Raw genomic sequence first — 72,089 nt, 5'->3', positions numbered from 1 at the left:
TCGCCATTCGAGCAGTAGCAGGATCAACCTACTTAAGAATGACCGCAAATATTACTGTAAGTACGAGATAACACACTTGAACATTACAGTATGTGTACAAATTAATAACGTCATGGTGTATTCTGGAAAATTAAGATTAATATTACCACAGTTTATGACGTAAGGTACTTTAACACTGCAGTGTTTGGATGAATTACTATAATTTTAACAAATCTCAGTCACCCCGACATTATTACTGTATGTCTGACTTCGAAGTGTGTGTGTTAGAAGAATGCTTTGTCCTATTGACAGAAATAGTGCAATTTACCGACGTTACGGCATATTCTGCAAAATCTTCGTAAATATTAATAAAACTTATGGCGCAGCATACACTCCCGGAAATTGAAATAAGAACACCGTGAATTCATTGTCCCGGGAAGGGGAAACTTTATTGACACATTCCTGGGGTCAGATACATCACATGATCACACTGACAGAACCACAGGCACATAGACACAGGCAACAGAGCATGCACAATGTCGGCACTAGTACAGTGTATATCCACCTTTCGCAGCAATGCAGGCTGCTATTCTCCCATGGAGACGATCGTAGAGATGCTGGATGTAGTCCTGTGGAACGGCTTGCCATGCCATTTCCACCTGGCGCCTCAGTTGGACCAGCGTTCGTGCTGCACGTGCAGACCGCGTGAGACGACGCTTCATCCAGTCCCAAACATGCTCAATGGGGGACAGATCCGGAGATCTTGCTGGCCAGGGTAGTTGACTTACACCTTCTAGAGCACGTTGGGCGCCACGGGATACATGCGGATGTGCAATGTCCTGTTGGAACAGCAAGTTCCCTTGCCGGTCTAGGAATGGTAGAACGATGGGTTCGATGACGGTTTGGATGTACCGTGCACTATTCAGTGTCCCCTCGACGATCACCAGAGGTGTACGGCCAGTGTAGGAGATCGCTCCCCACACCATGATGCCGGGTGTTGGCCCTGTGTGCCTCGGTCATATGCAGTCCTGATTGTGGCGCTCACCTGCACGGCGCCAAACACGCATACGACCATCATTGGCACCAAGGCAGAAGCGACTCTCATCGCTGAAGACGACACGTCTCCATTCGTCCCTCCATTCACGCCTGTCGCGACACCACTGGAGGCGGGCTGCACGATGTTGGGGCGTGAGCGGAAGACGGCCTAACGGTGTGCGGGACCGTAGCCCAGCTTCATGGAGACGGTTGCGAATGGTCCTCGCCGATACCCCAGGAGCAACAGTGTCCCTAATTTGCTGGGAAGTGGCGGTGCGGTCCCCTACGGCACTGCGTAGGATCCTAGGGTCTTGGCGTGGATCCGTGCGTCGCTGCGGTGCGGTCCCAGGTCAACGGGCACGTGCACCTTCCGCCGACCACTGACGACAACATCGATGTACTGTGGAGACCTCACGCCCCACGTGTTGAGCAATTCGGCGGTACGTCCACCCGGCCTCCCGCATGCCCACTATACGCCCTCGCTCAAAGTCCGTCAACTGCACATACGGTTCACGTCCACGCTGTCGCGGCATGCTACCAGTGTTAAAGACTGCGATGGAGCTCCGTATGCCACGGCAAACTGGCTGACACTGATGGCGGCGGTGCACAAATGCTGCGCAGCTAGCGCCATTCGACGGCCAACACCGCGGTTCCTGGTGTGTCCGCTGTGCCGTGCGTGTGATCATTGCTTGTACAGCCCTCTCGCAGTGTCCGGAGCAAGTATGGTGGGTCTGACACACCGGTGTCAATGTGTTCTTTTTTCCATTTCCAGGAGTGTAGTTTGACAATGCAGTAAGTGACGGGCGCTGCTGAGATACCATAATGTAATGACATTCTGCAAAAAGGGGGGAATATTATGAAAAATTTGTCCAGTAATGTGGAAAAGTACAACATTCGTTAAATGCGTGACGTTGTTTCTAAATTTGGTCCTTGCGAGGTATTACATGGTTTGCATTTCCAATTCTGCAAAATGGCAGAAAATAAGTTCTTATTCCATCCACCCTTCAAGGCATAGTATGTCCTATAGCTTGGTAAGATTAGCGTGGAGGAAACTTTCAAGCATTTTCCTTCAAACGTGGGTAGGGGTGGTGCAACGCACTTGACACGAATATTTTTTGTTCCACAAACTGATCGCTCACCATATGTAGTTCGCAGTGTGTATTCAACTCAGGCAAAGAATATCTGTCTACTGCCACTAAAAGCGAGCACAATCCTTGTACACAAACAGCACCTTCGGCTTGGTGCCTGCAGTGACGATCTGACCACCACCATAGTGTGTTAAAAACGAAGGTATAAGTACTCCACGTCCTATCGCTGTTTACATTTTTAGACCGATTTTCAAACAAATATCCGCATTTCTATTCTAAGATAAAATATATAAGTAAATAAGATATGGTACATTCTGCAAAACAGAGGAAAATGTTGGTCGCCTAGGTGCATTGTGTGTGACAGCGTAATATATAAAATGTAAAACGATATTTGTCAGTAGTTCCACTGAGTACCCGAATTTTAACACTAAGAAATGGAAGTGACGTTGTGATAACTTGATTAGCTTACGAGAGCGTGCTCAAAAGTAATGCCTTTGAATTTTTTTGAGAAATCTCTGTAAGCTTTTCAAGTAAAATAAACTCTATTAACATTCTACATCTTTATTCCTCATGCCTATGCAGCTCTTTCTCAACATACTCACCCTGGCGACCAACAAGTTTCTCCCAATGTGAGACAAGTTTGTTCACACCGTCACTGTAAAATGATTGACTTTGCTGATGGGCTCACAACCTCACCTCTGCGTGTACCATTTCATCACTATCAAAGTGGAATTCTCTTTTTTTTCCTTTATTGTGATATCATTCCCCTGCCACATATGGGCACTACGACTAAAACAAGAATCAAATGATACATACATAAGGTGATAAAAAAGGGGATAAAATGGAGGTAAAATATACACTGACATGGAGACGTTCATGGGGGACAGTTAAAAAAGTCACCAGAAAGTTAAAAAACACAGTTGGCGATTCTTAAAACAGAGAGAAGGCACTGGATGCACATGCACAGGTTAAAAGTCGACAACAGTATTAAAAACACTCCAGAACAACACACTTAAAACCCACTTGCAGTACATACGACGAAGAATAAAACTGCCAGGTGGGACCTGCGGAGGGAGAGGATGGTAAAGGAGGGGAAGCAAGGGGCAACAGGGGAAGCGGCGGGATGAAGAGAGTAGAGGCATCAGCAGGTACGCTAAGAGGCAGGAGACATGTGGGGCAGGAGATGAAGAGGGAAGACAAGGTAGGAGGGAGTTCTGAGACACTGAAAGGGGGCACAAGAGAGGAAGGGGGAGTAGGAGGGGGAAGCCGTTCAGAAGGAGGAATGGGGAGGAGAGGGAGCCCTTAAGAGGGGGCAGGAGAATGGGGTTACAGTTGGTAGGAAGGGTAGATGTCAGGACGAAGCTCATCATCCGGGAGGAATAGATGGTGGAAGTTGCGTTGGGAAAGGAGGTGGAGGAGGTGTAGATGGAGAGAGGGTGGGACACAACGGTAAAGGCGCGGCAACTGGTGGGGGTGAGGGGGGAGAGGAAGGGAGACACCAGGGGGTGAGGGGGATCAAGGCGGCGGACAATATATAGTGTGCAGACGTGTTCAAGGAAAAGGAGAAGGTGGGGGAAGGGGATGGGGTCGTAGAGAATATGCTTGAGGGACGGAAGGCTGATGTGGAAGGCGAGGCTGAGCGCATGGCGTTCGAGGATATGGAGGGCTTTATAGAACCGGGGAGGGGCGGAAATCCAAGCTACGCTGGCATAACAGAGGATGAGGCGGATCAAGGATTTGTAGGTCTGAAGGATGGTGGAAGGATGCAGACCCCACGGCCAGACAGACAGGAGTTTCAGGAGGCAGAGGCGGTTGTGAGCTTTGTTTTGGATGGTATGGAGATGGGGAGACCAGGTGAGGTGGCGGTCGAGTGTGAGGCCAAGGTATTTGAGGGTAGGAGTGAGGTGGATAGGACGGCCATAAATGGTGAGGTGGAAATCATGGAGGTGGAAGGAGCGAGTGGTGTGGCCTACGGTGATCGACTGGGTCTTGGAGGGACTGAGTGGAATTCTCGGAAGTGTTCCTTTAAGTTCTGGGAATAGATGAAAATGGAATGGGGTAAAGCCGGGACTAACTGTATGGAGAATCATCGACGACATTGAAGCCAAGGTGTCGGATTGTAGCAGATGTCGCAACTCTCGTTTGTGGCCTGGCTTTGTCAGTCTGAAGGAGAGGCTGCTCTGTGTGTGGGCGGTTAGAAACTCGACTGCAGCACTGTTTTCCTCATGCATCTATTTAGTTACGTTACACGGCTTCATGTTACACGCCACGCTTTGGAGCCCTCTAGCGGCACAGGGTTGCAACTTGGGTCAACCAGCACTTACTATGCAGCGGAACTTCGGGTAGAACAGGATACTTATGTTTAACATTTTTTTTAAATAAAGGAATACAAGTAAGCACTTCTTAAAGATACACATGAAGTACAACCAACTTACCTTACTCGAAAATCACCTAAAACTTTGTTTTGCATCTTTTACATTTTTTCAAAAAAACTGCTTGCTTATTTCCCATTCTGCCCCACCCACGGGGCAAATTGGTATAATTTTTTTATGAATTATAGCATAAACATTGAAAGTGTTACGAATATTATCTTAAAATTAAGATGTAAAATTGCTTAATTTTTTAATCACTATTAAGCATAAGCAACTATTTTACTGTCATTTTGAAAGAGGTACAATTACATTTAATGCTTAGTAACCGTCATCTAACAACTACTAGTCTTTGTGACGACATTCACACATTAGAATTTCTTCTTCACCTCACTGTCTTTGCCAGCATCTGAACTGGGTGCCCATTGGAAATTCTTCTGGCATGCGACCCATCTCTTATTAGAACTGCAGTAAGAGTCTCACCCTGATTCACTCATCTCTGTCTCTGTCATGACTTGATTTGCCTGTGGCAATGTTAATGAGCTTTAAAAAAGTTTCTAATTTCCTACCCCTTAGTATTCTGTGTTATAATAGCGCAAAGAATCAGAACACGCCGCTGCAGTCGTGGACTGTGCGCCTAGTCCCGGCCGAGGTTCGAGTCCTCCCTCGGGCATGGGTGTGTGTGTTTGTCCTTAGGATAATTTAGGATAAGTAGCGTGTAAGCTTGGGGACTGAGGACCTTAGCAGTCCCTTTCCTCCCCTCTGCTCCGTGAAATTTGACCAATTCTCTGTTCTTCTGAAAAATCACCAAAACGTTTCTTCCCGTTATGGATGTGTTTTGATGTCAGCTTTGGTTCAGCACTCCTGAATTTCGCTGGTAATTTCGCTTCTTCTACTACAAGTTCAAAATTGTTTCTGATGCTGACTAGATTGTCTCTTGCGGTTTGAAGAAGCTGCGAAGGGATCTCTCTATCAGCATGGGGGACTGCAATAGTTTGGAAACTAGGACAATATTTTCAAAAATCTTACTTTGAAATGCGAGAGGCAGGACACAATCAAAAGTTCCTACATTTTTCTATCAAATTAGAATCTTATTCTCTCTCTGCCTTCTTCTTACTCTTTAAAACGATACTGGATAGGCACTGCAAAACTTGTATGTAATGCTGCCTGACTGACAACATTGAATTAAATATGGAAGACATAGCAACTTCACTTGAGCTTGTACACAACCTCATGACTCGTGTGCGAAAGGGGTTCGGTTGTGCACAGTTGCATTCGCGCCCTATATTGAGTAAATAGCCAGACTAAGTACAGCAGTGATGAATTCAAGTATTTGTCTAAATCACTATCGTTAACAAATGATTTACAGCGACAACAGTTTAGAATGAAAACGTTTTTATTTTACTAAATCACATTCACAAAACAAATTGATGGCCACGTGATACTACGTCGGCGGCTCGTAGGCGCAGCAGCCTTGCCGCGCCGACGGACCACGATCAAAAAACCAAGACCTTTGTCCCCTATCCTCTGCCCTGTGTCCGGTCACGTGACGCTACATTAGTCAAATATATTATTTCTAAACATGGCAGGGACCGATGACCGTAGCAGTCTGGTCCCTTTAATCCCACAAACCAACCAACCATCTATACATGGCCATCATGCATTTACAATGTTACAATATTAAAATACGTAAAAATAAATACCTTATATTATTCTGTAGACAATCATCAGATTATTTACATATTTAAGGGCACTCCACTTTTTGGCAGTTTCACCCCTCTTCTTTTGTTTAATCACGTCTTTGCCTAAAAGGTATGGCATGCGAAATACTCATTTTGCTCTATATAGAGCGACAACTGAACAGTACCTTCACAATAAAAGACAATAACTTATTATGCAGAGGTTCTCAAACATCCTTACAACTTAATTTTTATATAAAACATGTTCTTTAATGTCCAAAATATTATCCCTACTACTATGCTTTAAATTTGAGTTTTGAACTATTTTGAATAGATGTTTATGGAGTACTCCTATATCAGTGATCAGATACCCAGCAAATCCAATGATTAGCAAGACAAGAACACCTTACATTATTAACATATGTACCAAGTTACGCAATGAGACATAGGCAATTATGTAACTAAGTAATTCAATATGAAATTGTAATATGCTGCCTCCTCTCTTTATGAAGAAGGTGACTCCATAAATATATTGACTTGTGCTTGCTACACCCCAACTGTTCTTCCACAATAAACGTTACCACATCCAGCAAATTAGTTATACTATTACCGTATCCGTTGTAAACTCACAACATCTAGTTGGACAGTTTCTTCAGAGTCGTAACACGTCTGACAGTTGCAAAAAATTCATTTATTTCTTGCCATCGTATCACAGAATCACCAGAGAAAACAAACATGCTCTGTTTCTTCTCATAAAACTGTTGCAGTTCCACTACATTCATGACGCAAACATTCAGTACCAAAGTTACTTTACGTTTGAAAGAGTGTACGAAGGCGTGCTGATAAGTAGTGCTCCCGAAATTTTTATTCTGTTCTCAATATCGGTTAGAGTATTACATGTCATGCATATAACTCGATCAAGTTTTCCGCTACGCTGACGCAAGATGCTGCCTGCCGCCACCAGAGGGTTCCGTAACTACGTCATTCCGTGAGAAACAGACCCTCAGAAAACTGACAGCACGAACTGAAAGATTTCGTCCGCGCATACACCACTCTCTTCTTCAGCCTGACAATGCCAGTCCACAAACGAACATATCGACATTTGCAACAAACCGACGCCTCGGGTTCACCGACATCGATCATCCTCTACACATTCCCGACTTGGTCCTACCTTATTTTCAGCTGTTCCCAAAAATCAGAGAACACCTTCGAGGACTACACTTTGATAACGATGAGGCGATACAAGCAGAGTCGAGGTTGTGTCTCCGTGAACGAATTCAAACATCCCGCAGGGGCGGTATGAACAACATGGTCTTTCGTTGGGAAAAATGTGTTCTTTGCCAAGGTGACTGTTAAATAAATACGAAGTCACGAAGAATAAGGATGTAGAATGTTAGTAAAATTTGTTTCCTTTAAAAAGCTTTAAGAGTTTCCACATACTTTTTAGCACGCTCTCGTATAGATCCTGTCTTTGGGGCCTGTGCTTTATTCCTTGATTGCAAATCTGAGTATCTGCCTCTCACGGGTGCAACACCTTCATATACTTGCCTTCTGCACCTATCCAGCTGTATTTTCATCTTCTCTGAATCAGTTAGTATTTCTTTTTCAATAGTCTCGGCATCATGGAAGGTTATTTGCTTAAATTTAAGTGCACATATTTTAGAACTACATTATCTTCGTTCTTTCTTGATAGATGGGGGGCTGTGTCTACAATAAGCGAAGTGAATGGCTGCTGTTTCATTTAACCTATGATCCACTCTAAAACACGATCATTTAACAGACGTGTAGCCTCATTTTGGATTAGTGGACTCAAATTGAGAAATGTACCCTCAATTACATTTGAGGGATGTACCCTCCATAGAGGACATAGAGCATCAAGTCTGGGGGGACAGGAGCTGATTACGCTTAAGAAATTGCCACTCTGTTACCCTATTTCAGATTCACGACGTCTGCGGAATGCATTTTGAAACAGAGCTAAAGTCCAAGTTACATCCAGTATTCTAGAAACTATGGCTTTCTTTTCGTCATGTCGTTCATCGAAATGTCTGTTATTAGTTTTTCCTTGTTTCCATACGCTGAAGTAACACACGCATTTAAATGTGTAGCACATGTTTCAAGATGGTTCAAATGGCTCTGAGCTCTATGGGACTTAACTTCTGAGGTCATCAGTCCCCTAGAACTTAGAACTACTTAAACCTAACTAACCTAAGGACATCACAAACATCCATGTCCGAGGCAGGATTCGAACCTGCGACAGTAGTGGTTGCGCGGTTCCAGACTGTAGCGCCTAGAACCGCTCAACCACCCTGGCCGGCGCACATGTTTCACATACTCTTATTTTCTTGCTTAGACCTTGCTAATCATTAACTTTTCCATCACGCCATGAATTTTCTCCATCTGCAAATATCCATCGAGGTACCCGATATACTGCATTTAAAGTGAGTAAATAGCATAGCCAAAATCGCTCAATTTTCTGAACGTTTTGAGAATCTATTATCGTTTAGAACAGTGTATTGGCTAGATCGCAAGTTTTGTACCATAGATAACTAGTTTCAGCCAATTCAATGCCCATATTCAGCTCTCAGCTCTGTAAGGCTCACAACAAATACAGCTCACTACATCTTATACAAACAAAACATCTTTTAATGCAATTAATTAGAGCCTATGGCCTACACGGCAATATCAATACTGTTAAATAACTAATCGTATGTTTGTGTACAACGAGTAAAAAATATAATAATTTACTGAATAAATCCAAAGTCATCATTAATATTACACCATTGCTCTATATCTGCATTACCTACACACAATCGCAGAATTTGCAACATATTAGGCATTTCATAGAGCAGTGATTCCCAGCCTTTCTTGCCCCATCACCCCTGAGTGCAATTAGACATCAGCTAGTACCCCCGCCCTCCCCTTCCTCCTTCCACCTAGATTAGATTAGATTAGGTTAGTTTTTCGTTCCATAGATCCGTGCTGAGGAGATCCTCGTGGTTGTGGAACATGTCATTTTTTTAAAAACTGAAATAACAGTACTAATAGTATTAAGATATACATAATTTGTTTCTATTAAAAAAATCGGCACTGGAGTAGAAGGAGTTGGCCACTAGTAAGTCTTTCATTCTCCTTTTAACCTGATCTTTATTTGTAACTAAATTTTTATGTTTACTGGCAAATTATTGAGGATGAGTGTTCCTGAGTAGTGGACCCCTTTTTGAACTAAAGTTAGTGCTTTTAAGTCCTTGTGCAGGTCATTTTTTTCCTGGTATTGTCTGTATGAACTGAGCTGTTTGTTGGAAAAAGAGATATATTATTTAGGACACATTTCATTAAGGAGTAAATATACTGAGAGGCAATAGTTAGTATACCCAGTTCTTTGAAGGGGTTTCTACAGGACGTCCGTGAATTTACTCCACAAATAATACTTATTATATGCTTTTGGACTCTGAAAACTTTTGTTTGACTTGAAGAGTTGCCCCAAAATATTATACCACAAGACATTATGGAATGAAAGTAAGCAAAGTATGCAAGCTTTTTCATTTTTATGTCGCCTATGTCTGCTAACACTTGAATTGCAAATGCAGATTTGTTAAAGCGTTTCTGCAGTTGTGTGATATGCTCCTCCCAACTGAATTTATTATCAAGTTGCAATCCCAGGAATGTAAGACTGTCAACCTCTTCTATCTGCTCTTCTTCGTACTTTATGCATATGCTGCGTGGAAACCTCTTACAGGTTCCCTCACATTATTACCAACTTAAAACATAAGCACCTAACTAAATTGTAGAATTAAATAATTTTCCTGGTACACTTTTATTTTTAAAATGATGAAATATGAATTATATTTAGTTTGTGTGTGTGTGTGTGTGTGGTGTGTGTGTGTGTGTGCGTGCGTGCGTGCGTGTGTGTTTGTGTGAGTGCGTTTGTGTGTGTGTGTGTGTGTGTGTGTGTGTGTGCGTGTGTGTTAGAATGGAAGAAGAAGGGATTATTGGTGCATCGCAAGTTCTCCCCACAGCTCCTTCTCAGATAAGAAAGCTAACTATCCACAGTGAGCGTGGATACTTGTTATAAAACATACTTCCCCTGCATTACTCCCCTCCACTGCGGTACTTGCATGACGTGCACACTGTAGCCCAGTTTAAAATCAAACAAGTTCAGATGGGTGCACTATACTTACTGTTTGTAAATCACTTCATTGCTACACACCTTTCTTCTGAACTAGCAGAAACTGGAAGAATTCAGACTGTTAGTGCTTTGTGTCTGAACACAGCCACTAATAGTAATAGTAATAATAATAAACTAATATCATTTTTGAAAAAATTATCAGGACATTGGAAAAAGAAGTCAAAGGAATCCGAATTGGCATTAGAAAAGATAATAGATTCAATGTGAAGTGTTAAGCTTGTGCAGATGACCTTGGAATCCTCACAAATAAGGGAAAAGAAGCCATTAACGCCATAGAGAAGTTACACGAAATTGCACAAAGAACTGGCCTGCAAATTTCATATGAGAAAACCCAGTACATAGAAAGAGTGCCACAAGACAAATTTCCTATTGTGACAACACATGAGAAAATCGTACAAGTACCACATTTTAAGTACCTGGGAGAAATCATCCAGCCATCAGGGATCAACATAAAGGCCAATGAGGAAAGAATAAAAAAACTACAGAAAGCATATAAACTCACGTGGAACTATTATAACAAAAAGTCCATATCCATTAACGCAAAATTGAGGCACTACAACACTGTTATACTTCCGGAGGTACTGTATGCATCTGAAACAACACATATAAGTGCGCAAACTAAAATCAAAGAAATAGAGAAACAAGAAAGGAAAATTCTCAGGAAAATTTTTGGCCTGATACAAGATGAAGGAATCTGGAAGAAGAGACCAACATCACAATTACATAAATACACAGACATGATTACTGATACAATAAGGAAACGAATAATGCAGTTCTACGGACATATCCACAGGATGAATGAAAACAGAATTTCAAAGAGAATTCTTTAAGTCATCAACTCAGGCAGGGGAAAAACAAAATGGATAAAAGAAGTTAAAGACGACCTCAGACAAGCACACATGACAGTAAACGATGCAGAAAAAAGAACTGAATTCACGAACATCATCAAAAAACATAAATTTGACATAACAACACAGAAAAGACCAGGATGAAAATGGACAGCGGAGCGAAAGAAACAACACAGTGAACACATGAAAAAAATTTGAGCTCAGAAAAAACATAAACAATCATCATAAAGGAATTCGAGTTCAAACGCTCTCTTTAAATGGGAATAATCGAAAGTAATAATAATAATAATAATAATAATAATAATAATAATACTGATATGAGTAGCCCTTGTGTAATAAGTGCTGTGTCGTGCTGTCAATCAATTAATTGTCTGTTTCGAAGCGACTTATGAAGCAATTTCTGGATCATTGAAGGAACTGTCTACAACTTTAAAAGACACTTTCTTGAGATACTTAGTATTTGTTACGTATATATCTCACTTTTATCGTCAGCGATGTATAAAACAAAGCATAACATATGTTTGTATTAGTGGACTGTGTGAGGTACCTGTAACTGAGTCTAACAAAACTGTGATAATAATAATAATCATCTTCTGAAAATAATTCAGTTGCGTGACTGAAACAGAATCGAATCGTTCAGGTTTTTACCACTCAGAAAATTTCATTTTACCCCTCAGGGGAGTAATTACCCCCAGGTTGGGCACCACTGATATAGAGTACTGAGCACTCTCATATACTGCAAAAAAAATTGCAGCAGAATCCCATGTGTATTACGATCTTACACTTTCTTAGATAATAACCATAATCTACATAACACGCCATCCTGCATGATATGGAACCAGTTGAAGTCGTCCCGGTGACGGAAACAGGCAAACTAACTGCCGCAGATCAATTACACCTTAAGTTGTAGGTGGTATCGCCCTCTATGAAATTGCATACTGTCAGAATCTTCTGCCAATTCGTTCTTGCAACTGTACTGACTTGCACTTTAAACTTTCAAATCGTCAGACTTTTCTCCAATTTCCCTTTCGTTACTAATTTCTGTACATATCTGTTCTGGACATATAGCTGATCGCTAGAAGACTGTATCTGTTCTCATTGTCTTTTTAAATTCTTTATCTTGGCAGGCAAACGATTTTCTATTTTTAGTAACACTTAAATATTACCTTCTTCTTGACTCTGCGTTTATTACATAACGCGAACGTTTAAAAGCTGCCCACATACGAAAATACAGCAACACCTTTTACATTAATGCACTGAATTATACTGTGTGAACATTAATAAAACCAACGAACTGCAGGGACCGATCCCCGACAGGAAATGCAGAGAAAAAGGTCTTACGAACATGTGTCCGGAACTGCGTCGTTGCCACGTCAGATGACGCTGACGAAAGACAGTACCTCTGACCACGTGCCGTGTGTTACTCGTGTGTTGCAGGTTGTGTGACTGACGCAGGGTGCTGCAAGCAACAGAATGGTCCGGTATTCGAGTCGGGATGGTGTTTGTGCACGGGCAGGCACAAGGAAGCGGTCGAGAGGCAGCACGGCTATACCAAAACAAGTACCTTCTCAGACACCACCCACATCACACAACATTTCAAGCCTTTTTGGGCGTTTGTGTGAACATGGGTCCTTTCAGACAGACAAACGCGCATGGAGGCGGCGGACTATTCGTACAACAGATTTGGAGTTTGGACTAGTGGTCGTCTCAATATCCCTTACAACCCAGTCCTCTAAATGTGGTGAACGCACAATCCGCCGCTCCCTGCACGTTCGTCAGTCTGAAAGGAACCGTGGTCACACAAACGTTTTTTTTTTTGTTTTTTTTTTCATTTTAATTTTATTCCTCTGACCCATGGGCAGAGTCCACCGCTCTTCATCCAAACGAGTTTACAACATACATGAAAGGGGAACGCTTACAAAAAAAGGGGTGATAAAAGGGAGACATAAAAAAACACAGAAAATGGAGATACTGGGAGTTAAATGCGCTTAAGTTGTTTCACTGTTTAGAAAAGAGACAGATGAATTCCAGAGGAATTAGTTTTCTTGGGACCTGTGGAACGGTACATTAGCTTGTTTGTTTTAGTTGTAAATATTTGTCATGTATTGTTATTTTTCTGACATGTTCCACATCCTGGAGGACCTCCTCACTACGGATCAATTGGAATGAAAGTAAATCTAATCTAAAAAATGTAATCTAATGCTCTGTATACAATCTACAGCAAAATATTAATAAAAGGTTTCGAAACATCTGTTACTAAGTTCAATTGTAACATCAAACAGACTTCTCAAAAGGACGATTCTGTGCCGACGATGTTCTCACTCTCAAAAAATTACACAAAAACGTCAAGAATTCAATTTGGAAACAAATATAGCATTATCTGCAATGAAAAAGACTTTGACTGTTTTCACAAAAAAAATCTCTGGTCAAATAATGGAGAAAAGAGGTTTCCCCCAGCACCTGACAAAAATATGCCAATGCTTATATAAAGTTATCAAAATAAGAACATATGTTGCCAAAAATCTAACATCTGAAACACAGATAAACCAGGGAGTATGGCAACAACGTCCACATCGACGGCCTGGTCACGGAATGGCTGAAGGCTACAAAACCTCAACGTATAAGAATTGGGGCAGATAAATTTCTAAATGTGATGCGTTTTGCCAACGACCAAGTTGGATAGGGAAGACAGATTGCAAATAGTTATACATAGATTAGACGATATCAAGATATAAGGCTAAATGATGAGCTAAAACTATCAACAACAAAAACAATATCCTTGTTCTCCGCATAGTGATGGAAACAGCCGAATGAAAAAAATCGAGCGTCAGCAGTTGGAAAACAATGGACTCGTGCGGTTGTAGTTTTACGTGTCGGCTGAATATTCAGTCATTCTATTGGGTGAAACCGGTGCGTGTGAGCACCCAAATGAAAACAGTCGGTGCAGTCTGGCTCGTTCAGTTCTGAGACGAGACATCCGATCGTTTTGCCGTTGTTATATCGTTATTGTTGACTGCACTCTGTAATCGCCCGTCATCATTCATTGCCGTTCCTATATCTGCTTCTTATTGAGTATCAATAAGTAGCTGTTCAGTTCTTCGTCCGCGCTTATGAATAATCGTTTTCGTAATAGTGAACCTTGCAACAGAAGGTCGAAACGCTCAGTGGCGCGTGAACGAAAGGAATCGTTTGACTGGATAACATATGATCAAGATGAATTGAATCTGATATACACTATCTGTAAGGATGGTTCATATTATGAAACTACAGGGTGATTCAAAGAGAATACCACAACTTTAAAAATGTGTATTTACTGAAATAAACATAAGATAACCTTCTGTTATACATCATTACAAAGAGTATTTAAAAAGGTTTTTTTCACTCAAAAACAAGTTCTGAGATGTTCAATATGGTCCCCTCCAGACACTCGAGCAATATCAACCCGATACTCCAACTCGTTCCACACTCTCTGCAGCATATCAGGCGTAACAGTTTGGATAGCTGCTGTTATTTCTCGTTTCAAATCATCAATGGTGGCTGGGAGAGGTGGCCGAAACACCATATCCTTAACATACCCCCATAAGAAAGAATCGCAGGGGGTAAGATCAGGGCTCCTTGGAGGCCAGTGATAAAGTGCTCTGTCACGGGCTGCCTGGCGGCCGAACCACAGCCTCGGGTAGTTGACGTTCAGGTAGTTACGGACAGATAAGTGTCAATGTGGTGGCGCTCCATCCTGCTGAAATATGAATTGTTGTGATTCTTGTTTGAGCTGAGGGAACAGCCAATTCTCTAACATCTCCAGATACTGTAGTCCAGATACAGTAGCACCTTCGAAGAAAAAGGGACCAAAAACTTTATTGGCTGAAATGGCACAGAAAACGTTCACCTTAGGCGAGTCACGTTCATACTGAGTTGTTTCCCGCGGATTCTCAGTGCCCCATATACAGACATTGTGACGGTTGACTTTCCTGTTAGTGTGGAAAGTTGCTTCATCACTAAACACAATCTTTGAAACGAAAGATTCATCTGTTTCCATTTGAGCAAGGATAAAATCACAGAAATCGATTCTTTTAATCTTATCAGCTGCAGACAGTGCTTGAACCAATTTCAGACGATAAGGTTTCATAACTAACCTTTTTCGTAGGACTCTCCATACAGTTGATTGTGGAAATTGCAGCTCTCTGCTAGCTCTGCGATTCGATTTTCCTGGGCTGGAAACAAATGCTTGCTGGAGGCGTGTTACATTTTCATCACTCGTCCTCGGCCGTCCAGAACTTTTCCCTTTGCACAAACACCCATTCTCTGTAAACTGTTTATACCAACGTTTAATACACCACCTATCAGGAGGTTTAACACCATACTTCGTTCGAAATGCACGCTGAGCAACTGTCGTCGATTCACTTCTGCCGTACTCAATAACACAAAAAGCTTTCTGTTGAGCGGTCGCCATCTTAGCATCAACTGACGCTTACGCCAAGTCAACAGCGCCTCAAGCGAACAAATTTACAACTAAATGAAACTTTATAGCTCCCTTAATTCGCCGACAAATAGTGCTTAGCTCTGCCTTTTGTCGTTGCAGAGTTTTAAATCCCTAAAGTTGTGGTATTCTTTTTCAATCACCCTGTATATTAATTAAAGAAATTCTAAGAAAAATAAAGAATAATGACAAATATTTGGCGAAATGTAATACTTCTCAAATGGATACTTCTTAAAGTAAATGCTGGAGTAATAGTCTCCCAATCGGATCTCCGGGGGAGATTTTTTGCGAAGAATCCAACAAAAGAAGAGAGCGCGAAAGAAGTAATGAAGTGCAAAATCAGAGTCGGAACTTTAAACATTGGGACATTGAAGGAAAACAGTCGAGAGATTGTAGATATGGTTCAAAGAAGGAAGGTAAACATCCTGTGCTTACAAGAGACCAGCTGGAAGGGTGACAAAGCCAAACTAGTGGCAGAAGGATACAAGTTGTTCTTTAGCAGTGCAGACAAAGAGTCCAGAAATGGAGTAGGGATTATCGTGGATAAAGATATAAAAGAGGAAGTCTGTGGAGTGGACAGAATAAATGACAGAATCATAAGCGTAAAACGTGCTATAGGAGGACGCTTCATTACAGTTCTAAGCGTGAATGCACCCCAGACAGGGTGTTTGGAGGAAAAGAAGGACGAATTTTGGAAAATCCTAGGTGGAGTAACAATGGAAATACCAGACAATGAAAGGGTGATAATTGGGGAAGATTTAAATGGACATGTTGATGAGAGGAGGAGTGGGGAAGATGGAATTCGTGGTAGATGGAATTATGGAGAAAGAAATGCAGCAGGGCACAAGATTGCAGAATACGCTGTATCTTTTGACATAATCATCGTCAATACCTACACCAGTCGTAGAAGAGAACAACTTATAACCTACAGGAGCGGAGACTACAAAAGACAGTTAGACTACTTGTTGTCCAGAAGGAAACACACGAAGAAATAAAGAATACCAACGTTATATACAGAGAAAGTGTGGCTGCGCAACACAAACTCGTAGTGGCCAATTATGAAATCGTAGTGGGGAAAAGACGTAAATGTATCAAGCGAGGAAAACGAAGAATAAAGTGGTGGAAACTGAAAGAAGAAGTGTTGCAAGAAAAATTCAAGGTAACAGTATTAAGGGAAGTGAAATTACCAGAGGATGTACAGGAGTGGTGGAGTTATAACAGCAATGTAATTACAAAAGCTGGAAAAGACGTGCTGGGTGTAACAACAGGAAAGGGACCACCAGAAGGTAAGGAGGCATGCAAAAAAGCAGCATTGGAACTTAACAGGAAGACAGGAGGGTAGATAAGCCAACAAGACTGCAAAAAAGATGTCAAAAAGAGCAGTGGAAAAGCAAAGGCTGAGGCAATGGAAGAGGCATATGAAGAGCTGGAAATTAGACAGATCAGCAGGCAACTCCTACGGATTGCTAAAGCAGGAGATACGGCGATCAAGGACATAACATCAATGAGGCAGATAAAGGATGAATCAGGTGCAATATTACATGACCTTGAGAAAATCCTGAATAGGTGGTGGGAGTACTTTGAAAGGCTACTGAATGAGGAAACTGTACGAGAGAAGTATGAGGACAGACATAAATGAAGAAATGACCCAAAGTATAAGTAGGGAAGGAGTCGAACACGTGATTAAGAAAAAGGAAAATGGGAAGGCCCTAGGGGCAGACCAAATCCCAATAGAAGCATGGAACAGAGAACTGATATTCTCTGGGATCTAATGCAGAAGATCTGAAAAGGAGACAGAATGCCGCATGTATGGAGAAGCAGTATACTGGTTCCCATATACAAGGGGAAAGGGGATATCCAAAACTGTGGAAATTATAGAGAGATAAAACTCATGTCCCACACAATGAATATCTGGGAAAGGATAATTGAGAAGAGCTTGCGTCTAGAAACTGAAGTATATGAAGAACAGTTTGGATTTATACTGTAAAGAGGAACAACCGACACAATGTTTGCACTAAGGCAACTGATGGAGAGGCACAGAGAAGTACAAGCAGAACTCCATATGGCCTTTATCGATCTTGAGAAGGCATATGACAGAGTGCCGAAGCAAGAGATATGGAGATATCTGAGAAGTAAATGCCTACCAGAAAAATATATCAGGATGGTAAGAGACATGTATGAAGGTGCAATGACGCAAGTCAGGAGCAGTGCAGGTGCAACAAAGGCATTTCCATTGAGAGTATGACTGCATCAGGGATCTGCCCTCAGCCCATATCTCTTTGATCTTGTCATGGATGTACAAGTCAAAGATGTGAAAAAGAGGTACTTTGGAGCATGAAGTTTGTCAATGATGTTGTAGTCTGTGAACCCACCCAGGAGGCACTTCAAGAAAAGCTTGAATAGTGGAGAAGAGCTCTAGAAGAACGGGGAACGAGAATTAGGAGGGTGAAAACAGAGTATATGTGTACAAAGGATGCCGAAGATCTATAGATTAACCTGCAAGGAGAACAACTGACGCTGGTCAAGAAACTTAAATACCTAGGGTCTTACATTCAAAGTAATGGAGGACTGTAGGCCGAAATACAGCACATGATAAATAGTGGATGGATGAAATGGAGGAAACTGAGCGGAGTACTGTGTAATAAGAAGGTTAGCTGCAGAATGAATGGAAAGCTTTACAAGTCTGTGGTGAGGCCAATTATAAACGCCCAAGAGAAAAAGATGGAAGTGGTGTAATTTTTCCTCCTCAATTATATAGTTCTAAATTCGTTCGAGCAATCAGTCATTCATGATAGGAAACACAGTCACTCAAAATGATTCAGAAATTTTACTTGTTAGAATGAAATCAGGCGATGAGTCTTCTTCTCTGCAGGCTCGTGCTTTGAGGCAGTCTGCCAATCTGTACAAATAAAATGTCACGTAATTTTGGGATCGTTGTATAATCAGTCGGAAAACCTCAGATCAATCGGATATTTGGCTTTGATGAAGTTTAACCTTCCAAAGAGGTAATGGAGCTCTTGGATTATTAAATGCAGGTTCGTATCCAGTCTTTCGGAAGTTCCCTTCTGATTAACAACTACGCAATATATCGATGAATATCATTAATTCTCAAATGTCAAATACACACCTTTGTATGAAGGAGCAATATATATATATTTCCCTTTTAATCGCACAATTTCCCCAGTTATCTTCTGTCATAAATCTCAATAATCAGATTACAGTTTTTCAAACAAAATTCAGGCTAATCGGCAGGAAGACAATCTCGGAAGCTTTTTTTTAACAACCACCAGAAGGAGTACTTGTTGTTGTAGTGGTCTTCAGTTCTGAGACTGGTTTGATGCAGCTCTCCATGCTACTCTATCCTGTGCAAGCTTCTTCATCTCCCAGTACTTACTGCAACCTACATCCTTCTGAATCTGCTTACTGTATTCATTTCTTGGTCTCCCTCTACGATTTGTACCCTCCACGCTGCCCTCCAATGCTAAATTTGTGATCCCTTGATGCCTCAAAATATGTCCTACCAACCGGTCCCTTCTTTTTGTCAAGTTGTGCCACAAACTTCTCTTCCCCCCAATCTTATTCAATACCTCCTCATTAGTTATGTGATCTACCCATCTAATCTTCAACATTCTTCTATAGCACCACATTTCGAAAGCTTCTATTCTCTTCTTGTCCAAACTATTTATTGTCAGAAACGACTTCCTGACGCTTAAATCTATACTCTATGTTAACAAATTTCTCTTCTTCAGAAACGCTTTCCTTGCCATTGCCAGTCTACATTTTATATCCTCTCTACTTCGACCATCATCATTTATTTTCCTCCCTAAATAGCAAAACTCCTTTACTACTTTAAGTGTCTCATTTCCTAATCAAATTCCCTCAGCATCACCCGATTTAATTTGACTACATTCCATTATCCTCGTTTTGCTTTTGTTGATGTTCATCTTATATCCTCCTTTCAAGACACTGTCCATTCCGTTCAACTGCTCTTCCACGTCCTTTGCTGTCTCTGATAGAATTATAATGTCGTCGGCGAACCTCAAAGTTTTTATTTCTTCTCCATGGATTTTAATACCTACTCCGAATTTTTCTTTTGTTTCCTTTACTGCTTGCTCAATATACAGATTGAATAACATCGGGGAGAGACTACAACCCTGTCTCACTCCCTTCCCAACCACTGCTTCCCTTTCATGCCCCTCGACTCTTATAACTGCCAACTGGTTTCTGTACAAATTGTAAGTTGCCTTACGCTCCCTGTATTTTACCCCTGCCACCTTCAGAATTTGAAAGACAGTATTCCAGCTAACATTGTCAAAAGCTTTCTCTAAGTCTACAAATGCTAGAAACGTAGGTTTTCCTTTTCTTAATCTTTCTTCTAAGATAAGTCGTAAGGTTAGTATTGCCTCACGTGTTCCAACATTTCTGCGGAATCCAAACTGATCTTCCCCAAGGTCCACTTCTACCAGTTTTTCCATTCGTCTGTAAAGAATTCGCGTTAGTATTTTGCAGCTGTGACTTATTAAACTGATAGTTCGGTAATTTTCACATCTGTCAACACCTGCTTTCTTTGGGATTGAAATTATTATATTTTTCTTGAAGTCTGAGGGTATTTCGCCTGTCTCATACATCTTGCTCACCAGATGGTCGAGTTTTGTCAGGACTGGCTCTCCCAAGGCTGTCAGTAGTTCTAATGGAATGTTGTCTACTCCCGGGGCTTTGTTTCGAATCAGGTCTTTCAGTGCTCTGTCAAACTCTTCACGCAGTATCTTATTTCCCATTTCGTCTTCATCTACATCCTCTTCCATTTCCATAATATTGTACTCAAGTACATCGCCCTTGTATAAACCCTCTATATACTCCTTCCACCTTTCCGCCTTCCCTTCTTTGCTTAGTACTGGGTTTCCATCTGAGCTCTTGATGTTCATACAAGTGGCTCTCTTTTCTCCAAAGGTCTCTTTAATTTTCCTGTAGGCAGTATCTATCTTACCCCTAGTGAGATAAGCCTCTACATCCTTACATTTGTCCTCTAGCCATCCCTGCTTAGCCATTTTGCACTTCCTGTCGATCTCATTTTTGAAACGTTTGTATTCCTTTTTGCCTGCTTCATTTACTGCATTTTTATATTTTCTCCTTTCATCAATTAAATTCAATATTTCTTCTGATACCTAAGGATTTCTATTAGCCCTCGTCTTTTTACCTACTTGATCTTCTGCTGCCTTCACTACTTCATCCCTCAGAGCTACCCATTATTCTTCTACTGTATTTCTTTCCCCCATTCCTGTCAATTGTTCCCTTATGCTCTCCCTGAAACTCTGTACAACCTCTGGTTCTTTCAGTTTATCCAGGTCCCATCTCCTTAAATTAGCACCTTTTTGTAGTTTCTTCAGTTTTAATCTACAGTTCATAACCAACACATTGAGGTCAGAGTCAAGTGGGGCCCGTAGGGAAGAAGGTCTAAGAAAGTAGGCTAAGATGGTATGGACATGTGCAGAGAAGAGGGGAGCACTACGTGGGGATATGAGTTGAAGATCTAGAAATCGAAGGATCAAGGAGAAGAGGAAGACCGAAACTAAGATGAAAATACAAGTTATCAATGGACCTACAGGAGAAAGGATGGCTCAGAGAAAAAGTACTGGATAGGAATTTATGGAAGAGAAGGATCCAGCAAAGCAACGCTGACCCCACATGACGTGGGAAAAGGCTGAGATGATGATAGTTTCTCCCAAATGTAATATATAACACGTATATGCTTAAAAAAACAAGTGTGTCACCAAGAATTTAAAAAATTGTTTCTCATATGCTTCGTGTTCACTAGTTCAACATTTACCGAAATAGAATTATCAGTGACGCGTACAAACTCGTTGGTAGAAGGAGACAGAGCTTCAATAAATTTAAATAAAATGTTGTTGTTAATGTATTTATATGTAAATTTATAATGTAGCACCAGTTATTAACATTAAAAGACCAACAAGACATGCACATATAATGCCAAAAGTACGAACAATTCGTATTTAAGTAAATAAATACATAAATTTTGAGAAACCTTCATGTTTAGGAATAGGGGGCGTATCAAAAAGAATCATCCGATTTGGCACGTCTATATTTCTGAAATTAATAAACATACTGTAACTTTAGTTCTTCATGAACAGGAAGGAAACTCAAAAATTTTGAGAAACCTCCATTTTTAGGAATAGGATACGTATCAAAAAGAATCATCCGATTTGGCACGTCTGTATTTCTGAAACTAATAAACATGCTGTAACTTTAGTTCTTCATGAACAGGAAGGAAACTCTAAAATTTTGAGAAACCTTCATTTTTAGGAATAGGGTACGTATCAAAAAGAATCATCCGATTTGGCACGTCTATATTTCTGAAACTAATAAACATACTGTAACTTTAGTTCTTCATGAACGGGAAGGAAACTCAAAAATTTTGAGAAACCTTCATTTTTAGGAATAGGGTACGTATCAAAAAGAATCATCTGATTTGGCACGTCTATATTTCTGAAACTAATAAACATACTGTAACTTTAGTTCTTCATGAACGGGAAGGAAACTCAAAAATTTTGAGAAACCTTCATTTTTAGGAATAGGGTACGTATCAAAAAGAATCATCTGATTTGGCACGTCTATATTTCTGAAACTAATAAACATACTGTAACTTTAGTTCTTCATGAACGGGAAACTCAAAAAGTTTTTTTTTTTTCATGCCTTTCCATAGTTGTTCATATGACACCCTTGAACTGCACGGTATATGTCAATGCGGTATTCAAATTTTTCCCACATTGCAACGAGCATATCTTGAGTTGCAGCTTCCACAAATGCTGTTACGCGATGTCTCACTTCATTCATTCTTGTTGGTAACGGGGGCGCTTAAACAGTTTTTTATAAACCCCCACAAGGAATAATCACATATGGTCAGGTCTTGTGACCATAGAGGCCAATAATGTAAAGCTGAATCATTTGATCCAGTGCGACCGCTCCATCTTTCAGTAATCCTCTGATTTAAATATTCCTGCACTTCCTCATGACATTGTGGCAGCACCCCATTCTGGTGGTACATGAAGTCGTTCGAATCAGTCTCCAAGTGTGGGAAAAGAAAGTTCTCAAGTATATAGAGATATGTGCTTCCAGTGACAGTCTTCTCGGCAAAGAAAATGTACTATACACCTTTTCCCGTGAAACTGCACGAAACACTGGAGAGTCCCTTTCATGTTGTACAATTTCGTGTGGTTTTTCCGTACCCCATATTCTCACATTATGACGGTTCACCTTCCCATTTATGTGGAATATTGCCTCGTCACCAAACACTAAGCGTAGAAAAGAACTGTTAGCCTCCATTTTGCCAAGAACGAAATTACAGAACTCCAGCCGGCCGGTGTGGCTGAGCGGTTCTAGGCGCTTCAGTCTGGAACAGCGCGAGCGCTATGGTCACAGGTTCGAATCCTGCCTCGGGCATGGATGTGTGTTATGTCCTTAGGTTAATTAGGTTTAAGTAGTTCTAAGTTCTAAGGGACTGATGACCTCAGATGTTAAGTCCCATAGTGTTCAGAGCCATTTGAACCATTTTGAACATAACTCCACACGTTGTTGTTTGTCACTAACACGAAGAGTTTTTAGTAACTAAATTTTTTATGGTTTCATGTGTAAACTTTGACGCAACACACTCCAGATGGATATCGGTGGCATGTTGAGCTGTCGAGCAGCACAGCGAAAGGATTTCTACGGACTCCTTGTGAAACTATAGGGGATGCATTCGACGGCTGTGTCAGACAGTCGGGGACGACCCGGCGATTTGCCTTTACACAAACACCCTGTTTCTCGGAACTGTTCACGCCATCGTCTAATGCTCCGCGCTGTAGGAGGACCCAAACTATACCCAGTACGAAAGTCACGCTGAACAGTTATTACTGATCCGCACTGCACAAAACGTAAAACATAAAACGCTTTCTATTGCCCCGACGCCATTTTTACTAGAACTGAAGTGGACGCACACTGCTGCTACCTCGTGGGAACCATGTAAAACTCGAGAGTTTGCTCTTTCCAACAGTACGTTGATCACTCACATATCTCAAACAACATAATAGTTATGATTTTTTAAAATGGGGTGATTTTTTTTATACATCCTGCACTGCATTGTATTGTATTGTATGTTAACCGAGGGCCTAGAAACGACGCAGAGGCTCCGTCCCTATCGCAGACGCAGTGGTCCACAACCCCACGACGACTGCCGCAGTCCACTGCACCCCTCGGCCGCCCCACACTGAACCACTCTTTCAGGGTTGTTGTGCGGTTACGCCCCCAGTGGACACCCCAGACGAGTGTAACCTTTATGTTTGCGTGATAGAGCAATGGTGGTGTAATTGTACGTGGAGAACCTGTTACATCCTGAATACATTTTTCCGCCTCTACTTGAAGTAAAATGCGGTATTAGTCTCAAGAAAAGTTGGCAAACCTAGTCAAGGTTCATCTGTAACCACAAAGACTGAAAAAGTATGTAAATGTGTAAGTAGGCTGTTTAGGTTTTTATGTTGGTAACGGCACGTAGCGCTCTGTATGAAAATCACTGACTGTGCTGTGTGCAGTCTGTGGCTGGTTGGCATTGTTGGAATATTCGCTATTGTAGTGTTGGGTAGTTGGATGTGAATAGCGCGTAGTTGGAGGTGAGCCGAGCCGCCAAGAGTGGTGGATGTGTAGAGAGAGATGCCAGAGTATTGAGAGGTTGCTATAAGCGGACGATCTGGTCATGTGTCCGCCAAAAAAAGGAAATTTGTAAAGATGGATGCCATGAATTGATAGATATATATATGATGACTTTTGAACACTATCAAGGTAAATACATTGTTTGTTCTCTATCAAAATCTTTCATTTGCTAACTATGCTTATCAGTAGTTAGTGCCTTCAGTAGTTAGAATCTTTTATTTAGCTGGCAGTATTGGCGCTCGCTATATTGCAGTAGTTCGAATAATGAAAATTTTTGTGAGGTAAGTGATTCATGAAAGGTATAGGTTATTGTTAGTCAGGGGTCATTATTTTGTAGGGATTATTAAAAGTCAGATTGCGTGGCGCTAAAAATATTGTGTGTCAGTTTAGTGATGATCAGAATAAGTAAAGAGAAAACTGTTTGAGTACGTTGAATTTTACTCAGCTGTCTTTGTATCAAATAACGTAGAAGTTTACTAGCACAGTCATTCACAATTTTTCTAAGGATTCGTTTCATATGAAATCACTCAAACCCAGAATCTGAGGGAAAACATTCATATAACTGACGTCATCGTCAGAGACGAGTTATATTCGGTTGTTTCATTCGACCGAAAAAACCGACTGAAAAAAATGGACTAGCTAATCGGCTTTTAAAACCCGTCGGTTGTCCCAACATTATCTCTGTATCGTTCTGTAATGCGTTCCTCTTTCGTACGTCGACATCTTGCCAACTTTCCCCAACATCCAGAGAAATCAGGAACTATAGATCGATATTGGATCGATAGTCAACCTAAAAATCCCCGGTTCTAGGCCCTTCAGTCTGGAACCGCGAGACCGCTACGGTCGCAGGTTCGATTCCTGTCTCATGCATGGATGTGTGTGATGTCCTTAGGTTCGTTAGGTTTATGTAGTTCTACGTTCTAGGGGACTGATGACCACAGATGTTAAGTCCCATAGTGCTGAGAGCCATTTGAACCATTCTTGAACCTAAAATCCCGGCGAACTGTTTATGCGGGGTGTTTCAGAAGTGATGGTCAATATTCGGCGATATGACAGGAACGTTAATTCGAAACAAAAACGTCAAGTAAACATGGGTTCTAAAACGCATACCTTAAGAGCTATGAGCAATTCTTGATCTTTGTTACTGTGAAACAGAATCGAAGATTAAGAGTTGCTCATAGCACTTTAGGTATGCGTTTTAGAGTCCCCGTTTACTTGGCTTTTTTGTTTCGATTGATCATTCCTGTCATATCCTCGAATATTGAGCATCACTTCTGAAAGACCATGTATGCATCTCGCCTACTATTTGGCCATAGTTCTTGTAATTTACGCTTTGTGGGGTGACGAGAGCTGTGCCAGACAACTATTGTGTTCTAGCGGAAGTTCTCGGGACAAATGTTTTCTTGAAAAGTAGGAGGTAGTACCTAGTATTTCCTCACGCTTTAGAGAAACGTTGTTCTTATCGCCGAGTTTGCACAGCGAGTCCAGAAATATTTATACGTAACTTATCTCGCAGTGTGGTGCGAGCTCTCGGCTGAAGTTTCCACTTTGTTTTAGGAACACTAATGCTGTATGACACAACGCAATCCCATCGTGTGACGGACGAGGTACCCAAAATTTACATCCCTGTTAGTCGGTAAGGTCTTAGAGATAATTCCTTCCCTCCACAGCAGGAATTAGTGGAGCCTTATATAGGAAACCACAGAACGGGAACTGTCAAGTTTTCGTCTCCAGCCACAATGATGAAGAGTTCGGTGGTCGTCCTGCTGTTGGCTGCTGCAGTATCCGGTAAGAGAGACACGCGCCTAGTTGGTCTACGGCGCTAAGGGAAGGTCGGGTAGTATCGAATACGTAAGCTTTTCAGAAATAGACTGAGCTGACAAAAGTCATAGGATCCCTCCTACTATCATGTCGGACCTCCTTGTCCCTGGAGTAGTACAGCAGCTCGACATGGCATGGACACAAAATGTCGCTGGAAGTCCCCTGCAGAAATATTGAGCCGTCCATAACTGCGAAAGTGTTGCAGGTGCGAGGTATAGTACACCAACTGATCTCTCAATATGAACCATAAGTGTTCGATGAAATTCATGTCGGGTGATCTGGATGGCAAATCATTCAGTCGAATTGTCCAAAATGTTCTTCAAACCAATTGCGATCAATGGTACTCTGCTGACATGACATAGTTCTTTGGGAACATGAAGCCCTTGAATAGCTGCAAATGTTATCTAAATGTCGGCCTCTGTGGCCGAGCGGTTCTAGGCACTTCAGTCGGGAATCGCGCTGCTGCTACAGTCGCAGGTTCGAATCCTGCCTCGGGCATGGATATGTGTGATTTCCTTATGTTAGTTAGGCTTAAGTAGTTCTAAGTCTAGGGGACTGATGACCTCAGGTGTTAAGTCCCATAGTTCTCAGAGCCATTTGAACCTTTTTTTTTTTTGTTATCTAGATAGCCGAACATATCCATTTACAGTCAATGATCGGTTCAGTTGGACAGAGGACCCAGTCCATTACATGTAAGTACAGCCCACACCATTGTGGAGCCACCAACAGCCTGCTGAGTGCCATGTTGACAACTTGGTTTCATGGGGTCTGCACCACACTCGGCTCCTATCATCGACTCTTGCCAGCTGAAATCTGGACTCATCTAACCAGGTCACGGTTTACCAGTCGTCTAGGGTCCAACAGATATAGTCACGAGGCCAGGAGGGCCACTGGAGGTGATGTGCTGTTAGCAAAGGAACTCGCGTCGATCATCTGCTGCCAAAGCCCATTAGACGCCAAATTTCGCCGCAGTGTCCTAACGGATATGTTCGTCGTACGTCCCACAGTGATTTCTGCGGTTACTTCATGCAGTGTTGTTTGTCTGTTAGCACTGACAAATCTACGCAAACGCCGCTGCTCTCCATGTTCTGTGGAAGCCGTCGGCCACTGCGTGGTGAGAAGTAATGCCTGAAATTTGATATTTTCGGTGCACACTCGACACTGTGTATCTCAGAATATTAATGTCCCTAAAGAGTTCCGTGCATATCACTATCAAAAATGGTGCAAATGGCTCTGAGCACTATGGGCCTTAACATCTGAGCTCATCAGTCCCATAGACTTACAAATACTTAACCCTAACTAACGTAAGTACATCACACACATCCATGCCCGAGGCAGGATTCGAACCTGCGACCTTAGCAGTCGCGCGGTTCCGGACTGAAGCGCCTAGAATCGCTCGGCGACAACGGCCGGCCATATCACTATCCCATGACTTTTCTGACCTCAGTGAAATAACATTTTATGGAGGTTGTCTTGGAACATTCTTCACACTAAAACAAAACTGTGACAAGTTACTTAATAAATTACAAAACTCTATGTCATAACAACATACATTCGTTGACTTTTAAATATTTCTTCCTCCCTTTGCGTTTTAGTCCTTTTAATTTTCGAAGGGTTGTATCGATCATAAAACATTTCTGTGACAAACTGGAACGCAAAGGGTTTAAACTCAGACTCCCCAATAAGCTCACCAAGTCTGTCAAAGAATCTGTCAACTTGTTAGTTACTGAAACATGCTACTGCCCGCCGCAAACTTGTGAACTCAACTGTCCTCTGCCATAAGTCTTTCACAAAGTTACAGTCAAAGTCCTTACCCGCTTTCATGTCCGTCTTACTGCAGCGATGGTTTATTTTCAGTTGCTGTGCATACGTGTACACTAGATTGAAGAAGTCGCCTTTACTCTAAGGAACAAGCTGGCTATTTGAATTTTTAACGGGACTGTAGAACCCTGTGTCCTGTTCGTCACTAAATGTTCTTGAATGAAAAACTTATTATTTCCTAAAAGAAAAAAAATCATAGCCCCTCCTTGTCTACCACCTAGCACATCCTTGGAACTTTATATTTCTCACCCGCTTTCCGTAATGTTGTTTCAAGGATTATGAATTTTCTGCTGCGTTCTTCGTGTCATTTTCATCCCTTATCTGTCCTGACGCTCGATGTTTGCCTGTTAACGAAAAAATCGTAAAAAATAAAATTTTTATGCTATCAGTTTTTTCGGTAAAACCAGAAATTGCGTTGTCCGATACAACCCAAACGTACCTCTGTATTAGCTTAACATTCTCAGCGATATTAGTTAGGCTTAACACTGTCACAGGCTGCAATTCTAAAAAGATAATAACAGTTGTATCTAAAGATGCAATAAAATGTAATGTTAATCACCTGCAGGCGAAACACAACATACCAATCTTAAGTTCATGCATCGAAAAACTTCCTCTGAAACGCACTGTTATATTGATTCAAAATCATGTGAGCGATCTTGTTTCTCCATAGCTCACACTGCAGTAGTAAAAACACGTACTGTCGCTAGTGCTATATTATAGAAACAACTCTTGTCTGATACAATTCGGTGTCGAATTCTACCCAACTTCATCCCACATCCTGTGTAGAACACTTATAACATTCCCCAGTGATGTCACTCGGGTAGGGTTGCCAGACGTCCCGGTCTTTCGGGACAGTCCCTGTTTCAGCTTAAAACAGACCATATCCCGAAACAAACTTTCTGGACGGCAGTTTGTCCCGATTTCGGATTACAGAGAAATATTGTTGTAACGTCTATTTATCCTCCAAATTCTTTGTGGATCTATATTTCAAATCCAGCTGCTAACCTAAATCACGAAAGTTTTTACTATCGCAGCTGAGTGAGTCACTCAAGGATATTATTGCGTTGTAACGCTGCTGAGTTTCCGTTATTGTCCATTCGTTCAGTTTAGTTTTTGTAGCAACGTGGTTTTATGTTTGTCTGAGTCGTATAACGGTTAATTTGTTATTAAAGTATTTGATTGTTTCAAGTGATCTCAAAATGTCGGACAGGAAGTGTACACTCCGAGAAAAAGATTCGGCGGGACGGTTGTTCATAAATCGAGGCAGAAGCGACTATGAGGTAATATGTGTAATTTGTAGCTTTCATGTTTCCGTTGCGCAAGGGGAAGAGTAGGTACTAAGGATCATTTAGCTAGCGTGAAGCATGAATCAAACGTGTGCTTTGTAAGCACTTTAAAAATGGCCAGTAGTTTTGTTTTGCATCTACATCTACATGGATACTCTGCAAATCACACTTAAGTGCCTAGCAGGGGGTTCATCGAACCACCTTCAAAATACACTCCTGGAAATGAAAAAAAGAACACATTGACACCGGTGTGTCAGACCCACCATACTTGCTCCGGACACTGCGAGAGGGCTGTACAAGCAATGATCACACGCACGGCACAGCGGACACACCAGGAACCGCGGTGTTGGCCGTCGAATGGCGCTAGCTGCGCAGCATTTGGGCACCGCCGCCGTCAGTGTCAGCCAGTTTGCCGTGGCATACGGAGCTCCATCGCAGTCTTTAACACTGGTAGCATGCCGCGACAGCGTGGACGTGAACCGTATGTGCAGTTGACGGGCTTTGAGCGAGGGCGTATAGTGGGCATGCGGGACGCCGGGTGGACGTACCGCCGAATTGCTCAACACGTGGGGCGTGAGGTCTCCACAGTACATAGATGTTGTCGCCAGTGGTAGGCGGAAGGTGCACGTGCAAGTCGACCTGGGACCGGACCGCAGCGACGCACGGATGCACGCCAAGACCGTAGGATCCTACGCAGTGCCGTAGGGTACCGCACCGCCACATCCCAGCAAATTAGGGACACTGTTGCTCCTCGGGTATCGGCGAGGACCATTCGCAACCGTCTCCATGAAGCTGGGCTACGGTCCCGCACACCGTTAGGCCGTCTTCTGCTCACGCCCCAACATCGTGCAGCCCGCCTCCAGTGGTGTCGCGACAGGCGTGAATGGAGGGACGAATGGAGACGTGTCGTCTTCAGCGATGAGAGTCGCTTCTGCCTTGGTGCCAATGATGGTCGTATGAGTGTTTGGCGCCGTGCAGGTGAGCGCCACAATCAGGACTGCATACGACCGAGGCACACAGGGCCAACACCCGGCATCATGGTGTGGGGAGCGATCTCCTACACTGGCCGTACACCTCTGGTGATCGTCGAGGGGACACTGAATAGTGCACGGTACATCCAAACCGTCATCGAACCCATCGTTCTACCATTCCTAGACCGGCAAGGGAACTTGCTGTTCCAACAGGACAATGCACGTCCGCACGTATCCCGTGCCACCCAACATGCTCTACAAGGTGTAAGTCAACTACCCTGGCCAGCAAGATCTCCGGATCTGTCCCCCATTGAGCATGTTTGGGACTGGATGAAGCGTCGTCTCACGCGGTCTGCACGTCCAGCACGAACGCTGGTCCAGCTGAGGCGCCAGGTGGAAATGGCATGGCAAGCCGTTCCACAGGACTACATCCAGCATCTCTACGATCGTCTTCATGGGAGAATAGCAGCCTGCATTGCTGCGGAAGGTGGATATACACTGTACTAGTGCAGACATCGTGCATGCTCTGTTGCCTGTGTCTATGTGCCTGTGGTTCTGTCAGTGTGATCATGTGATTATCTGACCCCAGGAATGTGTCAATAAAGTTTCCCCTTCCTGGGACAATGAATTCACGGTGTTCTTATTTCAATTTCCAGGAGTGTAAATCTCTATTATTCCACTCTCGAACAACGGGCGGAAAAAACGAACACCTATATCTTTCCGTCAGAACTCTGATTTCCTTTATTACATTATGATGATCGTTTCTCCCTACGTAGGACAGCGTCAACGAAATTTTTTCGCATTCGGAGGTGAAAGATAGTGATTGAAATTTCATGAGAAGATTCCGTCGCCACGAAATACGCCTTTGTTTTAATGGCGTCCATCCCAAATCGTGTACCATGCCCGTGACACTCTCTCCCCTATTTCGCAATATTACAAAACGTTCTGCTCTTCTTTAAACTTTCTCGATATACTCCATTAATCGTATCTAGTAAGGATCCCAGATCGCGCAGTAGTACTCCGAAAGAGGACGGACAAGCGTAGTGTACGCTACGTCTTTAGCAGAGCTTTTACATTTTCTAAGTGTCCTGCCAACAAAGCGTAATCTTCGGTTTACTTTCCCCCACAACATTTTCTGTGTTTTTGTTTTTTTTCAATTTAAATTGTTCGCAATTGTAATTCCTATGTATTTATTTGAATTTACGGTCTTTAGATTAGACTCATTTATCGTGTAACCGATGTGGATGACCTCACACTTTCCATTATTTAGGGTCAACTGCCAATTTTTGCATTATATAGATATCTTGCCTAAATCGTTTTGCAATTGGTTATAATCTTCTGATGACTTTACTAGACGATAAACGACAGCGTCACCTGCAAATCACCCAAGTCGGCTCCTCAGATTGTCACCTCATATAGATGAGGAACAGCAGAGTGCCTGTAGCACTACCTAGGGGAACGCCAGAAATCACTTCTGTTTTACGCAATGAGTTTCCCTCAGTTGCTACGAACTGTGTCCTCCCTGACAGAAAATCATGAATCCAGTCACATAACTGAGACGATATTCCATAAGCACACAATTTCACAACAAGCCGCTTGTGTGGTACAGTGTCAATAGAATTTTGGAAATCTAGAAATACGTAATCAATTTGAAGTCCCATGTCAATAGCACTCAACACTTCGTGTGTGTAACGAGCTCTTTGTCTTTCACAAGAACGATGTTTTCTAAATCCGTGTTGACTATGTGTTAATGGACTGTTCTCCTCGAGGTAATTCACAATGTTCGAAAACAATATATGTTCCAAAATCCTCCTGCATGTCGACGTTAATAATAAGGGCCTGTAATTTATTCAATTACTCCTAATGCTTATCATGAGTATTTATGTAACCTGTGTAACTTTCCAGTCTTTGGGTGTGGGTCTTTCGTCAAGCGAGCGGTTGTATACAATTGTTAAGTATGGAGCTACTGCATCAGCATACTCTGAAAGGATTGACGTCCGCACTAAATTTCGAGTTTCTGTAGAAGATCGCCAACCTTGAAGATTTTACGTTCGTTTAAATTTGGCATGTTTTTTTTTCGTTGTTTCTGCAAGAGCGTTCTGACTCGTTTATCAGCTCCGTCGTTTATAAATTTATTTGCTACAAATCTCACAATTGCTGCCGACACTATTTCTTTAAATTCAAGCCACATCTGGTTTACGCTTACATTGTTAATCTCGAAGGAGTTGAGATTTTCTCCCAGGAAGACATCACGTGAATTTTTATCTGCTTTTTTTGTATAGGTATATTTTCCGTTTGTTTTTGGAGAATTTGGGGGATACAACATTCACGTCGCTACGACAATTCAAATTCATTTAAGCAGGGCAAATTAGTAACAGCAGTGGAATGAGCAATGTGCTACCATATCCTTAAACTTCATATGTCTTAGAAATGAGTGAATAGTGAAACGTCCCCTTAGAAAACTTAATGAATTACTATGCAAATAAACCTCTTACATTATTTGATTTTCGAACAGCCGAGCAGAACTAAACGTACTCAAGCATTTCGCTCTTTACCTATTCTGACCAACACTAAACTGACACACAATATTTTTAGCGCAACGCAATCTGACTTTCAATCATCCCTACAAATAATGGCCCTGACTAACATTAACCTATACCTTTCACAAATCACTTACCTCACAAAAATCTTCGTTACTCGAATTACTGCAATACAGCGAGCGCCACTACTGCCAGCTAAATAAAGGATTCAAACTATTGAAGCCACTAACTACTGATAGGCATAGTTAGCAAATGAAAGATTTTGATAGAGAACAAACAATGTATTTACCTTAAAAGTGTTTAAAAGTCATAATATATATAGCAGTTCATGACATCCAGTCTTACAAATTTACTGTGTCTCTGGTGGACACACGTCCAGATCATCCGCTCTCAAAATTCCGCCATTTCTCTCCCCACATCCACCACTGCTGGCGGCTCACCTCCAACTGCGTAACGTTACGCGCTGTTAGCAGCCAACTGCCCAACACTACAATAGCAGATTCCAACAATGCAAACCAGCCACAGATTGCACACAGCACAGTCAGTGATTTCTATACAGAGCGCTACGTGATGTTACCAACAGCCTACTCACAATAGTAGTTCTGGCCTACGCTCCAAACTTCTTAACGTTTCCGAAACAGCAAAAAGTGTGATGTTGGACTGAACAAAATCAACATCAATTGTGAAATTAGAGTTAGCGCTCGACACTGTCAAACAAACATCCGATGATCTTTCAAAGGTTCCTTATTTTAGAACAGCTGCAGGCGCTATTAATCACAAAACACAGAAAATATTTCCATTAATTTTTCGGTATATTACACCGAAAATGGCGTTTGAGTGAGATCATTTAAATTAACTTGTTTGCCAAATGAAACAGCCTCTCCAATAACCATGTAATGCGTCACTGCCTTAGAGGAAACCAAAAGTGATAAAAGTAAGTGCTTGTGGTTTTGTGATGACGGTACCAACATTAATTTTGGAGGAGCGCAACAAACTGGTACAAACAGCGTGCTCGCGACATTGAAAAGTGAAGTAAACAAAAATCTTGTGGGAGCTGGATGCCCCGCACACATATTATATAATGCTGCGAAGGCAGCCGGTGACGTGATGGGTGTTAATATCGTAACATTTTTAGTTAAACTTTTCAATTACTTATTCATGCACACAGCAGGAAAGAAGCGTCCAACCTGTTAGTTATTACCCCCTGAGGAATAAAATGATATTTTTTAAGAGGTAAAAAAGAAGGAATGGAGTAGTTTTGGGGTCCCGGAACTGAACTATTTTCAGAAGATTCTTATTATTATCACCACTATTTCGTAAAACTGTAGTACTGCCTACATAAGTTACCAATAATTAATTTTTTTTATCTCAGATGCTAGCGTTAACGCGTGAGACAATGTGGTGGAGGTTACAGATTGTGAAACGAATGTATGAATAGCATCTACTTTGTTCCTCACATAGTCCAGCCACTGCACATGTACATTATATCATCCACCTGTAACAGTAAAACTGATACATATACCCTTAAATATCTCATGAACATGCCTTCTCCGAGTTGTATATAGTTCCCACAGTGGACCAGAAACCGTTTCATTATTCACCTCGCTACAATGAATAATCTGATTGAGATCACGACACAGCAGTAATTATGTAATGGCTACTACGTTGCCTTGCAGAATTGGTCAGACGCTAAGCATTGGCAGCCTAAAGTCTTCCAATTTCTATCATTTCAGGAGTAAGGAGTCCAGGTAGCTAGAGGTACACAAGCAGTAGTTGTAGTGTACACCCTTTGACTTGGCTGATTTTAAAATGGGGTTGCGGGTGTGGGTGAAGTGAGTGTCACAGCGGACAGTAGTCGTGCAGAGGAAGCACATTTTGTGATAAGTATGCACCATCAGTGTGGACAATTACCTTTCTTTTCTGAATAGGAGTTGTAGGTAGCACACGCGATGCAGTGAGAATTAATTCCTCTTTCTATAAATATAAATAAAATGTTAGTATAAACCGGTACCAATTTTATTCTTTTGGGATTTCATAAGACACCTACGAAACCTAAATTTCATTTGTCTTCCGTCATTTAAAAATAAAAGTGTTCAAAGAAAATTATTGTTCATTATAAAGATTAGTTAGACGCTAAGTTGTTGATGGTTGGGGAAAGGAGGTGAGTACTAGCCAATATCTGATTTCACTCAGCGGTAATAGTCTCAGAAAGGTTGGGAACCACTTGTCTAAAAGAATTTTGTAAGTTTGTTGACACACAATATCATGTATTATTCTCACCTACTAAAGCAAGGTAGTTATCTTTGTTTGTTCCAGCATAGAGAGTACTGAAATTACGAGGGCAATCCCAAAAGTAAGGTCTCCTATTTTTTTGTTAGCACGTAGACCTGTTTATTTCTACAATGGTCTAAATCAGTTTACAGCTTGAAAATTTACTATTTTTCGACGTAATCACCATTTCTGTCAATGCATTTTTGTTGACGCTGTGGCAGTTTTTGTATGCCCATGTCATACCAGCTCGCCGCCATGCTGTTCAGAAAGTTATGAACCTCTTCTTTCATCTCGTCGTCGGAGCTGAATCGCTTTGCGGCCAAATATTCTTTTCACCTAGGGAACAGGTGATAGTCACTGGGCGCCAAGTCAGGACTATAGGGTGGGTGATTATGATCCACTGAAACTGTTGCAGGAGAGCAACGGTTTGCCGAGCGATGTGTGGGCGAGCGTTATCATGGAGAATGTGTACGCCTTTGCTCAAACATTCCTCTTCTCCGGATCTGAACTGCCCGTTTGAGTTTTTTCAGTCTCACAGTACCTGTCAGCATTTATTGTGGTCCCAGAGATTGGTAGATGTTTGCAACCACTTCGCATCTTTGGCTATGAAGAACTTACGACTTGAACGTGCTTGGTACTGGTGGCATTTTTATTTTCGAATGTTCTCCGGCAAAGCATTTCCTGGGTGAGTGCTCCGTCTGACACGGCGGCAACCCGTCCAATGCTCTTGATCGACTGAACAGGGCCTACTGCGCGTCTTATTATTTATGGTATCCAGATTTATTTACATGAACTGTGCACAAATGATAGATGCTCCATACAAGTGGCATTTCATTATTCTCATCTATGGCACGAATAAGAATAAAAAGAATATATGAATTTAATAACAATGGCCTTTTATTCTACATCTGCATACGGTGCATGGCGGAGGTTACATTGTCCCACTACTACTCAATCCCTTTGATGTTCCATCGCAAATGGAACAAAGGAAACGTTTGTTTGTATGCCTCCGTACGAACCATAAGTTATCTTGACTTCGTTGTCCTCAAGCAAGATGTATGTTGGTCGTAGTAAAATCGTTCTGCAGTCGGTTGCTTTCGGCGGTTCTCTAAGCTTTCTCGAAAAGTGCGTCGTCTTCATCCTAGAGACTCCCACTTGAGTTCATGCAGTAATTCAGTAATGCTCACGTACTGATTCTACATACCGCTAACGAATTTTAACAGAGCACCTCTTCTCCCTTCAATTCGAAATGGTGGGGATTCCAAACACTCGAGCAGTACTCAAGAATGGGTCACACATGTATTCGGTATGCCGCCTCCTTTATAGATGAACCACACGTTCCTAAATTCTCCCAATAAACCGGACTATTTAACTCCCTCATTACCGAGATTGTTCCATTTCATAAAGGTTTTCAATGTTAAATCTATATCCAAGAGACGTGACTGTGTCAAACATTTTCATAATAGTGACACTTTACAAATGCGTACAGATTTGTGGACAAAACGTTCTCAGCCTCAAGGAATTCATTATATTCCAGCTTGGAATACGCTCAAGAATTCTGCTGAAGACTGACGTGAAGTATATTGGTATCTAATTTTGTAGGTCCTTTCTTTTACCGTTCTTATGTACAAGAGTCACCTTCGCTTTTTTCCAGTAGCTTATGACGTTGCTGTGGGCGAGAGATTCGCGATAAATGCAAGTTAAGTAAGGGATCAGTGCCAAAGAGTACTGTCTGTGAATCCACAATGCGTTTCCAACCTGATCTGGTGACTTAAAGGTTTTCAAGTCTTTCTATTGCTCCACGACACCAGGAATGCCTCAGTCACTAAATTTTTCTGGGTTTGCGACCGCATTGTCAGTATGTAAAACTACCGGAGTTTCGTTCACAGTTGTAAGTGACCTTCTTCAAGGTGTTTTTGTTTCCTGAACCGAAACGTCGTTAGTTTTACATATTGACAATCCGCTCATAAACCCAGAAAAATGGCCGTGGAAGCCTACGTTTATATTTAATCAGGAATGCCTGTTTATATGGACTGCACACGAAAGTTTGAGCGATGATCAATCTGTACAATCCTCGTACGTGAATGATTTTTGAAACGTGGAATTCAGAACTTCCGCTTTCCTCTCGCTGTCTTCTGCTGCCACACTAGACTGGTCGACGAGTTGCTGAATCACAATGAGCTGACAAGTGTCCTCTTGCTGTTGCAGCATGGCCGTACCCGCGGTATGAGGAGGTCGTGCGTGACCCCAAAACATCTGACCTGCTCTACGGCACCAACTCTGGAATTCACGTCGAGACTTGGTACTTCAACACTCAAACCTACCTGACGTCGATCATCATCCCGTCGCAGATCATCAACTTCTGCGGCTCAGGTAGGCACTGTTAAAACAGCTGCTGACTTCACAGTATGGTATCTGCCAACTATTAAGTCATTACGGCCCGGGCGGCACAGAGAATAAGCGTCAAACGGTAGACCCAAAGGTCTGCGCGTCGGTGCTCCGTCGGTCCTACAATTTTTGTTTCTTAGGCATGGAGTGCGATAAAATTGATTGCTTAAACGCCTCTGTGTATTGAAAATAGTCTGCGATCACTACAGGAGCGAAACGAAGAGTGTTGTGCTATAGTCCTGCGTTCGTCATTTAAAGTTGATTCTTGAACGTTTTCAACATTGTCATCAAGTGACAATTTGCGTCTATCTTCAGGAATTTTCTTCATCTCTGCCACGCTCTCCCATGGGTCAAAAAACCTGTGACCATTCTTTCCATCTTCTTTGCACACATTCAGTATCCTCTGTTACTCCTGTTTGGCACGGATCCCACACGCTTGAGTAATATTTTAGGATGGGTCGCACTAGTGCTCTGTACTCAATCGTCTGTGTAGCTTGATTGCATTTCCTTAGCATTCTACCAATGAAGCGAAGTGTGACACCGGCCGGCTTGGACAACATCTGACGAGTAGTAAACGTTCAGGATGCGATATAGAACACGATATGCAAATCCTACACACTGTCCAAAAAGGCTTCCTGTTAGATACCTTGGAAGAACTTAGATTTTCGTCCAGTAAAAAAAACGACGCATCCCTTCTTCTTAACGAACACATAGAATTTCAAGCTAAGGTACATTTTGATCTATTTCAGAATATCATTTGAAGCCAAGGATGCTGCTTTCCCTCTTAATTTACGACTCTTCCTTTGTCTCCTTTCTTATCTTTGTTTTGTGAAAATTGATTTCGATAACCCTATTTATTCACGTCTCACGTGAACATAAGCGTCACTTTGTAATGAACAAGCTTACCATCTTGCATGGTTTTCATTTTATCGTGCACTTTGGGACCAGCTAGGTTAATACGTACTGACGTCTTATCTTTCCAATCCTATAAATTAATAGAATAACATTAATGTATCTTAATGCTGTTAAGACAAGTACAGCTTTTTATTCATTATATTACCAACGACAGGATGTCGTATGTCTATTCAAGTTTCTAGAAGCCCATGCCGTGAAAACGTCCACGCAGAGGTAACTGAGGAATTCGACCTTCTGTGCTACTATGGCCAAAATCGGCATCAGAAATGTAGTTTTCTGTTCTTATGTTTCATAGCTGCCACTTTGTCACCATGGCACAGTGACAACATCGGCTGCTCCAGTGACTGATGTGTCACCATATTTGGTCTCACTAATGACACTAGAGGATACGAAGTAACATTTTTACGGCGTTTGTAACATGATCGCTTCCATTTCAGTACCTATTTTATCATTAAAATTTTCTCGTGATATTGCACCAATTATGAGGTACGCGCCGTCATAAGGTAGCGGTGTTTTTCAGTTTTTTCCAGCAATTTGTAACTCGTCTGCACAAACGTCTTTGATGATATCGACCTGGATCGATATCTTGATCGCAATCGAAACCCCCATGTTTACTTCTTTGCCTTCTTAGCTACTCCTTCGGCCTTTAGGTTACCATCACAGAACACGTCTATGATTTTATGGCAGCCATCTTGGTTTTTATGTTGCCTACGCAATTTGATTTGAATTCTTACCAGACGATACTGCCCAGTAAATACACAACGACGAGTACATATTTTAATGGTTGTGTCTTTGAATATAATTTTACCTCTTATTATGTCTTTATGTAATATCCGTGAGCATATAATTACTAGTCTCTAGTTTATTCTCTTATCGACAAAACATTAATAAGAATGATGTGTTTGTGTGTTTGTAATTCACTCTAGTGTCACTGAATAACACTGCTTCTTCTCCCGTTCTGTAAGTTTGTTTATTTTATTTTAACACAGATGACCACTTACCTGTTGGTTTATAACGTTTTAACTTCTTACATACTCGTACCTGGTGTACGAGTACTTACTCTGCAAATTTCTTACAACAACGGCATTTCAGTTCTTGTGAAACGTTTGCCATTGCCTATTGTTGACGTAATCCGTATAAGAAAGTGATACCACGTGAAAAACCGAGGAGCCTCCAGCACCAACCAAAGGGGTAAAGGCTAGAGCATTCCTCTGTTTTCTTTTAACGCCATATGTAACAGTACTGTTTGTAACTTTGCTATTCCTACCCTTGCAGGGCCCAAAAAAAATCTGAGGATGGCTTTAACGTAAGTCGAAACCGGTCACAATAAACAAATGTTATTGCGATTTCGACTTGTTTTAACAAAATCAGGGCCACCGACCTACTATAGCTATAAACCCGTCCAGGCGATAGAAACGTCATCTGGCGACGGAGGTCTGCTCGTCAGACACACGCATGGTGCATGTAGTATCAGTGAGTGTGTTGTCTGTGTGTAGAATGGGGAAGGCACGCGATCTATCTGAGTTTGACCGGAGCATTTCGGAAACTGCACTACTTGTTGGGTTTTCGAGGAGTGCCGTAGTGAGTGTCTTCAACATGTGGCGAAACCGGGGTGAAACCACATCCAGACTCATTACAGACGTCGGAAGTCGTAAGCTGGGTAGACTCGTAAAACAGGAAAAGTCGAGAACTGTAGTGGAACTAACATCAGACTTTAATGCCAGGTAAAGCACAAGCGTATCTGAACACACAGTCCACCGAACATTCCTAACTATGGGCCTCCGTAGCCGACGACGACCCATTCATATGCCAATGTTAATACCAGGACATCGACAACTGCTACTGAAAAGGTCACGTGATCATAGGCACTGGACGTTGGCGCCGTGGCAAAGCGTTGAGTCCCGATACCTTCTTCATCAAGCCGATGAGTGGGTCCGATTCCGCCGTCTTCCAGGGGAGCAGCTCCTTGATACCTGTACTGCGGGACGGGGCAAGCTGGTGGCGGATCCATTACGCTCTGGGGAACATTCACGTGGGCATCCATGGGATCAGGGAGCTCGTGCAAGGCACGACGTCGGCCAAGGAGCATCGCACACTGGTTCCTGTCTACGTACAACCCTTCACGACCATCATGTTTCCCGATGGCAGTGGCATTTTTCAACAAGATAATGCGACATATGCTTGAAGTTCTCAAAGACTTTAGATACAGCAATAAGGAATAGCTCAGTACTCAGTACAGTTGAAGAGCAATGGATATCTCTAAAAATAAAAATTTAGATACAAAGAAGGTAACTGCGAAGAAACCATGGGTAACAGAAGAAATACTTCAGATGGTCGATGAAAGGAAGAAGTACAAAATTCAGGAATACAGAAATACAAGTCGCTGACGAATGAAATTAATAGGAAGTGCAGGGAAGCTAAGACGAAATGGCTGCAGGAAAAATGTGGAGCCATCTAAAAATAAATGTTTGTCAGAAGAACAGACTCAGTATACAAGAAAGTCAAAACGACTTTCGGTGACATTAAAAGCGATAGTTGTAAGAGTACAATGGGAATTCCACTGTCAAATACAGAGGAGAAAGTGGATAGGTGGAAATAATACATTGAAAGCCTCCATGATGGAGAATATTTGTCTGATGCAATAGAAAAATAAACAGGAGCCGATTTAGAAGAGAATGGGGATCCAGTATTAGAACCAGATATTTAAAAGAACTTTGGAGGACTTAAGATCAAATAAGGCAGAAGGAATTCCATCAAAATTTCTAAAATCATTATTGGAGGTTGCAACAAAACGACTATTCACGTTGGTGTGTAGAATGTATGAGTCTGGCTACATACCATTTGACTTTCGGAAAAATATAGTCCACACAATTCCGAAGACTGCAAGAGGTGACAAGTGTGAGAATTACCGCACAATCTGCTTAACAGCTCATGCAACCAAGTTGTTGACAAAAATAATATACAGAATAATGGAAAAGAAAATTGAGGATGTGCTAGATGACGATCAGCTTGCTTTAGAAAAGGTAGAGGCACCAGAGAGGCAATTCTGACGTTGCGGCTGATAATGGAAGCAAGAATAAAGAAAAATCAAGACACGTTCATAGGATTTGTCGACCTGGGAGAAGCGTTCGACAATTTACAATGGAGCAAGACTTCCGAAATTCTGAAAAAATAGGGGTAAACTATAGGGAGAGACGGATAATGTGCAATATATACAGTAGCCAAGAGGTGGTGGTTAGTGCTTAACGTCCCGTCGACAACGAGGTCATTAGAGACGGAGCACAAGCTCGGGTTAGGGAAGGATTGGGAAGGAAATCGGCCGTACCCTTCTCAAAGGAACCATCCCAGCATTTGCCTGAAACGATTTAGGGAAATCACGGAAAACCTAAATCAGGATGGCCGGAGACGGGATTCAACCGTCGTCCTTCCGAATGCGAGTCCAGTCTGCTAACCACTGCGCCACCTCGCTCGGTAGTAGCCAAGAGGGAATAATAAGCGTGGACGACCAAGAACGAAGTGCTCGGATTACAAAGGGTGTAAGACAGGGATGTAGTCTTTCGCCCCTACTGTTCAATCTGTACGTCAAAGAAGCAATGATGGAAATAAAAGAAAGGTTCAGGAGTCGAGTTAAAATTCAAGGTGAAATGATACCAATGATATGATTCGCTGATGACTTTGCTACCCTGAATGAAAGTGAAGAAGAATTACATCATTTTCTGAATGGAATGAACAATCTAATGAATAAAGAATATGGACTGTAAGTAAATCGAAGAAAGATGAAGGTAATGAAAAGTAGCAGAAATGAGAACAGTGAGAAACTTAACATCAGGAATCATGGCCAAGAAGTGGATGAAACTCTGCTACCTAGGCAGTAAAATAACTAGTGACGGACGGAGAAAGGAGGACATCAAAAGCAGACTAGCAATGGCAATAAGGGCATTCCTGACGAACAGAAGTCAACTAGTATCTAATATAGGCCTTAATTTGAGCAAGAAATTTCTGGAGTACAGGACTGTATGGTAGTGAAACATGATCTGTGTGAAAACCAGAACAGAAGAGAATCAAAGCATTTGAGATGTGGTACTACAGACCAATGTTGAAAATTAGGTGGATTGATAAGGTAAGGAATGAGGAGGTTCTGCGCAGAATCGGAGAGGAAATGAATATGTTGAAAACACTGATAAGGAGAAGGGACAGGATGGTAGGACATCTGTTAAGACATGAGGGAATGACTTCCTTGCTGCAGGGAGCTGTAGAGGGCAAAAACTGTAGAGAAAGACAGAGATTGAGGGCGTAGTTTGCAAGTGGTACTCTGAGATGAAGAGGTTGACACAGGAGAGAAATTCATGCCGGGCCTCATCAAACCAGTGGCAAAGGCCGTGCCACAGTGGTTACACTGGTTCCCGTGAGCTCACCAAAGTTAAGCGCTGTCGGGAGTGGTCGGCGCTTGGATGGGAGACCATCCAGGCCGCCATGCGCTGTTGCCATTTCTCGGGGTGCACTCAGCTTCGTCATGCCAACTGAGGAGCTACTCGACCGATTAGTAGAGGCTTTGGTCAAGAATACCATCATAACCGCCGGGAGAAGGGTGTGCTGACCCCACGTCCCTCCTATTCGCATCCTCCATGGAGGATGACACGGCGGTGGGATGGTCCCGGTAGGCCACTCGTGGCCTGACGATGGAGTGCTTTCATCAAAACAGTGAGAAGACTGATGACCCAAAAAGAAAGAAAGAAGAATGCGCTGTGTCACAAGGCCAGGAGTGAGATGGAGTGGTCAGAGTAAGACAGTGGTGAGTACCAGTCAATGTGCTGGCGCCCCAACTTGCCAGGCCTGAACGCGATCGAACACATCTGGGATGTCATTGAAAGTGGGGTCAGAGCTCAACGCCCCACTGCCAAAAATCTGCAGGAATTAGGTGATTCTTGTGTGCAGATGTGGTGGCAACTTCCTCCAGCGGTCTACCAAGGACATGCTGCCTCCATGCCACGACGCGTCGCCGATTTATCCGTGCCAAAGGTGAACGCACCTGCAGTTAGGTAGGTGGTCGTTAAAAAACGACTCTGAGCACGATGGGACTTAACATCTGAGGTCATCAGTCCCCTAGAACCTAGAACTACTTAAACCTAAGTAAGAACCTTCAACATCGCAGCACGTCAGCAATCGTTGGTTAATATATTAAAAAACTAAAAAACCCCTCGATTGCGAAAAAAGCACCTAGCGTTAAGTGTTAACCCAGGTTTTGTTGGTTCTGAACACTATGGGACTTAACATCTATGGTCATCAGTCCCCTAGAACTTAGAACTACTTAAACGTAACTAACCTAAGGACAGCACACAACACCCAGTCATCACGAGGCAGAGAAAATCCCTGACCCCGCCGGGACTCGAACCCGGGAACCCGGGGGCGGGCAGCTAGAACGCTATCGCACGACCACGAGCTGCGGACTAAACCAGGTTTCGGCTAGATAACTACACCTTATTCAGAGCAACAATAAAACCCACAAGTGCCTAAGAAGACCTTTGTCAATGAATAAAAGAACACCATAGCTATACATTTAAGACAAAAAAAAGGAAAACACAAACAGTACATATGTACAAAGTCAAAACCACTGCTTAACTTAATGGTTACGCTCCACCTAGCACCGGCCTATGTTCGATGGGCCATGACCCGCCATAAACTGCAGCTACAAACGGTCGCTCTTTTTTTTTAAGCCCGACCCGCTACCTATGCACATGCGCAAGACAAGCAAAGTTACTTGAATGCGCATGGGCATACGAATACGAGATAGTTTATACATGGGTCGGGGCTAAATAGCCCATATATTCCCAACCGTGGATCACCGTATATCAAAAAATGAAATGGATAGAACAAGAGACGAGCTAAGTAGGAGATGACACCTAAAAATAACTGCACATGGTTGCTTATGCTAGTAAAGAAACTTATATATGAAGCTACCTATGACAACAGGAGGAAAACTATACCTAAAGCCAGTAGTTAGCCTGGGGGGCGGGGGGAGGGGGGCGGGGGGGGGGGGGGAGTTGGGCTGCGGGGACGTAATCTTAAGACGTCGTGGTAATAAAGATATAGGGATAAAACGTGAGATGTTCAACGGGCTAAAATCACCTTCATCGTAAAAGGAAAATGAGGATAAAAAGAAAGAAGGTGAAATGCTTGACCAACCGCGCTCGTCAACCGTGTGCGGTTATTTTTAGTTAAGCAGTGGTTTTGACTTTGTACGTATGTACTGTTTGTCTTTTTCTTTTCTTTTTAGTCTTAAATGTATAGCTATGGTGTTCTTTTAATCATTGACAAAGGTCTTCTTAGGCACTTGTGGGTTTTATTGTTGCTGTGAAGAAGGTGTAGTTATCTACGCCGAAACCTGGCTTAAGACTTAACACTAGGTGCTTTTTTCGCAATCGAGGCGGGTTTTTAGTTTTTTAATATGAACCTAACTAACCTAAGGACATCACACACATCCATGCCTGAGGCAGGATTCCAACATGCGACCATAGCAGTCGCGCAGTTCCGGACTGAAGCGCCTGAAACCACTCGGCCACCGCAGGTCGTCATAATGTGCTGGCTGATCAATGTATATCTTATAGAGGCATTGTTTCTGAAAGTTGCCTGTGAGAACATACATCGACAAACAAAGAGATTTTTATGTTGGAAGCGCGCTGATGACCAAACTGACGAGTTAATTCCAAAATCTTCGTCAATATGGATGTCAAAACTGGCACTCTTCTCTCACCTGCTGGTATTTTTGTTAGTTACATTTGGAGAACTTATCACCAAAAATAAATAAATAAAGTTGTTCAAAATTCATCCCGATAAAAAGCATCTCTGACTCACAGCTTCCCTTGTTGTTTCTCTTTACAGACACGTTGTCCAATGGAACGTACGAGGAGGAGGTTGAACTTAGACTTTTCGAGTGGAAACTCTCTGTGTCCCCGGTGCAGACGTACATGGTGGCGTCCGGCTCCTTCAAAGGCACCGCAAGACACGGCCAGGAGTTGGACATACCGCTGACAAATGGCACCCAAGGCCACCCCCCTCGAGTTGAAAAATATCAATACAGCACTTCCGGCCCCAAGTACTACAAGTACACGCTCGACATCGTCTTCAAGACGACCGGCATATACCCGTGGTACACAACGAGGTATCTCTCCAGCTACTCCCCCATCAATTCTTTGACGAATGAACCTGGAATTGCTATTGGTCTGTCGTACGCTATCTAAGATTTTATGCCAAACAAGCCCATCGCCGTGGTTGGATACAGCACTCTACTGTCGTAGTGGCTTGTAGACTTCGACTTTATTCGGTATTCAAGCTAGTGTTGTTGTAGATATTTCAGACAATATGTCTAGTTCACTCGCTGTTCACAGCAAATTTTGCTTTCTTGTTTAGCATCTCAACTTCACTTTACCATCGAAAATATCTGATAATAAATTTAAGCTGAGATTCAGACCTATACAACAAACATTTTCCGGCCGTTTTTAGTGAGCAGTGAGTCAGCCGACCCTATTGTTTGAAGTAGGAGTCTCAAAATGAATTCCACTCTGTATTTTAAGAAAAGCTGTGAATTTCGTTTCTAATTGTATTATGTATTGCATTAAAAATTTGTTTCGTAAAATTCTTGTTTTATTATGTGAGAGCCAACCGACATCAAGTTTCGCTGAAGTGGAAAAGTAAACACAAAAACAACAAAGGTGTTCGCAGAATACACTAGCACACATATTTTACTAAATTTCCACAAGACATACTAGACAACGGCAAACCACCCTTGAAACTGTTCTCGTTGTTGAGGGGTAGTAGCTTATGGACATATTCTGTATGCACTCGTCACAAAAATTTGCCTGGTGTATGTATAAGCAGAAAATGGCTGTTATTTATTTACTATGCATTTACACTTTTGATAAACCTGCCCTCTAATTAAATCTAAGCAGATGGCAAACTAGTATGAAACTACATTAAACAATTCGACTTAAACAAATCATCTTCAGCTGCTACTTTACAGCATGTTGAGATAAATTATGAAACACAATCATCAGAAAGAACTTTGACGATGTTTCCAGTTGATATACTGAATTGGAGTGATCTTTAAATTTCTACAAGTGAAAGATAAACAGGCAAAAGAATCCGATAGTATACAGACTTTGGAATTATCTCCCTCGCAGTATCAGAGAATTCAATTACTCTCTTGCTCCAAATGATAGCTGATGACCTATCCCATTACAATTAAGCACCCTCCATTCCCAAAGGCCATAGCTGGAGCAGCCTATATTAATTTCCATTAGAACTCGTTACGTCATATTCTCTCTGTTTTTTATCCTTGCTCACGGTTGTATTTTGTATTACCTTGTTACTACTACTATTTTGCTTGCTTACTAGTAGTAGTATTTCCATCATTATTAATTTTTAACCAGCAGTAATAATTCCAAACAGCTTTAGGTATATGCAGAATCATTCTTTCAGTTCTGTTAGTGCCGTTATTATTAGTAGTATCATTATTATATCATTTTATTACTATCATTATTTCATTATACTGCGATGCAAAAAAAAACACGTTTAAAACCCTGGTTTGATTAGGTTAAATAACTAAAATATAGCAAGAGTAGCATAAAGCTTGATCTTGATACATTGTTAAATTCGTTAGCAAAGTTAGAGAACTGGCACTTAATGTACATGCAATAATTCTACAGCATCTCTCGTTTATCTCGATGATAGAGACTGAGGCGCCTAGGATGGTTTACAGACAGTCCTTCTCCTCTCCATCCATAAATGAAGGGAATAGGACAGAGAGTGGGTAATATTGTTTCCGAATACTCTCCGCCATGTACTTTCTCTGCGCTTACCCAATATACACGTAGTTAGTATACATAAGCCATTAAAAAATGAGATAGATTGGGCGGACTTCTGTTATAAAATACCACAAGGAAAATCAAGCAATGAGCTAATAAAATGAAAATCCATATCCCAACACCGGTATGTTTGCTACCTTAATTCTTTCCTCTGATAATAGACAGGCTCCCATTCCCATCAGAAAGATTAATCCACTGTTACTTAAGGTACTTTACGAACGTCTCTGCAACTACCATAAATGCACATTTATTCCAAAATACACGCTTCGTTTTATTCACTTTTAACATCGTCAGTGCACTTCTATTGAACATATTATATTATTTTATTTAATGGTCTACACTGGACCATTTTTGTCAATAATATGAATTAAATTCTTCTGTTTTTCGTTGTCCCGACACTTTTTCATTCTTTCAGATCGTTCTCTTCTCCCCTCATCTGAAATTACCCTTCCCATTCTCTGTTCGTTAATTTTTATTGGTAGTGCGATATGCTTATCCCGAAGTACCTCGAGCGCGTCTGTCTTGCCTCGCAATCTGTAATTTCATCATGTCGTCCTTGATCTCTGCGGTCCATCTATTGCCGCTCTTACTATTCGATAACTTCTAAATTATTCTCATCCTGACTCTATTTTCTGTTGTCCTCATCAAATGTCGTAGGCAAAAGATCCGGTTCTTTTCCATTGTACTTGTCACTTGTTCTATTTATCCATACTCCGTCTTTTTGGTATTTTTTATGCAGGTTCTGACTATCCTTATTTCTGTTTCTCGTAATTTGTTTGTTGCTACAGTGTTGATTGCTATAAATATAGTTTCGCTAGCATATAGTATTTGCGGCTGTGTGACTGTTTTGTAGTGTTTCAGTTTTGTGGCTATTGAGAGGCGTATTTGTTACGTGTTCTTGATAGCATGATGTGTTTTAATAAATTTGTTTATTCTATTCTGCCATGATGGTTTCTCAATCAGGTTGTGTGGTATTATTTCTCTCATGCACTCAAACTTTTCAATAATTATTATATAGTGTTCTCTGATTCTAATTTTGTTTCCCAATGGCGGTTCCGTTAGTATCATTTCTGTTTTTTCCAAAGATATTTTAAGGCCAATACTCTGGGATGTTTCCTCTAGTGATTACATTTGTTATTTAGTTTCGTGAATGTTGTTGACGAGAAGAGCGAGATCTTCAGCGAATCCTAAACAGTTCAATTTTATATCATCTTTTTGTGTTCCGACCTTAATGTTTCTTGAATTATGCTTGTACCATTCTCTCATTACGTACTCAAGGGCACAATTTAAAAAAGTGGCGACAGGCCATCCCCTGCCTTCAACCAGTTTGTAGCAAGAATGATTCAAAAAGTTCCCCTCTGAACTTAATTTTCGAATTTGCATTTACTAAGATAAGTTCTACCAGTTTAATTAATTTTGGGTTTAATCCATAACGTTTCAAAATTTTTAACAGTGATTTTCTGTGGATACAATCATATTTACAAGGACAATTTTGGTTTTGTAGGTTATTATGTATTACTTTTACACACAGTATTTTCGTCAGATTTTTGCTTACTCACCCTTCCATAACATTGAACACGAAATCTTGTTAGATCTAAAATATAACCAAAATGGTAAATACATTTTCTGGTCAAAAAAGTGAAGCACGCAGAAGACATGGGCGAACGTCAATATAACTTCGTACACACAAGCACCATCGTATGGTATACACAGAGTGTTTCCATAAGAATTCAGAAATACAGTAGGCTATAGAGAATGCTACACTGGATAATTTGAGGTAGGGAACCTGGGATCGGAGAAGCCGGCATAAAGAGATATGGAAGTAAACTTGTCTACTGCTTTCTGTAGCATTGCTGTTTTCCAGCTTATTTACAACTAACGTGCGTACACGTTTACACGTACTGTGCTGTTTGTTTACATGTACATTCATCATTTCCTGCAAGGAAAGAAGGGGTACGAGCCTGATTAGTAGAAAGTCATGATGCAGGTTTTGTTTCCTTGAGGTTCGTGCAAAGGGTTGTACCTGAGTTGTTGGAGAACGTGGCTGTTCGTGAGAGGATGTGGATACAACAAGAACAATGTACCGCCTCACGTCAGTGTGGATGTCCGCAATCATCTCAATGCTGTGTTTCCTTGTCTCCGGATTGGAAGAGGAGATCCTGTTCCATGGCCCGCGAGGCCACCTGACCTGAATCCCCTTGATTATCTTCTATGCGGATATCTAATGTCACTTGTGTATTAGATCCCAGTGGATACGGAGATGGAATTAGTTGCCAGAATTGTAGCTGTCGATACACACCAGGGATATTTGTCAGAGTGCGTCAAATGTTGTTCGCAGAAGTCATGCTTGCATTGAGGTTGATGGCCGTCAGTTTCAGTACATTTTGTAACGTGCAGTACAAATGGTACGCTCATTCTGTCAATGGTGGTATTTTCAGTTAACTGTGACTAATGTAAATAAAAAGGCACACAGTAATGTGATTTATTCTTATTATCCCCTTAAGCTGACTTCTCCGACCCCAGGTTCCCAACCTCAAATCGTTCAATGGAGCATCCTTTATCTCCCATTAAGCTTTTGTACGCTCTTACGGGAACACCCTGAGTATGATTAGAGCTACATTTCTGTGTGGCAGGTAGAATGGTATCCAGAGTCTGAAAAGGCCCTCATTGTTAGTCTGTTATGGCCGACTGGTCTAATCGTACACTATCCGGAGTCGTGGGGAATTCGGGCGTGACAGTGGCCCGATGTTCTACATGTACATACATACTCCGCAATCCACCATACGGTGCGTGGCGGAGGATACCTCGTACCTTAACTAGCATCTTCTCTCCCTGTTCCACTCCCAAACAGAACGAGGGAGAAATGACTGCCTATATTCCTCTGTACGAGCCCTAATCTCTCTTACCTTTTCGAGTTCCTGAAGCATTTCCGTAACACTCGCATGATGATCAAACCTCTGAACTGCTTCTATGTCCTCCCTCAATCCGATCTGATAGGGATCCCAAACGCTCGAGCAGTACTCAAGAATAGGTCTCCTTTACAGATGAACCACATCTCCCAAAATTCTACCAATGAACTGAAGACGTCTATTCATCTTCCCCACAACTGCCATTACATGCTTGCCGTACTTCATATCGCTCTGCAATGTTACGCCCAGATATTTAATCGAATTGACTGTTTCAAGCGCTACACTACTAACTGAGTATTCAAACATTACGGGATTCTTTTTCCTTCTCATCTACATTAATTTACCTTTTTATATATTTAGAGTTAGCTGGCATTCTTTACACCAATCACAAGTCCTGTCCAAGTCATCTTGTATCCTCCTACAGTTACTCAATGACAACACCTTCCCGTACACCACAGCATTATGAGGAAACAGCCGCACATTGCTTTCCACCTCATCCAAAAGATCATTTATGTAGATAGAAAACAACAGCGGACCTACCACACTTCCCTGGAGCACTCCAGATGATACCCTTACCTCCGATGAACACTCAACATCGAGGACAATGTACTGGGTTCTATTATATAAGAAGTCTTCGAGCCACTCACATTTTTGGGAACCAATCCCATATGCTCGTACCTTAGGAGTTAGCAGTGGGGCACCGAGTCAAACGCTTTCCGGAAGTCAAGGAATATGGCATCCGTCTGACACCCTTCATCCATGGTTCGCAAGATATGATGTGAAAAAATGGCGAGTTGCGTTTCGCAGGAGCCATGCTTTCTAAAGCTGTGCTGATGCATGGACAGCTACTTCTCTGTCTCAAGGAAATTCATTATATTCGAACTGAGAATATGTTCGAGAATCCTGCAACAAACTGATATTAAGGATACTGGTCTGTAATTTTGAGGATCCGTCCTTCTGCCCTTCTTATATACAGGCGTCACCTGCGCTTTTTTCCAGTCGCTCGGGACTTTTGTTGGGCAAGAGATTCACGATAAATGCAAACTAAGTAAGGAGCCAATGCAGTAGAGTACTCTCTGTAAAACCGAATTGGAATCCCTGTCGATTTATTTATTTTCAACCCATTCAGCTGCTTCACAACCCCAGGGATGTCTATCACTATGTCCTCCATACGGGAATCTGTACGAGACTCAAACGGCGATATGTTTGTACGATCCTCCTGCGTAAAAGATTTCTCAAATGCCAAATTTAAAATTTCAGCTTTCGTTTTGCTGTCTTTCGTTGCCAGGCCAGACTGATCAGTGAGGACTGGATGGAAGCCTGCACAGGCAGCCACATTCGTTATCAACGTTTTGGTCGACCACGTCTGACCATCACAAAGGGGAGATAGCAGTATTGTGCACTAAGCACATCGTAACCCCTTCATATCTGCATCTTCCATCCGAGAACAGGTAATGTGATCCCTGCAACGTCTGTGTTAACCTGTACCATTGACTGGAGGTTGTCAGCAGTCGGAGTAGACAGTTGCCGTCCCATGTGTAGGTTGTCATTAACACAATAACACAAATGGTTGCGTATGGAGCGATCCCGTGACCGAGAAGTGTCGATTGTTCATGAATGGCGGTGGACTGTGTTCAGCAATGAACTGCGGTTCTGCACTATCACGGATGATCATAGCCAGCGAGTATAGCGGCGACTTGAAGAAGGCTCATATTCTTGCAGTGTTTTGGAGAGACAAAGGAATGTTATTCCTGGCGTCACGGTGTTGGGAGCCATCAGGTATGACCCAAAGGTCGCTACTGGTAGTGATTCAGCGCGACATGTCACGGGCACCATGTGACAGCTTCGTGGTGCTATTTTTCAATACGGAAATTCTATTCCGCAAGTGGACGTATTTGTATGAACTAGCTGCATGATTCTGAGGTACGCCGGTGGCCAGCAAGATCCTCATATATGGATGGGACCATCTCAAATGTCCAAATGCCAGCAACTGGGATATCACGTATCAGTTACAACGGTTGAGTGCCAATTGGCTGCAGGAGAGTTAATTCATTAAATAACAAATTACAAGCATCAGGTATTTTCTGTGATTTGTCAAAGGCATTTGATTGTGTGAATCACGACATCCTTTTAAATAAATTAGAATTCTACAGTGTCACAGGCAGCGCTGCAAAATGGTTCAAGTCATATCTCGATAACAGGAAACAAAGGGTGTCAGTGCACGGGACTAGTGAATTAAGTCATCAGTCATCATCAGAATGGGAAGAAATTACACGTGATGTCCCACAAGGATCCATCTTAGGGCTATTGCTTATTCTTATGTACATTAATGATCTCTCATCAGTTACACTGCCAAAAGAAGAGTTCGTTTTGTTTCCAGATGACCCAAGTATTGCAATAAATAGTATGTCGAGTGTAGTTCTAGAAAGATCTGCTAATGATATTTCCATGAATATTAATAAATGGTTTAAAGCCAACTCACTGCCATTAAACTTCGAAAAGACTCATTGTATGCAATTCAGAACCTGTGAGAGGTTTCCACCCAGCATATGCATAAAGTATGAAGAAGAGCACATGGGAGAGGTTGACAGTCTTAAATTCCTGGGATTACAACATGATAATAAATTCAGTTGGGAGGAGCACACCACAGAACTGCAGAAACGCTTTAACAAATCTGTATTTGCAGTTAGAGTGTTAGTAGACATAGGCGACATAAAAATTAAAAATCTTGCATACTTTGCCTACTTTCATTCCATAATGTCATATGGTATAATATTTTTGGATAACTTTTCAAATCAAACAAAAGTTTTCAGAGTCCAAAAGCGTGTAATACGTATTATTTTTGGAGTAAATTCACGGACGTCCTGTAGAAACTTCTTCAAAGAACTGGGTATGCTAACTATCATGCCTCTCATTATATTTACTGCTTAATGAAATTTGTCCTAAACAATATATTTCTTTTTCCAACAAACAGCTCGGTTCATACATACAATACCAGGAACAAAAATGATCTGCACAAAGACTTAAAAGCACTTACTTTAGTCAATAATGGGTCCACTGCTCAGGAACATTCATCTTCAATAATTTGCCAGCAAACATAAAAAATTTAATTACAAATAAAGATCAGTTTAAAAGAAGACTGAAAGACTTACTAGTGGCCAACTCCTTCTACTCCATTGACGAATTTTTTAATAGAAACAATTGATGTATTGTATATACTCATACTATTAGTATTGTTATTTCAGCTTAAAAAAATTAAGGTATTGTATATACTCATACTATTAGTATTGTTATTTCAGCTTAAAAAAAGTGACATGTTCCACATCCACGAGGATCTTCTCAGTACGGATCTATGGAAAATTTAATGAGCAATACTTGTCAGATCAAATGAAAGGAGAGTTCGCCAAGAGTCACAAGCCCTGACGCTAAAGGAAGCTTTCCAGTGTATGTACGTGGTAACATCGACTGGAAACCTATAAGAGAAATCGAACATTAAAGTGTGTTCGAGTCGAAGGAGCCAGCGGATGGAAATAACCCGAACGGCTATTATAGAAGGTCAGTCTCGACTTAGAACGGTATATGAGCAAGAGATTCCGAGAGAGGATACACAGATAGAGCAGTAATGGCTGCTTTGAGAAACATCGTGTAGTTACGCCAGGCAGCAGCAGCAGAAGAATGCAGAAGTAATATTCTCAGCGAGAAGTCGGTGATCAGATCTGGTGACACGCATGTCAACTGCAAGATAAGTTAATCATTATCTATTCTGAGGAATAGCTTTGAACACAGACGATCTGTCTTTGACTCAAGGAATAGACAGCATTTGTAGTTCAGTAATTAACAAGAACAATTTACGGAATAGTAATTGTCTCTTGTAAGTTTAGGCGAGTAGCCTATTGATAAGAATAAACTGAGTCTGACAGTTATTAAAGAAGGCGTTAGGAGCTGGCACCTCTTTTATAAGTAATCAAAGAAATGATAAATGAGTTACTTAAATAAATACTGGACTCTTCAGGATACCCATCTTACCATTAATCCCAAAAGATTACCACTGCAACCAATAACCACAGTTCTACCTTGGAGAGCTCTCTCCCTCTCATCTTCGACAACAAAGGTAGACACCCCAACAGCCCTCAAATTGTCGTCAACGTTCCGATTGCACTACAAAAGTGTGCTGGGATGCGACAGAGTTGTAACGATCCATGTGTAACATTCTTTTAATAAACAACGAGAAAACTTTACTATTACGTAGAATGAATGTCTAAGTTGTGTAATGGGTACTAAACTCGAATTATCGTGTAGTGTGTTGTAACTGCAGGTGATGTACTTACTCTGTGTTATTGTTAACAAAACTTTACGCGAACTGATTGAACAATGCAACTCACAATGCCAATAAAGAAATACAGTCACTGCAAAATACATTCAGTCCCTGGCACTGAATCATCTGGCCCTCTTCAAAACTAATAACTTTGGCCCTGTGCACATTGCAAATAAATTAAATTGTCTTACCTCTAAAGCAGCAACGGTGGAACGCGATATATTCTGGTCTCTCACAAACAATATGAATGCCAGCTACTGGCTCAGCAGTGTGCAATTTTGGCCATAATACTTGAAATCCACATGAAATTCTTTTGGCTGATAAACGAGAACATTTAAGAAAATCCAACTTCTTTAAAAAAAAATGTATGACCTGTACAGGGAGGCAGTACTGATTGTGGTGCATTACCAACACAGAGTTCTTTTAGAAAAATTATACTGCAAATTAAGTTTGGCTCACAATCGATTCACAGACAATGAAATTTAAGCGGCAAGTATTATCTAACTTCATTAATCCAACATAAATGCAAATCATCAAATTAAATATAGCTCTGTTAACAAATCTTAGAAACATTACAAAGTGAAATATCTAACTAGCCTTTTTATCAAAACGGATCATGTGCATTCTGCGGTTACTCAAAAACTACAAATAATCAGCCAGCTCATCTATACTAACGCACTGGCAGAAAAAACAGAAATCATAATTTTTGAACACCTTTACCTTGGTTGCATGAAGACTTCTGCTTCCATGTTCAACAATACTGCGATGCCTACATTAATCAAATACTTGGTGGCTTCACACAGCACACCACAAAAACAGCCCGCTCCATTGTCTTTCCCTCACAGACAGCTACCTATAACTGTGCGCCCAGCTTTCTCTTACTCCAACAAAGCAGTATCTTTGGCTCTGCGGTCGCGCGCAGGCAGCAATCCTCATTATCGAGCCTATCAGAGACTTTCATCGTTTATAGTATACTAGTTTCGTTTTAATTTATTAATATTCTTACCTTATTCTGGTGCTACACACAAATGCGCCACAGTAGAATCCTTTCAGAGTATACAACAGCTTTTCGACACCGTTCCCAACCGAATCCGTGCATACGTCCAGCCAGAGGTGCGGCAACGTCACGCAGAGCAGTGCACTCATACTCCCAATTATTAGTAAACTTGACTCGACGTTCTAATAACTGAAATGAGTCACATAAATCTCAACGCGTAAAGTTTCATTTCATTTCCGTCTCACTTCTGGCCGTTACACTGTTTTATGTCTGGATCTGTATGTTTGAATCAATATTATTGACGATGATTGGCATGAATTAAATCAAAACCCACCTCGTGGACTGTCATATTTCCGAGGCAAGGAGGTCTGTGCGCTCTGCCAGGATCCAGAGATCTTCGCTGGCCGCAGCTTAGCCTCAGGACAGGGCCGCCTAAGACAGACGGGCCTCTTGGACAGGAGCATTCCACAAAATAAAGTGGGGAGAAGTGCTCTTAGGCGTTGAGAAGGCGTAGTCAGTCTAATATGCCCCGTAGGAAGTCCGGCATATTTGTAGTGCTTTAAACGTGATAATGAATGTTACATTCCCACATTTAATATGACACATGGTGTATGAGCTATGAATCAGCTAGTGCTATAAGTCCTAAAGTTCTACATGAGGCTATCTTCCTCAAAACTATAGCTACTACTTCCATTTCGCATCAAGCTGCACAGTAATTTAGATTCCTCATAATTGTTGTTGTTGTGGTCTTCAGTCCTGAGACTGGTTTGATGCAGCTCTCCATGCTACTCTATCCTGTGAAAGCTTCTTCATCCCCCAGTACCTTCTGCAACCTACATCCGTCTGAATCTGCTTAGTGTATTCATCTCTTGGTCTCCCTCTACGATTTTTACCCTCCACGCTGCCCTCCAATACTAAATTTGATATCCCTTGGTGCCTAAAAACATGTCCTACAAACCGGTCCCTTCTTCTAGTCAAGTTGTGCCACAAACTTCTCTTCCCCCAATCCTATTCAATACCTCCTCATTAGTTACGTGATCTACCCACCTAATCTTCAACATTCTTCTGTAGCACTACATTTCAAAAGCTTCTATTCTCGTCTTGTCCAAACTATTTATCGTCCATGTTTCACTTCTACACATGGCTACACTCCATACAAATACTTTTAGAAACGACTTCCTGACACTTAAATCAATACTGGATGTTAACAAATTTCTCTTCTTCAGAAGCGCTTTCCTTGCCATTGCCAGTCTACATTTTATATCCTCTCTACTTCGACCATCATCAGTTATTTTGCTCCCTAGATAGCAAAACTCCTTTACTACTTTAAGTGTCTCATTTCCTAATCAAATTCCCTCAGCATCACCCGATTTAATTTGACTACATTCCATTATCCTTGTTTTGCTTTTGTTGATGTTCATCTTATATCCTCCTTTCAAGACACTATCCATTCCATTCAACTGCTCTTCCACGTCCTTTGCTGTCTCTGACAGAATTACAATGTCATCGGCGAACCTCTAAGTTTTTATTTCTTCTCCTTGGATTTTAATACCTACTCCGAATTTTTCTTTTGTTTCCTTTACTGCTTGCTCAATTTACAGATTGAATAACATCGGGGAGAGGCTACAACCCTGTTTCACTCACTTCCAAACAACTGCTTCCCTTAGATGCCCGTCGACTCTTATAACTGCCCTCTGGTTTCTGTACAAATTGTAAATAGCCTTTCGCTCCCTGTATTTTACCCCTGCCACCTTTAGAATTTGAAAGAGAGTATTCCAGTCAACACTGTCAAACATAATACGTCGGTGAATGTTGCGCTAGTAGCTTACTTTATATTTGCGACCATACATAGGATTCTAAACATCTTTGGTCATACCATAACAGCTGTGCCTGTACTGGCAGCTTTCTGTGTCGGCATATTACAGTATTACGTTATTTTTGATCACATACTCTCAGAAGTACTATGTATACCTATCCACATGTGAAGTGAAGCTGGAAGTTTAAGTTAGGAACTTGGAATACACAGCATATGTATGTGCGAGACCATGGAGACATTTAATGTATAAACGAATGCCACCATTTTTGAACGTGTCACAGTTGCTTGAAAATTACCCAAGGTTGAAATTGGCCAATTACACGGATAACAGATTACGATCTACGTGCACCATGTTTTCATTCTCAAAACACGTTGAGGCTGTGGACCCCCACCCTACTGCAGGCGGCTATACAGCAGGGTTTCCTACGAAAGTATCATTTAACACCAATTGAAAAGGTATGCGGCACCACAAGGACAGTATTATCTGTCAGTTACACGAATGGCTGTTTCGTGGATGTCTTCCCTTTTGTCTGAGGTCCTTCCTTGCTTAACCTCATTTCCGGAGCAGAGTAAGGACTACTCTTTTCGATAGATTTCCTCAGGCTTACGGTACAGAAGATGCTGAACTACACCACTATGGCATGACATTGGCCAAGCCTACAGGACAAGCCCTATACAGAGCGTGTGTGCAGAGGCGGCGAGCTGTCGTTGTGTGCTCGGCGACCATTGAATCTGTTGGGGATACGGGCAAGGCGTCATTTACTGAATCCAGGAGTGTCTCTGATGAACGTGCAGAGATAGAGTTCGAGCAAAACACCGCCCTAGTGATCGTGATTTCAAATTCCAAACAGATTCTTATTCACTTACTGCGCTACAGACTATCCAGCACATGTACCCAGCACATACACTCATCGATAACATCCAGAACAATCTCCTCCACTATCGTTTGTCACTACATTCTCCCATCTTTCGGATAGCATACTAATCCCGTGGCGGAAGAACTGGGCGTCTTTTGTGGGGATCCATGAATCGTTTCAATTTTGCACTTGTTCAGATGATCAGAAGCACTGGTCAGCCACACCGTATGCCACTGATCGAAAAAGGTGGTAGTCAGAGAGAGCAACGTATGGAGAATACGACAGGAGGGGTAGGAGTTTTCATTTCAACGTCTGCATGTATATTTTGATGGGTTTTGCGATATGGGGTCGAACACTGACCTGCTGCAAAACGACTTTTAATTGTCTATCACTGTATTGTGGCCATTTGTGTTTCAGTGCTGGGCTCGAACGCATCAATTGCTTTCGATAATGATGTCCTGTGACTGTCTTCGTCTGTTTCAGTAGCTACGAAAATTTTCTGTCTTCCACCAACATCGAACTTGAACGGATGTTACGTGACGTCCGCAACGACCAAACACAACACCCGGAGAACGATCTACCCGATGGGAAGCCCTAGTCACTCGACGTGTACATTTTAATAGCTTCAATAACAACAGAGTAGAAAATACTTCTCATCATGAATTGTTAGCAATGACCAATTGGTTGACCAGATCGACTATGTGTATAAGGGACTAAAGCAATGTGTAGATTTTGAAAGAGGTTGTGCTATCAGAAAGTCAAATGAAGATATAGGTAGAAAATGGATCGTAAAAAGTAGGTCATAAACCGACAAAGAGGACAATGGTGAAAGTGCTAAAAGTGCCGCACACAGTTCGCGTGAAGCAAAATTCGAAGACGTGATAGTGCATCAGTGCGGTGCTATGTTGCTGCTAATAACATTCCGTTCATCTTGTGGATCTCTTCTCACATGCACGCCTCCTTTAAGTTACTGAAATGTAGTTCTCAGCCGGAAAAGGCTATAGAGAAAACAGATGTACACTTCGCAACCACAAGTCGCACTAAAAATTGTTTTGTCGGTGAAAGGTTAATAATAATTAAATGAAAGTAATTACGTGCGTAAAATTTCACTCTGTTACGGTAATCTTGCGTACACCAGTTACAAAAGCCTTACACTAGGCCGTACAAAGTCTGAACAGTCCACAAACGCGCATTATTCATGACCATAGCCACTTTATGGTAATTATTAGTTTTCACAGAAAGTTTACAAACGGATTGTCTCTTTTAAAATAGCTCTCTCAAATGTTGCTAAAATCAGTCACACGTAATAAAATGTTCACGTTCGCGAGTAAGCAACACGCTACGCGGAATTTGGATATTTAAAATGTCACCAAAAGTTCTGAATTTCAAACCGTACATTAAATCGAACTCTCTTCCACACTTTACGGCACTTCTCAAACATTTTGGTGCCGAAATACCACAATATTAAGCATTTTCATCGGAGCACATATCAGTAGGTCTGATGACTCTGAGATCCAAGCCCCAACCCTCCTCATCTCCCTATACAAAAGAAATTTCAGTTCCCAAAATACGATCCAATATGCTAATTGCTGATTAGCAGAAGAACATCGCAGCTAATCGGAAATCAGCATCTAACCCGCTCAGTCCCGCGCATATATACAGAACTAATCAAAATTTGTCACTAAATCAGACAGTAAATTACCATAAATAAATTTTGAAAACGCACAAACGTAAAATTAACTCCCTCTTAACAAAAACGTTTTACCGTAATCATAGTCTCATTCCCCCAGTACCATAAACTGATTCCCCGATACGAAAGACTGACACGCACGTCATTTTCGAACATCCTCAAGAGACTAGTTACTTCAATGTATAGTATAAAAGCTTCACATAAAACATTATTTCATGTTCATACTTTCATTTACTCTTATGACTAAGAACAATTATAATGGTAATTAAAAAAGTTAGAAAAGTAAACAAGCAGAACTGCAAGTAAAAATTACAGTATTTTGACTGCAGCTCCAGCAGTGTCCGTCAGCTAGTAACCTCTACCAGGCAGCATAGAAACTACATACTCTCGGGCATCTGACGCCACCTGTCCTGCACATGACGCATACAGCACGTATGTTCACTGCTATTATGTGTGATCTCAATAGGCACGATGTAACGTGCTACGCCTCACCTTGTCTGTAGGAAGGGAAGTAATATGTACTGCGAAAAGTGCACGAGCTGCCAATCAAATTAAAAGTTACTGATAGCGAAACGAATATGGTTACAGACAGGAGGATGATAGAAGAAAAGGAAATCATTAGCATTGCTGATGAAGTATTCCCGAACAATGAAAAGATAATAGAGCAGACTGTTCTAAATAGCAAAACGGGGTGTACATACAGTCGATTTCTTACGAGTTATTGAAGTTAAAGTCTCATTAGAACCGATGAAGAGCCTGCTGTGACAGAGAAGGAATTATTAACACAGAAGAATGCCGTGACTTTAAATGTTCAAATTAGGATAAAAGATGAGACAAATAATTCACCACACGACAAAAAATAAGCGTTTATGTCGGAAACAAATAGTGTCCCTGGGTGGTCAGATTCGAAAGATAGTACCTATGAAGAATATTGTGATGCAATTAGATTTGATGAGTTTCTTCATTAATGACTTAGAGAGCTGAACACCAACAAACCACTGGAAATAGATAAAGCACTGTAGCCATCATTCCTTCGGACGAAATTAGGCCTCTTCAAGACTTGTCGTAGAAATATCAGCAAAATGAAATTACTGCTACCATAATTAGAGGGTGTGGGAGGGGTTTACGTGGAAATTTAGATGTATTTGCAATAGTCTGAAGTACAAATAACTCTTCAAACTAACCTATGCAATCTGTTACATCCACAAAACAAGAAACTATTAGATGTTTGCAATGTGGTGGACTTAAAAAGCTGATGTCCGTAGGACAGAATAAGAAACACAGTTATCCAGGAATATGGAGACAATACTCTGAAATGTTGCCATACAAGTATTCTTGTAAATATTGTTCTTGTGAATTTGAGTTACCATTACAATCCTGCTAATTTAAAAGCGTAAGTTTCAGATTCTGAATGATTTAACTGGGTTTGTAATAACCAATATTTTCAATAAAACGGGATGAAACGATGTGTAAAGAAACATGATAATCCAGAGTTTCCAATGCATAGTCATCTGCAGCATAATAATGGACATTACTAAGTCAATAAAAGGTGAAAATGGGCTGCCGAAATTATAAATGGGCAGCAAATGGTTTTGCTAAGCGAACACGATAAAGATACGTTTATTAAGGACTGTCCGAATTGGTAAATTGTCAGCAAAAATCTTGTGCTTACTGTAAATAGTGTGTACAATAATGTTTTGTTTTCTTTCAATGGACTGCTAATACTAATTAAGAGACACTGTATACTTCAGATAAAAGTAATCTCTTTTAAGCAGAGAGATTACTTTCATATCAAATAAGTTTATGAAATGTAGTTGAGTATTGACTTTCATAAACAGAAAAGAAAACTTTTACTAGTTAACTGAAATTTAAATAATTATAAGAGTAAATATTTGCCATAATTACAAAACAAATGAACAGCTTAGAGTTCAAGAAAACATTTAATGTATCGAAAATATTTTGTAGATAATATTGTATGTAATGAACTGAAAAGAATATATCTTGTATTGTTTTTTTTATAATTTTTATCTATTTATAATTTTTGAATGTATTTTTGTGCACACTGTTACGCAAAATTTTCTGTGATACAAAACCACTTACTAAGCTAATGCGTTTATACTGAACTTAAATGGTGGTATTATTTGGAAATTTGTTGGAATTATATTCTATGTACTGTAATCTATGTATGAATTAATTGTTTTTTATGAACACTGATTGTGGCTGTGGTCATCACTGAATGAAGTGTTATAGATGTTTCGGTGATGGTATCCTTAACATGAAACAACACTGAAACATGGGGCATATGTAACACTTAAGTCAATCATCGACAATGTGACATCTGTATTCTGTAATTTCTTTGATTTGATATATATGTAAATATTTTTTCCTATCCTGTAATTTCGAGCTATGTCATTCTGTGTACTGGACTGCTACATACTGTATATAGCTAGTCCATGCTTGGGGCATGCAGGATTGTACATGACAGAAAATCTGGAACGATGTCTGTCTGCAACGAAAATGCTTAAGCAAGTTTGTGAAAACTGGAATGGTGCGATTTGGCGCGAGAAGTCTTTTTACCACGTAGTCACTTACTATATCTCGACAAGTCAACACCTCGAGTCATCACTGAGGCAAAGATGTCTGTAAAAGTGGACTAATTATGCCTCAGATGTATGTTATTGTTGGCCGTTTATCAAAACAAAACATTTACAGTGTTGCCCTAAGATCTGCATTTACGACGCCAAGAAAATATTTTACAGAAGATACTGCATCAAGAACCAACAATGCACCATACGACTTTGTTCAAACACCACCAAAGATCGCCACTGCATCCACCTTTGAGCAAAGTAATATTTAATCATGCAAGTGCGTGCATGGACCAGTGTTTGCGGAAGTGTTCAAATACACTACTGGCCATTAAAATTGCTACACCGCGAAGATGACGTGCTACACACGCGAAATTTAACTGACAGGAAGAAGATGCTGGGATATGTAAATGATTAGCTTTTCAGAGCATTCACACAAGGTTGGCGCCGGTGGTGACACCTACAACGTGATGACATGAGGAAAATTTCCAACCGATTTCTCGTACACAAACAGCAGTTGACCGCCGTTGACTGGTAAAACGTTGTTGTGGTGCCTCGTGTAAGGAGGAGAAATGCGTTCCATCTTTGTTAAAGGACGGATTGTAGCCTATCGCGATTGCGATTTATCGTATCGCGACATTGAAGCTCGCGTTCGTCGAGATCCAATGACTGTTAGCAGAATATGGAAGCGGTGGATTCAGGAGGGCGATATGGAACGCTGTGCTGGATCCCAACGGCCTCGTATCACTAGCAGTCGAGAAGACAGGGATCTTATCCGCATGGCTATAACGGATCGTGCAGCCACGTCTCGATCCCTGAGTAAAACAGATGGGAAATTTTGCAAGACAACAACCATCTGCACGAACAGTTCGACGACGTTTGCAGCAGCATGGACTATCAGCTCGGAGACCATGGCTGCGGTTACCCTTCACGCTGCATCACAGACAGGAGCGCCTGCGATGGTGTGCTCAACGACGAACCTGGGTGCACGAATGGCAAAACGTTCTGTTTACAGCATCGTGATGGTCGCATCCGTATTTGGCGACACCGCGGTGAACACACATTGGAAGCGTGTATTCGTCATCGCCATACTGGCGTATCACCCGGCTTGATGGCATGGGGTGCCATTAGTTACACGTCTCGGTCACCTCTTGTTCGCACTGACGGCACTTTGAACAGTGGACGTTACATTTCAGATGTGTTACTACCAGTGGGTCTTCCCTTCATTCGATCCCTACGAAACCCTACATTTCAGCAGGATAATGCACGACCACATGTTGCAGGTCCTGTATGGGCCTTTCTGGATACATAAAATGTCCGACTGCTGCCCTGGCCAGCACATTCTTCAGATCTCTCACCAATTGAAAGCGTCTGGTCAATGGTGGCCGAGCAACTGGCTCGTCATAATACGCCAGTCACTACTCTTGATGAACTGTGGTATCGTGTTGAAGCTGCATGGGCAGCTGTACCTGTACACGCCATCCAAGCTCTGTTTGACTCAATGCCCATGCGTATCAAGGCCGTTATTACGGCCAGAGGTGGTTGTTCTGGGTACTGATTTCTCAGAATCTATGCACTCAGATTGCGTGTAAATGTAATACATCTCAGTTCTAGTATAATATATTTGTCCAATGAAATACCCGTTTATTATCTGCATTTCTTCTTGTTGTAGCAATTTTAATGGCCAGTAGTGTATTAAATGATTAGTACTAACTCTGTATTACAAACTGTGTTTTATCCTAAGTCACTCACCTTGAAGTGATCCTGTTCCTGCTTCAAGAATGTTCCGAATGTCCCTTTTTGTATAAGGTGAAAGCGCTTAAATTATTAATTACAATTACTTAAAGAATTGCTAAATTTTATGGACCAATTTTGTAAGAAGTCTTTGCTGTGATGTTCTCCATGTGATAATTAGAGTTCTGAAGTTCAGTGATTAGTAAAAGCATTGAAGGACTTGATCAGGACGTGTGCTGTGACACAGAACAGTTTTATGGTCCCTCTTACATTATAGTCAGTTAACCCTGAAGCCACAGTGACAGTTCATGCAAAAACGTAATGGATCATTATTGAACTATTCCGTGCTACGAGGGTTGGAACTTTAATAGTGGCAACTATTTATTTACAGCTCGTACAAAATAGATAGGTGTTTTTTTAAAGTTTTACTGACCTTGAAAATGGCGGGGTGTTCTCCCGCCGAAATATCAGCGGTCGCTGAAAGTGTTACCTGGCTGAATTCCCGGAAGTTATTTGAAAGACCTTGAAAGTAGTCACCAGCAGTGTGTAGAATCCGTTGCCAGCGATGTGGAAGTCGTAGGATACCCTTAGCAGTGCCAGTTGTGTTGACAGTTCGAGCGGCGCGGTCTATTGCCCGACGAATTTGTAGCAGTTCTGAAGCGAATGCCGTGAAGTGTTTCCTTCAGTTTAGAAATCGAGTCAGGGGCTTAAGTCAGGGGAGTGCAGTAGGTAGTATAGCACTTAGCAGCCCTATCAGTCAAACAAATCAGTAACAGCTTGCACTGTACGTGTTTGAACATTGTCCTGCAAAATGATGGTCAGGTCCTGCAGAAAGTGTCATCACTTCTGCATCTAAGTCGGCCGTAGGTTGTGTTCCAAAAATGTTGTATAGTTTTTCATGCAACTGCATTTCACGAAGCCTCGCCCTGATCCAACAGAATGTTTTGTGGCTGCAGCCCTTAAAGATATTTCAATATCCTGGTTAGTATCTCCCACATCTAAAAACTTCTGAATGCAGATGTCGAAATCAGTTCTAATGAAATAAAAAAGAAGTTAAAACAAATATTTTTTAATATCTTACTACAAAAAATTACGGAAAATTTTAATAAAATTGTACCTGCCATAATGTTTTTGAAATACGGTGGTGGATGGTATTTGTCAGAGGAAGCTTTCATTCTTTTCGTTTGGTGTTTTTTTTTAATTTTCTGTCACAATTTTTATAGCATTTTTAATGTCGTTTGTGTCAATTTTCACAATGTTATCGTCATCACTGTCTTCGTACTGTTCAGTATTGCTGTCACCTTCGATTGCCTTCATTAGGTCATCTTCATCCTGAATCATTTATGATTTCTTGAGGCAACGAGGAAGTGGAAAGTCCCACTCTAGGTTCGATCCCGAATAATGCTCTGTAAGGTAATTGTTTTATGCCAGAGTGGTAAGCTCGATTTTTCATGATTTGGACATACCTTAATCCTTCCGACCACTTCGTCGAATTGTTGTCGTTTAACCAAGAACGTACCATATTTTTAATGTCTTGGTTGGCATATTCAATAAAACCCTGACTTGGGCTGTGCCTTGGTGTTCCATGCACAATTTTCAGTTCTGACCAAAGAATTGCGAGTTCACTTACAACATTATTGACAAATTCTATGCCGTTATCTGATTGAAGAATGCACGGCGTCCCTACAGTTAGGAATATTGTAGTGGTACGTGAAATTGAAGCGTCACCCATCCACCAGTGTCAGCCCAGTTTGCAGGTGAATGTAAGTTTAATTTAGTGTTTTGTTTAGGTATTTTGTAATATTTATAATTGTTGTGAAGTATCTAAAGTTTTGTATTTATTTTTATATTTCATGTATGGAGAGGGCGGCGCAACGGACGGAGACAGCATCTTCGCTGCCGGGACCAGAGAGAAAATTGCTGGCCACTATACGTCGCGGGTCGACAGCAAAAGAGCAACAGAAGATCCTGAAACCGAGTTGTTGCGTCGTGCATCTAAAAATTAAATTGAAAAAATAAGTATTTGTAATATTTCTACAACAATGTTTGTCACAGAAAGTGTAATCATGTTGAAAATGTTCTGTCCTATCTTGTCAAGGCTCAGGTTCACGTCTATATGTAGTATATAGGAAGATAATAAACTAGTGTATACTACAAAAGTTTAAATACGTGTTCTGAGAATTTATTTATGAAGAATTATTGATTTATTTGACAAGATTATTAATTTTGACAACGTGCATCGCGAGTTTGAGTCTTAAAAGTTTATTCAATGTGGTTTTAATATTTACTAAAGCAGATTCTTGCGTTAATATAATGTCTGAGGAAAAAACAAATGACATCTAAATTGAAAAAAAGTTTGCGCAAACCAATTGGACTGAGTGACGTATTTCTGCGCATACGACTCAAATGATGATGTTTAAATTACAGTTTCGTTCAAGAACCATTCAGAGACAACTTTAAAAAGAACTGAAATAATTTTGAAATTTTTTGTAACTGACGTAGGTGACGAAGTCTGCACATGGTCATATGTCAAAAGAAAATCATTTATACAAAACTTATACGTCGTTACACTACAATATGTCATTCAAATGATAAGCCACTTCTTCAGCCCTCTTTGACGTTAACGCAAGAAGGAGAACAAATTTTGTGAGATAGTCTTGGTAAACTAGAATGCATTTTAAATTCCCGTCTGGCTGTGTTTGGAAATCAATCAGATTGACTTGGCATCTGCTATTCATTTCCTAATGGAGAATTGGCTTTGAAACTATCCCTCTATTTTTTTGTCTTTTTTTTTAACATCCTATCGTGACCACCATGACGCACAGCTACACGAGCTGCATAAATCACATCATAAAGTTCATCAGCTGGAACAAAGTATTTTATATTCCCTTCACACCGTGCAATGAGTTTTTTCACATCACCAAGTTTCAAAACAGCAAATCGTTTCAGTCTTCTTTTTTGTAATGATGTTTTTTTCCAACTTTTCCACGTCTTCTATTTGTTTAACCAAATCCGCATATTCGTCTACTGATAAAACATTGTAACGAGAAGACTTTTTATTTTCACTTTGCAAAATTTCCTCCAGAAACTTTTCTCTCCACAGCTTTTGATTGGCTTGTCTACTACACGAAGGATCGTGCGTGATAAAACGCCTCAAAATAATTATGCTAGGGTTACAATAAAATCTTTTAAACACGACCAGCAACTTAACACCCGCACTCGTCGACTTAGAGAATCACAAAATATTGGCAAATTTTGATTGCTTGTACGGTTAACTGTATTGTAAAGAAAATTGAGGATGTGCTAGATGACGATCAGTTTGGCTTTAGAAAAGGTAACGGCACGAGAGAGGAAAGTCTGAAGTTGCGGTTGATAATGGAAACAAAAATGAAGAAAAATCAAGACACGTCCGTAGAATTTGTCGTCCTGGAAAAAGCGTTCGACAATGTAAAATGGTGCAAGATGACCGAAATTCCCAGAAAAATAGGGGGAAGCTATAGGGAAAGACGGGTAATATACAATACGTACAAGAGCCAAGAGGGAATAATAAGAGTGGACGTCCAAGAACGATGTGCTCGGATTAAAAAGAGTGTAACACAGGGATGTAGTCTTTCACAGGGGTGTGCAGTCTTTCGCACCTACTGTTAAACCTGTACATCGTAGAAGCAATGATGAATATAAAAGGAAAATTCAGGAGCGAAATTAAAATTCAAGGTGAAAGAATGATACGATTCGCTGATGACATTGCTATCCTCATTGAAAATTAAGAAGAATTACATGAGCTGCTGAATGGAATAAACAATCTAATGCGTACAGAATGTTGTTTGAGAGAAAATTGAGAAAGACGAAAGCAATGAGAAGCAGCAGAAATGAGGACAACGAGAAACTTAATAGCAGGCTAGACGGTCACGAAGTAGATGAAGTTAAGGAATTCAGATACCTAGACAGCAAAATAACCAATGACGGACGAAGCAAGGAGGACATCAAAAGCAGGCTATCAATGGCAAAAAGGGCATTCCAGACAAAGAGAAGTGTACTAGCATCAAACATAGACCTTAATTTGAGGAAGAAATTTCTGAGATTGTGCGACTAGATTACAGAACTGTATAGTAGTGAAACATAGACTGTTGGAAAATCGGAACAGAAGAGGATCGAAGCTTTTGAGATCTAGTGCTACATACGAATATTGAAAATTAGGTGGAATGGTAAGGTAAGGAATGAGGAGGTTCTCTGAGAATCGGAGGGGGAAGGAGTATGTGAAAAACACTGATAAGGAGAAGGGACAGGATGACAGGACATCTTCTAAGACATGAGAGAATGACTTCCATGGTACTACAGAGAGCTGTAGAGGGCAAAAACTATAGAGAAACACAGAGATTAGAATGCATCCAGCAAATAATTGAGGACGTAGGTTGCAAATGCTACTCTGAGTTGAAGAGGTTGGCATAGGAGAGAATTCGTGGCAGGCCGCACCAAACCAGTCAGAAGACCACGTCGCCCCCCCCCCTCCCCCGCCAAAAAAAAAAAGCGACCATGCGCTCTTAGTCATGTGTGCATCACGACACCGCGTCCACATGATAGCTAGTATTTACCTGGGCAGTCAGTGTCTTCTGGTTGCTGGTGAAGGCAAGGCCCACTCTCTCAAGCTACACTTTCCGTATCTTTGAGTCTTTGAGATGGTAAGAAAGCGGCGTGCCTAGTTCGTTCTACTTTGTACCCACGGTCTTGCTCTATTTCTATCGGTAGCTACGTTTCAGTTGCTCGTATATCTTCGAAATCTGTTTTAGCCTTCAGTAGTGTTTCTTTTTCTTACGGATACTTGCACACGCAATGAATGGCCAGTATATCGGTTCGATCTGCCTAGACATACTAGTAGACGATATAGCATGGATCACCCTCCCAAGCCGCCTTCGTTTTTTTTTTTTAATATTGACAATATCTTTGAATGGAACTACATTGACTAAGAACGTTCGGTTCAACTAGGACAGATTAATGTGACAATTTATTTTACTAAGATTCTTCAATTAAACTTTATATAGTAGCGCAAACGTGCAATAACATAACATGACACAGTCCGAATAGGCCTTGAAGGCCCAAAGGCACCTTCCAGCCGCCGTGTCATCCTCAGCGGATGTGGAAGGGCATGTGGATGCCGCGCGGGATTAGCCGAGCGGTCTCAGGCGCTGCAAATGGTGAAATGGCTCTGAGCACTATGGGACTCAACTGCTGTGGTCATTAGTCCCCTAGAACTTAGAACTACTTAAACCTAACTAACCTAAGGACATCACACACATCCACGACCGAGGCAGGATTCGAACCTGCGACCGTAGCAGTCGCACGGTTCCGGACTGCGCGCCTAGAACCGCGAGACCACCGCGGCCGGCTCAGGCGCTGCAGTCGTGGACTGTGCGGCTGGTTCCGGCGGAGGTTCGAGTCCTCCTTCGGGAATGGGTGGGTGTGTTTGTCCTTAGGATAATTTAGGTTAAGCAGTGTGTAAGCTTAGGGAATGATGACCTTAGCAGTTAAGTCCCATAAGATTTCACACACATCTGAACATTTTTGAACATTTGACAGTGGTCAACACACCACCCTCCTGGCCGTTGTCAGTTTTCGTGACCGGTGGCGCTATTTCTCCGTCAACTAGATCATCAGTTGGCCTCACAAGGGCTGAGTGCCCCTGTTTGCCAACAGCACTCGGCAGATGCGGACGGTGACCCATGCAAGTACTAGCCTAGAACGACAGCTCTTCACTTTGGTGATCTGACGGGAACCTGTGTTACCACGTGGGCCAGGCAGTTGGCACAAATTTGCAGTAAAGTTTACAATTATATTTCAGTTCTTAAATATATTTGTTGCACCTGAAGATACGGCAATTAAAACCCAAGTTTTACCCACTGTCAGCATTGTTGTCATTCATCAGAGCCAAATTTAATTTCCACGAAACGGGCAGTAATTACTGTAAACCCGCTGTTGAATTAAACTACACTTGCAAGAGAAAGTTTGTTTAGCCTTCAGCAGTGTTTCTTTCTCTCATAGATATTTGCACATGCGTTGAATGGCCAGCATATATGTCTGATCTATCCAGACACACTAGTAGAGGATCTTAGGTGGACCACCCTCCAAAGCAGCCTTTGTTTCAAAGAAAATATTGATAATATCTCTGAAGGTGAATATGTTGACTAAGAACGTCAGGTTCACCTATGATGGGTTAATGTGATAATTTTTGTGAGTATAAGTCTTCTAGTAACCTTTACTTAACAGAAAGAAACTTGCGAAGTTTATGATTGTATTCCAGTTCTTAAATACGTCGTTTGCACGTGAAGATGCGGTTGTAAGCAGTGAAACATCGCTGGTGGAACACAACCTGAGATCAGGCAGTCGACAATCGAATAACTGCGTGGTAAAAATTTAGCAGTCACAAACCTGAAGAAAACTGGGAGAACTTTCTTAAAACCCAAAAACAGACCTCAAAAACAATTAGAAACGAAAAATGGGGATATGAGAACAACGGACTCTACGAAATCCAGCAAGATTTCATCAAAAATAATACAAGAAATTTCTATAAGACTTTCAGAGAAAACTTACACGGATACCAAGCGCCTAGCTTGTGCTTTAAAAAGCCTTATGGTTCTTTGGCAACTAATACGAAAAATAACTGCTAAACCCTAGCCCAATATTTCAGTTCCCTCCTCAACTGCGAAGCACCCCAAGAAAAACTTGTCTTCTCTTCTCCAATATTCACACACCCAGACTCACATGCACCGGATCTCGAGGAAATTACGGAGATAGTCAAACAGATGAAAAATAACAAAGCACCAGGAGAAGATGGAATCGTTGTTGAATTCTGGAAAATAAACGATCCTATACTTATGTAAAAACTACATTATATAATATCAGACATATGGATGATGGAGCAAATACCAGAGGACTGGAAATGCGCTCTAATACACCCGCTACACAAGACAGACATCAACAATTGCAGAGGAATTTCCCTGCTCCCATTCGCTTACAAAATCCTTTCCGAAGCACATTTAAACAGGATAGAATCTCAAGCAGATCCACTAATTGGTGAATACCGGGCCGGATTCAGAAAACGACGATCATGTGTGGAACAGATCGGGTGTTTAAAGACGATATTACAAATGAGGAAATGCAAAAACACAGTAATTACATTCATCGACTACAGCAAAGCATACGATTCAGTGGACTGTGAAACCCTGTTTAAAAACATGGAAGAATTTGGGATCGACCGAAAGACACGAAAAATCACAGGACACTTACAGGAGCAACATCCAAAGTGAAATTCATGGGCGAAATATCAGATCACTTCGAAACTATCATCAGGGAATGGGAATCTCATATAAAAGGCAACCAAATTGGTATCAAAAAAGAGAACCGAATTAAAGTCAAGTGCCTTGCTTTCGCTGACGATATTGCAATTATCACCAATAGCAGAACAGAACAAAAGCTATTCACGAAGTGGAAAAACTACATGAATTTTTACAAAAACCGGACTACAGATATCTTATGAAAAAAAAAATTATATGGAGACAGCCGGAAAATAAATCCCCTTTAATCACAAAACATGGTAAAATTGCACAAGTCTGCCATTTTAAATACCTCGGAGAAACTGTACAGTCCTCAAGATTAAACCGAATCGCCAATCAACAAAGATTCACGAAGCTCCAGAAGGCCTACAAGCTAAAATGGACGCATTACAACAAGAAGTGCATTTCGACAGACGCGAAATTAAGTCACTATAGAACAGTGATTCTTCCAGAAGCAATCTAATCGGCTGATTGATGGTCATTCGAAAATTAGGGAAATAGAGCAGCAAGAAAGAAAAATTCTCAAGAAGATTTACGTGGCAATCAACAAAATCGGCATTTGGATGAAGAGACCTCAAAACGAGCTCTGTATAAAGACCAACACAGTGTAAGTAGACTGT

The 72,089-nt window shown here is 41.4% G+C and overlaps 1 protein-coding gene across 1 annotated transcript; it reads left to right on the top strand.

Moving 5' to 3' along the window:
* The first annotated feature begins 26,085 nt into the window (after nucleotides 1-26,085).
* Nucleotides 26,086-46,010, top strand: LOC126336584 (uncharacterized). Its single transcript, XM_050000442.1, has 3 exons — nucleotides 26,086-26,152; nucleotides 37,283-37,447; nucleotides 45,257-46,010. Exons 1-3 carry the CDS (start codon nucleotides 26,104-26,106, stop codon nucleotides 45,613-45,615), a joined length of 573 nt encoding a protein of 190 aa, XP_049856399.1. The 5' UTR covers nucleotides 26,086-26,103; the 3' UTR covers nucleotides 45,616-46,010.
* Nucleotides 46,011-72,089: the final 26,079 nt, after the last annotated feature.

This window comes from Schistocerca gregaria, chromosome 2 (genome assembly GCF_023897955.1).
Source record: "Schistocerca gregaria isolate iqSchGreg1 chromosome 2, iqSchGreg1.2, whole genome shotgun sequence".
NCBI lineage: Eukaryota > Metazoa > Arthropoda > Insecta > Orthoptera > Acrididae > Schistocerca > Schistocerca gregaria.
This window is presented reverse-complemented; position numbering and strand designations above follow the sequence as displayed.

Bases quoted from the DNA above. Each gene is read 5' to 3' on its own strand.
- LOC126336584 (XM_050000442.1), top strand. From the start codon at position 26,104: ATGATGAAGAGTTCGGTGGTCGTCCTGCTGTTGGCTGCTGCAGTATCC. The intron at 26,153-37,282 runs GTAAGAGAGACA...TTGCTGTTGCAG, and splicing joins GTTGGCTGCTGCAGTATCCG to CATGGCCGTACCCGCGGTAT. The intron at 37,448-45,256 runs GTAGGCACTGTT...TTCTCTTTACAG, and splicing joins CATCAACTTCTGCGGCTCAG to ACACGTTGTCCAATGGAACG.